At 40.0% G+C, this 54,406-nt stretch overlaps 3 protein-coding genes and 1 pseudogene across 5 annotated transcripts; 3 read left to right on the top strand and 1 right to left on the bottom strand.

Moving 5' to 3' along the window:
- Positions 1-3,099, bottom strand: part of LOC121688193 — a 3,395-nt pseudogene extending 296 nt beyond the window's left edge.
- Positions 3,100-14,788: 11,689 nt separating this feature from the next.
- On the top strand, positions 14,789-21,557 carry LOC121688189 (E3 ubiquitin/ISG15 ligase TRIM25-like). 2 transcript variants are annotated; one of them, XM_042067629.1, is made up of 6 exons: positions 14,796-15,455; positions 17,185-17,280; positions 17,739-17,972; positions 18,071-18,233; positions 18,342-18,401; positions 19,044-21,557. In XM_042067629.1, exons 1-6 carry the CDS (start codon positions 14,865-14,867, stop codon positions 19,562-19,564), a joined length of 1,665 nt encoding a protein of 554 aa, XP_041923563.1. In that variant the 5' UTR covers positions 14,796-14,864; the 3' UTR covers positions 19,565-21,557. The 2 variants fall into 2 exon arrangements, with proteins under 2 accessions (XP_041923564.1, XP_041923563.1); XM_042067630.1 differs by lacking the exon at positions 19,044-21,557 and having other exon boundaries at positions 14,789-15,455; positions 18,314-18,401.
- An 832-nt stretch (positions 21,558-22,389) lies between these two features.
- On the top strand, positions 22,390-23,598 carry LOC121688199 (mannose-specific lectin-like). Its single transcript, XM_042067647.1, has 3 exons — positions 22,390-22,578; positions 22,973-23,066; positions 23,197-23,598. The coding sequence occupies exons 1-3, from the start codon at positions 22,514-22,516 to the stop codon at positions 23,461-23,463; spliced, it is 426 nt and encodes a 141-aa protein (XP_041923581.1). The 5' UTR covers positions 22,390-22,513; the 3' UTR covers positions 23,464-23,598.
- A 2,819-nt stretch (positions 23,599-26,417) lies between these two features.
- Positions 26,418-46,764, top strand: nrbp2b (nuclear receptor binding protein 2b). Of its 2 annotated transcripts, none has more exons than XM_042067631.1 (19): positions 26,418-26,560; positions 26,839-27,054; positions 39,139-39,261; positions 39,367-39,468; positions 39,627-39,716; positions 40,057-40,097; positions 40,609-40,703; positions 40,993-41,016; positions 42,601-42,687; positions 43,245-43,300; positions 43,611-43,706; positions 43,821-43,953; positions 44,238-44,340; positions 44,498-44,548; positions 44,825-44,960; positions 45,128-45,181; positions 45,265-45,328; positions 45,431-45,486; positions 45,772-46,764. In XM_042067631.1, exons 2-19 carry the CDS (start codon positions 26,935-26,937, stop codon positions 45,874-45,876), a joined length of 1,536 nt encoding a protein of 511 aa, XP_041923565.1. In that variant the 5' UTR covers positions 26,418-26,560; positions 26,839-26,934; the 3' UTR covers positions 45,877-46,764. The 2 variants fall into 2 exon arrangements, with proteins under 2 accessions (XP_041923565.1, XP_041923566.1); XM_042067632.1 differs by lacking the exon at positions 26,418-26,560 and adding an exon at positions 33,827-33,876 and having other exon boundaries at positions 26,933-27,054.
- Positions 46,765-54,406: the final 7,642 nt, after the last annotated feature.

Here is a 54,406-nt window from a genome sequence, read left to right as displayed (position 1 = left end):
CCATCATATAAAAATCATCAAAATACAAAGTTAAGAACATTGTCTGATTTAATACAAATTATTACAACGGCACTTATTCCATGCCAAACCCTTGTGTATTTCTGAAGGCAAACTCCATGTTGGTTTTGAAGTCAGTGTATGTGTTGTGAATAGTCGTAAGCAGTTAATGCAAGTATTTGCTATAGGGAACCGCCCATTCCCATCGTGCAGAAATTAGAAGGACTGGGAGAAAATCCAACTGGAGGCACATCATTGCTTCCTGTAGCAAAAACAAGGATGTCTCCCAACTTCTTTGGTCCTTCCTCTAGAAACACAGGCATAAGATAACATAAGATAACACAGAGTAATTATTACAAACATTATAGACTTGACAAATAAAATGCTTACACACACATAAGAATAGAAAACACGATGAATGGTGTTCACTGATTGTGTTGTAACCACTTGGCTCGGGGTGAGCACGACAAGTGGAGACCACACCAAAGTGTATTTTAAGCAAAAGTATATTTGTTAAATGAGATATTTACAAAGTCAGCATATGTAAGGCAAAGCAAACTGTCGTGTAGGTCAGCATGTGGATGTGTAGTGCAAAAAAGTACCACAGTAGAGCTGGGGCGTCACAATTGTAACTGTAATGGACCATTGCAATTTTATTCAAATATCTGTGATCCCCCATATTTTCCTACATGTGCCATAGTGAATACATAGTGAACACATGTTTACCTTCAGTATCCTGTAGGAAATCCCTCCAAAAGGTCACAATTTGACACTCTACATTTAGTCTGTTGCTTCCTTCCACTGACCATTGGATTTCAAACAAGTCATCCAACTTGTCCGCAGGTAAATGAACAGGTTGGTGGCAAAGGATGGGATGGAATGCTTGTGGATGTTCTTGTATCTTCGAAAGTATGCCCAAGGTCTTCAGTCCATCTCGGAATCTGAAAACCAGAACCATACAAAGATTATGTTTTCTCACCAACATCACTCAACATGAGCATTGCTATCACCACACAGGCTCATATCCAGTTAGCCATGTTAGATTACTTCAAGCAAGGCTCACTCTAAAGGACGGAGTAAAGTGAGTGTTTTCTGTGATGAAATAATAATAACTTGATTTGTGAGAATGTTGAAACTTGAAGTACAGTAGAAGTAGTCCTTCCAAAGAAAAAAACCCTGCACATTTCCCTATAGTCACAACACACCTTTCAAATGGTGCACGGACTCTATTTACGACTTGGAAGAGCAGAACATCCTCCACCAGCCTTTCCTTGTGTGACATGTTTGTCAGCTGTCTCAGACAACCTGCATTGGCAAGGTAGTCCTGTAGGGGTCCTGTGGCATTTTTGAGGTCCTCCAGGGTTTCGGACTCTGAAACCTGAAAGACTTGGTTAAACGAGTTACTTACTCATATACACACATACACATTTACAAGTAGAGGATGCTGATATGTTGGCGCCAAACTAAATAAGTTGAATAACACAAATAAATGGAGAAATTACAGTGTAAACTAACCCTTTTCAATTTTTCCCGTAGCTCAAAATCAGCTATATCCTCCAACACAGGTTTGCACCTATCAGGGCCCTTGACAATGCTTTCAAACAGTGTGTTCGACAAGAAATTTGGTGGAGGTCCACCATGGACCAGGCACACAGCAACAGCCCTTCCAGCTACAAAGTACCTGTCTTCCCTAAGAGCTGGAAAAAATAACAAAACAAAATAAGATAAGGGTGGATGCAAAGTTCTAATGTACAGTACATAAGTGCTTATTTTTTTAAAAATGTACCTGTTGCGTTTAGTGCCAGGTTCAGGTTCCCCTCACTTCCTTCAAACATCTCCGACTGCTGAAGGGCTTTCATAAGCAGCCGTAAAAATTCCCTCCTAGGCCCACCAAGGTCCACAGCCTCTTCGGCCATGCCCCTGTCATCGGAAAATTTGACCATGATCCGGTGATAGGGGTTGTACATTTGTCGTTCCTCGGACAATCCTCGGACAGCTCCGTCTAACACAGAGGCACGGTTGATGTTGAACCGGCATGTGTTATTGGTCAAAATGGTTTCAGCCAACTCTGTTAGGATTTCCTTTATGGGAATCGTCTCCTTAAGGTCTTCCCCTTCAGATGAATTGCCTTTTCTGAAAAGAAAAAACTAGGAGCAACTGTAATGCAAAGAGCAGTAATATTGTATTATGACCCAGCTATACCATCCCTATTACAAAATATTATCATTATCAAGTTTTTATAGACACCCACACTTGGTCCTCTATGCTGTCGAGTATTGCAGCAGTAAGATCCTCATCCTCGCTTTCTGTCCCACTTGACAAAATGTCAATGTATGAGGTGTAATCGGTGTCATGCATGCTTGTTGATGGCTGGGCAATAACCATCAAAGAATGGGTGGTAGTTGCATCCGTATTGTGGGAAGGATCACTGGCCTACTGACTTAGTAGGGTATACAGGCTCAATGCTGTCTTCCTCAAAGACAGCAGAACAGCTGTCTCCTGAGTCATTACTTTCCTCCTTAAAAGAAGAACAAAGTAGAGTAACAATGAAAATATATTCTATTTGTCTGGATAGTCACGCAGGTTCTCAGGAGGATAATACAGATTATAAATGCAATACAATAAAATACAATAATCTTCTAGCAATACAGTTGTGGTTATTGTTGTTACTAGTTATTATTGTAAATTACATAAATGTTGGGATTATGCAGATGCTTTATGTTGTCATACCGGTTGGACGGACTGGATGGATGTGGTTGGACGAACATAGATGGTCCTGTCCTTAAAGGTGCGATTTGTAGGATTGTTACCGAACGTTCTGTTGGCCAAAATCAAAACACTGGTGAACGTTCTCAAGACTACCAGACGCGAGCCTCTTCTGGGTTGCCAGATGTAATGAAGACTTAGCTAACATTAGTTGACCTGCAGCTGCTTTAACGTTTCTCCAACCATGACCCAGCTACACATTACGGAAACAGTGAAAACAAAAAATACCTCTCTAACCAACGTAACATATGAATTTAGCGATGCAGATGAAGTTTAGCATAGGCTACCTGTTGTGGAGAAATATGGCCAGCTCTGCGTCAGACTTGATATTCTTCGTTTGACGAAGACGTCACCATCTCAGGAAGCTCCTCCGATGTCCACTTAATTTGTTTCTTGTTTTAATTTTGGAAATTTGCCTGCCTCTTGTAGGCGTTCATGACTACAACTGACAGCTGTTGACAGTTGGCCTTTGCTAATTTGGCAACCCAAATAGGAGGACGCGCTAGCCCATTATTAATACGCTATTCTAGAATTAATCGTTCAAAACATAAACGAAAATTCCAAGAGATTCCGCCCCGTAACTGATTTTTTTTCATGGGTTTTACAGGGTTTCACGGGTTAGAGTAATGTTGTCAAATAAGCCATTACTTCAATTCATCGTGTTTCCTCACTCTCTGACAACATATGGTGATCATTTTTGGAATGGTTACAGTTTATTTTCCATTATTTCCTACATACTGGACCTTTAAATAGGAAGCATACCATCTGGCCATCCAAAACTTTCCCATCCTCAAGGGTGGGCCTCACCAGTGTAGTGCATACGGCCTTCACAATCTCTATTCTGTAAAGGAATTTTTTTATTATTATTATATTGTGTGTGGTATGGAGGAAGGTGGGACGTCCTTCACCTCTTTGGGAGATATTCTCCAAATACTGTATTTTAAGTGTGGCCTTTACTTTGACTCCACATACATCGAGTAGGCATATGTTATCAGTGCATCAGGTCCTTAGTGAATAGGGTTCATTGAAAGCGCTACACAAAACACTTTTATTTTGAAATATTGCAAAGACTAATTCAGTGGTTTTGATGACATGTGATGACAAACTACGTCACACATTGAAAGACCACATCGTGAGAAAAAGTTCTCAAATGCGTCTTCGTGAAGATGGCCCAAGCAAGGAAAATAACGTCTGTTTCGTATAACCTCTCTGTGGCATTTGTGAAGTTAAACTATGGCTAAAGACCTATCGTTTATTTCAAAACACACCTGGGGAACTACAGAGAAGACTAACAGACACTATGGATTATGATAAGAACATTCAACCTTGTCAATAACCGTCAAGGTAGGCTATGCTGTTTCAAATCTGTTAGCCCGCCGTGGCAGGGTTAGGCTATGGTTTCTTTTATTTTTGGTTATATTCCTACCTATGCGATAACTTGTTATTACAGTAGCCTATATAATGCGATTGCCTTGTGTGTTTATAATTTTTTTCGGCTAACATGATGCGTGGTAGCAACGCTTTCTCCTGTAGGCTTAACCCTCTATTGCATGGTGTTGCCATATGGCAACAATTTCTTTTTCTCAGTTTTTTTTAAATGAACAACAACATAAAATCCAGTCTTTTCTCTTTAGTTGAGAAAATGGGTCTTTAATTTTGAAATTTCTTAAGTTTGATGACATCACATAAACAGGATATCCTGTTTACCGACCCCTTTTCCACACGTGCCACACTGTGGAGGTCACGTCACAGTGTCAGCCAAATTTGTTTTTTTTTAGAATTTAAGAAGAATTTCTGCCAAAATAAAAATCCAACTGTTATCTGGGGTAAGTAAACTTTACATTTTCATCATTTAAACCAGTTTAGTAATTATATTTTTTCTGTAAAAGGCTAAAATTAATTTGTTGCCATATGGCAACATCATGCGAATATTGAAGTTAATTCTGTCCATTCATCCTAATGGGCTCCCATTGACTTACATAGCACTGGGCTACTCTGACACCATGTTTTCTATTACTAATAACATTTCAAAAGGAAAACATATTCAATTTAGTTATATTATGCTGTTCCAGCATTTTTTTTTTATTAATATATTATTTGAGTTATGGAAAATATATTAACTGCTCGCTAAATAAATTAGTTTTTGCTAATGGAAGGTTATGTATTAGAAATGTTTTAGACACATTTTTTCAATGGCCATAGATTTCAATATTTATAAGTGTAGTCAGTGTATTCAGCTTATATTGTACCTCCAGTCAGCTTGAATCTGTTGATTTTCATCCTTAGAACATGCAAGCCAGCATATTCTATGGTAGGAAAGGGAAAAGGGCAGACTTAGCTCTGCCAAGAGAGGAAAGTGAGGATGAGCTAGTGACCAGCGATGAGGAGAACGATATCGACGTCAACCTTGATGAGGGCAGTGAAAGGTCAGAGTCTGATTCAGGCACAGATACAGAATCAGAGGCAGACACAGAACCAGAGGCAGAAACAGAGGAAGCAGGTAAAGGTGTTAGATAGTTACTTAGTCAAGGGTGTGTGAGTGTGTGTGTGTGTGTGGGAGAGAGAGAGAGAGAGAACGCAGATGTGGGAGAGTTTTGAGTAGCTTTCCAGTTACTTACTTCAATTATGGTTACTTACCTGCTCTTATTTGAAAAATCCCCAGGTGAGCCAGTGATGAATGATTTTGAAGATTTCCAGAAAGCAAAAAACCTCCACTGGCACTCAAATCGCACAATTCCCCCAGTGCCATCCTGGAAAGGCTCTCTCCCAGTATCAGAGGAAATATTAGAGCCAGTGGATTACTTTCGCTCCCTCTTCCATAGGGAAATAATTGAAGACATTGTAAGGCAAAGCAATCTTTATGCTTTACAGAGCGACATAACCAAACCCCTTAACTTGAGCATGGATGAAATGGAGCAGTTCATTGGGGTGTGCTTCTACATGTCTAACCAGGCTGTACTGGAGCCCTCAAACAAGGGTAGAAGCAGTAGCTAGCACCATGACGGTAAATCGCTGGGAAAGCATCAAGCGGAATCTCCACTTTGCTAACAATGACAACCAGGTGCCAGGGGAAGACAAGCTTTTCAAAGTCAGGCCTCTCCTAAACTACCTGAGAGAGCGCTTCAGTACCATTCCCATGGATGAACTACTCTGCGTGGACGAGCAGATGGTGCCCTTCAAGGGAAAGAGTTCATTAAAACACTACATACGCATGAAGCCAAAGCGCTGGGGCTACAAACTGTTCATTCTTGCTGATCAACATGGCATTGTGTACAATTTTGATGTCCACTCCGGCCCAATCCTAGCACAACAAGGATTCCCAAACATTGGTGCCAGTGGGAACATTGTTTTGCAACTTGCCTCCATCATCCCTGAAAACATCTCCCACAAGATGTTCTTTGACAACTGGTTTTGTGGTGTAGACCTTCAGATTTTTCTGGAGAAAAAAAAGATCCACAGTGTGGGCACGGTGTAACAGTCAAGGCTGGCAGGGTGCTCTTTCATGGATGACAAAATCATGAAAGCCAAAGGAAGGGGTACTTTCCAGGAAAAGATGACTACTCACAATGGCGTTAACCTGTGGGCTGTCAAGTGGTTTGACAACCGTGCTGTGACTCTCTTGAGCACCTTTGTGTCAGCCAACCCTACATCGGAAGTCCAAAGGTGGGACAAGAAAAGGAAGGAAACTGTACGTGTGAAGCGTCCCAACATTGTGGGAGTTTACAATAAGAGCATGGGGGGAGTTGATCTTTTGGACTCCCTAATAGCCCTCTACTGAATCAAGATAAGGTCCAAAAAGTGGTACCATCGCATCTTTTTTCATTCGCTGGATCTGACCTTGGTGCAGGCATGGCTGCTTTATCGCCGTGACGTCCAATCTCTGATGCCAGGAAGTGAGGAACTTCCACTGTTGGAGTTCAAGATACAGGTAGCCTCCTGCCTGTGCCTGGAAAGGAAAAAGGTCTACAAGAGAAAGGGGAGACCTGCCCAAGCTGTGGTCTTGGAAAAGAAGCGAGGGCGCAACAGCTTTGTGCCCCCAGATCCTGTCAGAAGGGACAGCACAGACCACTGGCCCTTGCATGCAGCTGACAAAGGAAGGTGCAAGATGCCAGGATGCAAAGGCATAGTGAGAAACAAGTGCTCAAAATGTGAAGTTTTTCTCTGCATCACCCAGGAGCGCAACTGCTTCATTGCCTTTCATCAGCGATGAAATCAATCTGAAATGTGGATTTTTAAAAATGTGGTTACTGATGACCAAATAAGATTTTTTTGTGAATATCAAATATTTTAGGATTTAGTGATGTTAAACTGGAGTTGAAGTGTTTTTCAATCGAATAAATTGTGTATGTGTGTGTTGTTTCAGGGGTATATAAATGCCTTATTACAGTGTTATTATTAATATTCTTTGTAAACTACAATGAAAACTAAATACATTTGATTGTAAAACAAGTTATTCTATACATTTTAACAAAAGTAAGTTGAAATTGTTCAGTATTTTCTTTAATAAAAGCATGTTTTTAAAGAAATAATGGATTTTAAGGCACTTTCCACGAACGTGCATTGGTGCCATATGGCAACAAATTACCAACTAGCCCCCCCCCCCCCCCCCCCCTTATAATTTTTTTGCATTATTTGAGCAATCTGAAGTCATAAAAACACATCAACACATTTTTATCATGTTAAAAAAAAAAATCATGCAATAGAGGGTTAATGGCGGTGTAGCCTATGCAGAACTAGAAACTCCCGTTCAGTTTTGCTAGGCTGTGTATGGGGTAAACGGAGGGATGTGTTCTGGCCAGCAACAGGGCAACAATATGCAGTTGTGGTGGTTTATTAACCAGGTAGGCTACAGTGGGGGGAAACAGGACAAAAGGAGTAATCCCAAATCTTCTAAACGATTACACTTTTGTAGCAACTACACGCTAAAAACGGTAATGTTAGCGTAGGCTGAGTTGCTCTTCTCTCCTGTTTTGGCACTCAAGAGCGCAACATGACATTTTTGGGGATCTGGGAACTGGTTCACACCATAGACTGTATATATAGAACAGTCTATGGTTCACACAGCTTCCATTTAGAATGTAATTGTAACGTCTGCTTGCGAGGCGACCCCCTGTTTTTCGCGGTCTGAGCGCGCGGGTGTGTGAATGTAAATGTGTGTGCGCGAGTGTTTGTGTGTCTCCCGCTCCGTCCCATGTCAAAGAACGTGTCGATCATTTTTGATGGGTTTGTGATTGGGGGGAGGTGTCCGAGGGGTGAGGTCATTGAAGTTCTGATCAGAGTTGAACAGAAGTAACTAACTGCCCGTTTCTTTAGAGTAGCCTTTTCAATCGCGTTACATTACCGAGTTACTTCCCAAGTCAAGATGGAAATAAAAACGTACTGTGTATATTCGGTAATTTTTGTCCGAAAAAGATGTCGGATATGCGCCAACACCTGTGCCTCATCAGTCTTTCTTGAAATTGACCCCGGAGAGGATATGGCCATTCTGACTTAGTTGAAGCCTCAGCTGTCCCCTTGGCACTGTGCCATGGCCAGGTGATGGCAGCAAGCACACTTCTCTTAGAAATGTTGATGCTCCATCACTTCTGACACGTCTTCCGTAGACATGTTGAAAGATACAAAAAAAGTAAATATAGCAACTGATCATTCATATCTATAATGTATATATATGTGTTATTCAAGACTAGCGACACTGCTTCGCTAGCAGCTACTAGCTTCAGATTAACATTGGTTACTGGTCTTTTTCATATGTCTTTTTCAGTGTGATTCAAAACTTTGAGCTAGCTCGAGCAATACGCTTATGTGATGTCACTAAAAGGCTGATGTCCGGACAAGGGAGTGAAGATTTACTGTTTATTGAACACTTTCAGCATTAACATACAAGGACATTTAGCCTACTGTGCACCGGAATATAATTTAGTTACACACTATCTAGCCTGCTGCTACATTTTTAACGTTAACCTTAAGCCTACATTGACACCTACAGGTCATTTATTATATGACAGTCCCACTAACGTTAAAATGTAGGCTATGCCGGCTATCAGACTTCATAGCAGTCACTTCATAGAAAATAATGGACTTACCTTCTACGGGAGTTTACAGCGCCAGCTGAGGCTTCGCAGGAAAAATTCCTGGCAAACTGAAATCTTGGTGCTCCTCGCTGGAAGATCTGGCGTACTTCGTCCACGCATATCTGAGGAGTTGTAGAACTTGCTGCTGATGGTGATCGTGGTGGTTGTGGTGGGGTAAAAGATGACGGCGAGGATAAGGCTGTGTCTAATGACATTAATATGTCATTGTTGTTAAGTATACTCTCGATTACTCGTCGTGCCATCCCCCCTGACATGTCTAATATACAGTATATTCTAATGAATAGCTTATTACCTAATAACGTTCACCAACTAACTTCGAGAGTGACAGTGAGTGACAGCTAACAGCCCATAAGTTCTATTTCTGCTTCCATGGTAACGAGTTGTACGGAAGTTGACCGTGTGCTTGTTTTCATTGATAATAATACCGTATAATTTCAGTAATCTCCCAATAATCCCATGTTCAAATAAGTATCTGAGTCGTGATCAGTTTGATGGGAATAGCATGTGACTTTCTACTAGGGGTGTAACGGTACACAGAAGTCACGGTTCGGTTCATACCTCGGTTCGGACATCACGGTTCGGTACGAGTTTGGTACAATGGAGGGAAAAGCAAAACAAAAATGCAGAAAGCATTTTTTTTTGTACATTTCTCAGGCTGTACCACCTAGTGTCATACAGTCTCTTCCCTGAGCTATCTGCAACAGCCTGAAGTGTGTAAGATGTAGGCTAAACAGTACAATAAGTACCCAGACTCCATCTGTAACTTGTAAACAAAATAAAACAATCAGCTATAAAACTGAAAATAGGCCTACAGCATCTCTTATTTCTGAAATTACATAGAAAAATTATTTTTAAAAATCCACTTAAGCAAGACCTTCGCATCTGTGTTAAGTTGTATATGGAAGGGTCTACAATTTGCCTCAATATTTTTCATTGTGTGTAAAGTAATAATCTAGCCTACTAACTGTGAAAATATCACACTATTTTGCCTTTTTTTTAAAAACGAAATTGCTCCTTTCATTTCATAAACAGACTACAACTAGAAGTCACGTGACTTTGCCCTTTGACGTTAATTCACCGTAGCATGGTTTGTTTATTAGCCTGGTTAGCGTTGTCACTTTACTGTCTATGCACTTAACACTACCAGCTCCTCATGTGAGAAGTTACAAGTTACCCCAACAGGTAATTACCACGCGATTTACATAGCTTTCTGTCATTACGAAATCGTTTAATTTAAGCCATAGGTTTTGGCCCTATTTGTATATGTATCCAAAGGCTGCTGAAGCGCAGGGGACGTTTTTTACCCCTCGTTTCAGTGATTGGTAGCCTACATCATCTGGGTGATGGCTTCAAATATGTGTAGCATTTTTTCCACTCACATACCCAACTGCTGAACAACGCCGACACAGTTTCATCTTATCCACCACTCTTTCGCCTGTACTAACGTTACTGTAACTGAAGTTCTAAACTTGCGATCTTAAAGAGACCAGCGGATCCTCTAACTCTTGTGGGTCGCCACCACTCGCTTAGTGCTGCTATCTCTGACTGACTGACTTGACCGACGACCTGACAAAAAAAGAACATAGGCGCCAATCAGAGCTTCAGAGCTAAGGCGAGGTTACAGATTAGAGTTAGGTGTCGCTAAAGAACTACCGTAACTCTCGCTACTTAACAGTAATTGCGCATGACATTAATTAATCCACACACGAGTTTTATGTATTTTTATACCGTGTATTCTCCGTGTAAATTCATGCACCGAACCTTGACGCCCGTACCGTTTCGGTTCAATACGAGTGCATGAACCGTTACACCCCTACTTTCTACACACATTGAAAACATTGCAATCCTGTTATTGATATTTTAGGCAGCGCGAGATGGTTATAGCGCAACTTGACAGGTGGTGTCTGTGTTGGCCAACTCGATAGCGCAGTTGTTGGACAGCGCGCGATGGTCTCTGGTTAGCGCAACTTGACTAGGGGGTGTCTGTGTTGGCCAACTCATAGACTGTATATATAGAACTGGACAGTGTGGCTGCATTCTACAGTGTTCTATATATACAGTCTATGCAAAGATCCTTGATTACTAGCAAGATAGAGCAACGTAATTCGTTACTATGGGAGCAAAACGGGACAGTTCCGGTCTGCATAAGTGGGAGTGTCACCCTACGTCACTAAATAAACTTTCTCTCTTAATAAGCAATAAGAACAAATAAACATAATTGTGTTCACAGTATTATTGTATATAATCGTGTATGATACCAATGAATCACTCTTTAGGACATGATATGAATAATTTAATTAGTCATGTGAACCGAGCTAGCTTGCTAGCTAACGCTAGCTTAAAATGCTATACAAGTGGATGGGAGTAGCTATGGCAATAGTACAGCTATGCGCTAACAAGTGACTAGTTGAAGGACTTCGCTTAAACTTAATATACTGTTGCAAAATCACTTGAGTATAAACTATCCACTTTAATTAATGTCAGTAATGTTATTCAGCTAGTTGTCATTTCAAAGAAATTACACTTCTCCGTTTAAAATGTTACCTTAGCTAAGAGGCTAGCTAGCATGCTAACAACCGGACAGTAACTGGCAGCAGCATGGTCTGATATTAGGTTATTTTATTACAAATCCGAACACTAAAAAATTACACTTTTAGGCTTGAAATAATCCCAAACACTTACAGATTATGACAAAATTTTCCAAAAAAACCTCAACAAATCCAGAAAGACATAATGACCAATTTATTGGTAAAATTCCACAAGTCTCCATTGACATTAGTGCAGCGAGGGTTTACTCTGGTCTGCATAAAGGGGGATTTCCCCCCCTCCCCCTTGCAATAATCGAACGCGGAAATTGTCGAACGTTTGCGCCTCTCGCTCCGCTTTAACCCTCTCTGGTCTATGGGCCAACTCATAGACTATATACAGTCTATGGGCCAACTCGATAGCGCAGTTGTTGGACAGCGCGCGATGGTCTCTGGTTATGTTAGCGCAGATTGAATAGGTGGTGTCGGCCAACTCGATAGCGCAGTTGTAACATTGGACAGCGCACGATGGTCTTAGGTTAGCGCAGCTTGACTCAATAGCGCGAAGTGCAACTGAATGGGTGGTGTCTGTGTTGGCCAGGCTTTTGATTTGTTTGGCTCGCCATACGCCCCTGGCTATAGTTAGACAATATTTTCTGTCGCTAGGGATGGCCAAAATTAAATCTAGCAACAAAGTCACTAATTGGCAACACTGAGCACTGACAGGTCTAGACCAGGGGCCCGTTGCACAAAACTAGGATAAGGGATTAAGCCGGGATATCTTGGTTATCCTGGCTCAATTTATCCGTGATCCAGTTGCACAAACGCGGGATTGGGGGGCAGCAGGATATGTTATGGTATTAGTTACCATGGCGATTTATTCTGTGGAGCTAGCCTGCTCCAGACCAGGCTAAATTCCAGGATCTATTTAATCTCATCCCTTATCTCAGTCAGCAGTCACCACAAACGGAAACCAATAATTTTTTCACTGCCCACTACACATTGTTATCACATATACCTAGACCCACTGTCATTATTTAAACGTTTGTGATCATTAAATAACTTTTACATACTCGCCATTCCCGACCTGCATATGCGACAATGTGACGTCACGGGAGTGCTTAACCATTTCACGCGTGGTGGTCGCGGAACTAGTTGCAATATTCTCCTTAACAGAGGTGTTGCTGTTTGTTGCTGTTGTGAGAAGGCTATCTACCTACTTCACACCGTAGCAATGAAGCCGCTCTAGTTGCCATGGTGAATCAGTGAATCTGTGATCGGTGGCGGGGTCTATTTGAGGGAGCCGTGAGCGCGCACTTATCCAGGATAGGTTTCACCCATAGACAGTAAAAGAAATGGACGAACAGACTCCGTCGTTTTCAATGGGAGGGCACTGAGTCAAATAGAACGATTTTTCAGTTGGTCCCCCCAGTACTGCGCAGCCTCACACTTAACTTCGTGACGTTAGCCATAGAACTGAATCTTGTAACTCATATGATAGATACACAGAAATTCTTCTCACATTTCCTTCGCCATCAAAGTTAAACATTTATGTATGGATTATTATTAATATCATCCTCACCAAGTCGTGTTAATGTTGAAGCTACCATACATGATCATCTTCAAAAACAGTCATGCTAAAACAAAACAAAAAAGTTATAGCCTTGAAGCTATCTTCTTTCCACTTTTCCGACCTACGGTCAATCCATCGAATTTCCTCTTTAATAATTACTGCCGTTTAAAAAAAAAAAAAAAAAATTAGGTTTACTTTTTTATTATTATTAGGTTGCCTCTGTGTAATGCTTTACCTTAACATACGGTCGTGTATGCTAGGTTTTGCTTACGAGTTACCGTCATAGACAGTAAGGTGGACTGAGCTTCTTATCCAAACAATACGGTTATCTCCCTACGGCGCGAAAGAGAGATTACGTCAAAGCTAGCTTCCCTCCAACCGATCAAGCTAACCATTCTTCTTACGGGTAACCAACGTTACGGACGAGGTAGTGGAGTCTGTTTTGCCTTTGTAGTGTTTATGTTGATTACACAAAAGCTACAATATCAGCACAGGATATATGTTATATGAAGTTATGGTATTTCAAAAAAATCCTAGAATGAATGGACTTCTATGGGAGTTAGCAGAGAGGTGGTCCCTCCAGCCTACGTCGATTCTTCTACTTCCGGGAATTCGCCTGCCCCCTTGGTTTCACCTGGCTTGCTCGTTGTGCAACCAATTAAGCCTGTACGATCGTGTTTTGGATTCATTGAGCGCAGCTCAGTAACTTATCCCGGATGTCTTAATTCTGCTTTTGTGCAACGGACCCCTGGTCACAGAAATCGGAACAAATAAATATCAAAATCAGTTTAGGCCCTGAAGCCATTTTTTAAACGTTATACTTTTGATCTGACCATGAAATCAAAAGCCTGGAAAACAACGTGTTACTTGTTTGTTTGTATCACACTCATAAACAAATAATGAAATAACAAGTAATTTTTTTTTTTTTTCGTTTTTGATTCTCAATTGAATATCAAATGAACGAATGATACACGGACCCCGTTTTGTATCATTTTCAGTTTTACTCATTATTCATTAAAAACCGGAGCTTGGAGGCTAAAACTTTATGGTCTTAAAATGTCTTAATAAAAAGGTCTTAAATTTGACTTACTGAAACCTGCATGAACCCTGTATTTAATATTTCACCAGGACATGACAATGACAAACTTAAGTACCATATTGTTTGAAAATGACAGCTTAGCTAACTCATGGGACATGCATTTGGATTCGATAGGCCTGCAACAACTGTAAATTATGGTAATGGATTATTGTAATGTAATTATTTAAATGAATTAATGACACAGCTTCTTAATTAAATAGCTCAGTCAACATTCATGTGAGCACTGTGGTCTGTGGTTTTGAACGCCCAGAAAACTGTTTTAGCCTAGTGTGACATAACATTACTTTAGAATCAGTAACCATAACCAAGGTGAATTGGCATTTTGATTTGGTCTCAGGGTGCTTTAGCCCTGAAAAGATTGAGAAACTCTGATCTAGTCTACCTCTCCAGGACATCTCACAGACATGTCAAGTACCTCTGGGATATGCAAAATACTCATGTGTATTGCTACATTGTAGAGGAGACAAAAATAAAGATTATTTTCTCTCCTTGTAGAACTATTAGATGTAACAACAAATAAGTATTGAATCTTGCAATACATAAAGGGTTTTGGGAAACAGTTCTGAAATATGTATGGTATGGTATGGCAAGTCAGGCTTGAAATACATTAAATAAAATTATGCAAGCAAAAACAGAGACACAATCTATTTTGCTTAATATAGTCTTGCAAACCATTTTTTATCCGTTTTCCTAAAACCACCCTCTGCTCACATGACCAATAAGCCACTCCCACTGCTGTGTTGTTCCACTTTACTAGAAACGAAAGTGATTTCTGCTTCCTGTCTCCACAAGTGGTTGTTTGTTCCAGCAGAATGGCAGAGGCTACTTTTTCAGTATCTCAGGATCAGTTCAGCTGTCCAATTTGTCTAGATCTGCTAAAGGATCCAGTCACTCTTCCCTGTGGACACAGTTTCTGTATGGACTGCATTACAGGCTGCTGGGATCAGGAAGAGCTGAAGGGAATCTACAGCTGCCCACAGTGCAGACAGACCTTCACTCCAAGGCCTGTTGTTGGCAAAAATACCATATTGGCTGATATGATAGAGATGTTCAAAAAGACAGCAATCAATTCTGTTTCCCTGTACCCAAACTATGCTCGACCTGGAGATGTGGAATGTGACGTCTGCGTTGGAAGAAAACGAAAGGCAGTCCAGTCCTGTCTGATGTGTCTGTCCTCTTATTGTGAAACTCACCTCAGAGTTCACAATGATCTCAACCCAGGGAAGAGACACAAAGTGGTTGATGCTGCTGGTAAACTAGAAGATCTGATCTGCTCTTGTCATGATAAACTACTGGAGGTCTTCTGCCGCACTGATCAGACATGCATATGTGTGCTGTGTGTTATGGATGAACACAAAGGACATGATACAGTTTCCGCTGCGGCAGAGAGAATGGAAAAACAGGTAAGAGAGTCCAGTAATCATTTCCTAGTTTGCTTATGACTACAATAAACAATAAGTAAAGCACATTGAAGGGCCTCTGTGTATGAAATGCACTTTAAAAATATCCGTTGCTTGCCTTGCCTTGCAATAAGCCAGGTAGTGATCTTTACCCCCTGGCTTATATTTGAAGAGAGTGTTTGTACAGTATGAACACCAAATACCTAATGTTACTAAAATGCAGTGAAGTAAGTACTTAAGTATGGGAGTATCTGTACTTTACTTGAGTTTTTATTGTTCTTCCTACTTTTACTTTTACTTCACAATTTTAAAATTGAATGTATACGTTTACTCCACTACATTTTTATTAGCAGTATAAGTAGAAAGTAGGCTAAAATAAAGTGAAAATGTCACAGCCATAGTTTCCATTCTCCATGTTAGAGTTTTGGGTAACACTTTATAATAACTACACACAATTCATCATTTATTAAGCATTTGCAAACAATTACTGGTTTGTTCATCATTTATAAAGTATTGTTCCTACATTAATTATCATCAGTAAGCATCTGTACACACAGTTATAAATGAAGAGTTTGGTTCCAAAACGCTATATCCATCATTTTAATGAATTTTCATGAATATATATTTTTTACATTTTGTTTTCCAAGTAACTTCAGTAGAAATGTAATTAGGTATTTGTTATTTGATTTATCTTTACTCAATCAAAACAACAAAACTGTTTGATTGATATTACTTGAAATATAAAATTAAATAGCATTATTTTTTTAATATTTATATAGCATTTTGGAACCAAACTCTTCAAATGGTTTGATCATAGTAAACAAGCCTATAAAAATGTGCTTATAAATTATTTGTAATACTTAATACATTATGCAATAATAATTTGTTGATGGAGTAATATTTATATTATTTAACAGTTGTTATTTTATGTACAAAATAATAATTAATCATATTTCAAAATTGGCCCTACTCAATTTAGGCTTAATACAACTCTTAGATCCAACATGGGCGAATTGATTTGAGGTGCAGGGGAGCTAGAAGTTCCAAAATGTGTGGATTCCAGTTAAAGTTGTCAGTTAGGCTAGGCTACTGTTTGCAGAGCCCATTATTAGACATTCTCTGGTTATAGCCTAATGAGGTAGCATAGCTGTTGAGTTTTAAAATAGATATCCGAAGATGGATTACAAAGGGGATTTCAAAAGGATCTTTATCATGTTTTCACATGAAAAATGCGGTTACACTTTACTTGATAGTGAAAACATAAGAGTGACATGACACTGTCATGAACGTGTCATAAACAAGTCATAAACGTTTATGACATAACGCTTCTGTTATTAAGTGACATTCGGTTTTTGTATTGGAACTATGATAAAGTTATTATCATAGAGGTTAAAATAGCATTGGGTTTTGTCGGTTCTTGTGCGTACTGTCGGCGATTTGTGTGCGTGTGTTTGATAGCACTACATCAATTGCTACAAATGTACGCTTCATAAAGGCCTGCGATATTAACGTTAATATTATATCGTCAACGGTTCGTACTAGTTGGGGTTCCTTTTAAGACATTTAATTAAGAGGTATGTTTATAGATTAGGCTACTTTTACTTAAGTCATTTTCTGATCAAATATCTGTAATTCTACTCAATTGTGGGTTTTGGATACTTTATACAACTCTGCTAAAATATCTCACAATATGTGGTGAGATAGCAAATGGATTAATGTTACCTCTTCACAGAAACAGTTGGAGGAGAGCTGCAGAAAAACCCAGCAGACAATCCATGAGAGACATAAGCACCTGGAGCAGATGAAAGAGGCCATTAAGTCTCTTAAGGTGAGTTCCAATCTGAGAGGTAGGGGCAGTCTGGAGGTTTCAAGGTGCCCAGAACACAATGTGGGCCCAGAGAGATTGGAAGTCCACTCAGGCATGCTATCTAAAGTTTTGATATTTAGGCTATTTATTCTAAGGGTACGTTCAGACTTGACTTCTTTTTCTGACAAGAGAAATTATTCAGTATTTTAAAAATCTGCCATAGTTTTTGTTCCAAAAAGCTCCGTAAGCGTTTTTTCCAAGGACTTTTTTGAAAACATAGTCTACTCCATAGGATTATAATTCAAAACGGACACTGGCAGCTGTGAAAAATATGCCTAGTCTGAACGTTCTAAGTGCACAATTTCAACACAGACCGCTGGCTTTCCCAACCTATAGGGCTAAAAACCATTTAAACCTTTATGCCAGTTATGAAACAGAGTGGCAATAGCACTGAAATGTCCTCTTGTATCTCCAAACAGCACTCTGCTCATGCAGCAGTGGAGGACAGTGAGAGGATGTTTACTGAAATGATCCGTTCCATTGAGAGAAAACGCTCTGAGGTGACCAAGCTGATTAGAGATCAGGAGAAGGCTGAAGTGAGTCGAGCTGAAGAACTCATGGAGAAACTGGAGAAGGAGATTGCTGAGCTGAAGAAGAAAGATGCTGAGCTGAAGCAGCTTTCACAAACAGAGGATCATACAAGCTTTCTCCGGGTAATCTTTCTGCAATGATGTGATGAAATGACACGTCATGTCAAAAATGTGTTTTCCTCACTTACCAACATGAACTTACAGACTGTGTCTCTTTACAGAGTTTTCAGTCTCTGTGTTCTTTGACTGACCCAGAGGATTCATCATCCAACATCAGTTTCTGTTCAGAAGTGTCATTTGAGAAAATGAAGGAACATTTGTCTCAGTTGAAAGATAAATGGGAAGATTTACTTAAGGATGGAGTAGACCAGATTTCTATCAAGGGTAAGGAATATGCAAGGAACATACACATTATATGACTCCACCTTCGTAGGTAAATTGTATTCTATGTTAGTGAAAACCAGTTTGATTACTGATCTCTTCTCTCTACAGCAAAAGTGATAAGAATATTACATCCCAGTGAGCTCTTGACCAGACAAGACTTCTTAACATGTAAGAATCATGCACATTACAGCTAGAAGACGCTGCAGCAGGGCTGTAACTACGGAGGTGTCATTGCAATATATTTCTGTATATCGAGAGAATGTGCGCTCATTTTACTAGATTGTGTGCACAATTTAGTAAATTGTGTGCTCATTATATTAAATTGTGATCTCATTTTATTACAGTATATTGTGCGCTCAATTTAGTAAACTGTGCACACATTTTACTAAATTCTGCGCTAACTTTTCAAAAATTAAAATGAGAGCACAATTTAGTAAAATGAGCACACTGTTTAGTAAAATGTGTGCACAGTAAATTGTGCTCACGATTTACTAAAATTAAGAGCACAATTTAGTAAAATGAGTGCACTATTTAGTAAAACCTGCACACGATTTGGTAAAATGAGTGCACGTTTTCTGGATATACACCAAAAAGTATCATGCAATGACCCCTCCAGTGTTCCGTAAGTAAATTAAAGTATAAATTAAATTTAGGAGTGAACTAGTCATACACATTTTTAGCTATTACATTGTGACAATCAATGACCACTAAAATTTTAGGTTCTAGAACAACATAGTACTGTTTTTTTAATAAAAAATAAATATGACAATCATTAACTCAATAACTGTTATTATACCTTTGCTTCCCCAGACCTGTGTCAACTCAGTCTAGATCCCAACACAGCAAATTCCAATCTTACTTTGTCTAATAATAATAAGGAAGTTACTTGTAAAAGTGAGATACCTTCATATCCTGACAATCCAGAGAGGTTTGACTATTGGCAACAGGTGCTGTGTAAAGAGGCTGTGACTGGAATATGCTACTGGGAAGTGGAGTGGAGCCTGAGAGTTTTTGTATCAGTATCCTACAAAACGATCTGCAGGAAAGGAAACGGGTTACAGGCTTGGTTTGGGTACAATATGCACTCTTGGAGTTTAGACTGCTCAACTAGTGCAAGCTCTGTCATACACAATGGAAAGGTGACTCAACTCAATGTTATTCCCAGCAGAAGAATTGGAGTGTATGTGGATCACAATGCTGGAATTCTGTCTTTTTACAGCATCTGCAGTGACAAAATGACCCTCCTGCACAAAGTCCAGACCATATTCACTCAGCCGCTCTATCCTGGTTTTTGGTTAAATCTTAACGAAAAAATAAACCTATGCCATTAGGTATGCCATTTTTTTTGGTTTGGATGTCAGGGGTAGAACATGATGAGCCTTTTCAGGGGTAGAACATGATGAGCCTTTTCCATCTACTTGTACCCAAAAATGCCATCAATATGCAGCTTCATTTCTGACCCTGACTTGCCTTCACGATAACCCGTCTCAGTCAACTGCATATTGATTCACTTCAAGCATGTATTTGTTGTCAAATAAAGCAGGGCTCTACACATAACATCGTAATTTTTAAGGATACATGTTCTTTGGTTGATTGGTTCATATACATGTTTATTCATTTTAATGATCTGATTCATTGTTCTGTATACCTGTCTAATGCATTCATTTCAAGGCAAATTGCAAATGCATAAATTGTCAAATCCATAAACTAAAGCCATCATGTGGCATGTGAGTGCATTGAACTGACCCATCAATGTTTATGCTTAGAATGTTGCTCATGGCATGGCATTAGGCATGAAAATAGTACATTTTACGATTTTTATTGGACAGTGTTTACATTGACTACATAGGCTACTGATAGCGCCAGTCTTACTTGTACTGATATCTTGCATTGCATACACCAGAGTGACATTACTTTGGCCAAGATCTACACTATCTGACTGCCCTTGTTATGTAAAGCAAATGATCAATGTTGCCATTTGAAGAATTTGCAGCTCTTGAAACTGGTCGTTCTTTTGAGTCCTCAGACCTTGATATTGTCAGATGTATAGTATATATTACATGGCAATTCATACCGCCATGTTCAGAGGAAAAGTCTAATCTGAGTTCTTGTCATTTGAGCGCATAACAAACAAAGCTCAACAACCTTTCCAAATGATTAGTGTAGACCTACGTAATATCAATCTTGGTTGTGCCTTGTTTTATGCTGAAAAGTGAAAATCAGTGACCATGAGGGTCACCCAGCAGATGGCAATATTTGTCAGCTTGTGTATTGCTCCTTTAAAGCAGCAGTTTTGTCTAGAAGTAACATAAAACTACATAAAAGACCAACTCCAACAATAAACTGATAAAAGCTTGTGTTGGTATGCTAAACTGCTGTATTTTGGTGTCATAGCTGGTGAAAATATATTGGGAAAGCATGTGTTACATTTTTACAGGGTGGTCAGACCTGAATCACAGCAGTACAGAGGGCTGTGTTTATCTGTCCTTTGTCCAAACATGACCATATATCCTAAAAATTATTTGAAGATGATACCAAACTAGTTGCCCATAAAAATGTATCACGTAAAAAGTGGCATATCATTGTATCCATGTGGATCATATACTGAGTGATAACAAGCATCTGTGAAGTTAACCAAGGTGGTTAGAGTATTGTGGATGGCAAAGGCCACAACACTGAACAGTGCCTGCATCAGCCATTTCCATTCATCTTTTGTTTTTTGTTTCATTTTGATTTTTAAAATCAAAATGACAGTGTGTAGCCACTTTGTCTTTGTTTTTTTCTTTTGTGGATTTTTTTTAGTTTTTTCCTTGTAAACCCATCCAGATGTTCACAATGTCATTCAAATTTCAGTATAAAATAATTGTCATAGTGCAAAAAAAATGCTTTTTGGATTACACTTGATAATGAACACTGACTTCAATAGATTATGTTTATTTGAAGATCAAAGGCCATTTAAATGAGGGAACATTCCAGGTACATTTAATTTGACATTCAAAGGAGCCTTATTGGTCACAGTTTTGGCCCACTTATCTAATTTCACAAACAGGCACCCAATACCATAGAGTTCCTTTGAAAAAGGTATATAAACTTCAATTAATCAACTACCACTAGATATTTATGCACAACTGGAAGCTATACATAAATCAGTTGTAGATTCTGTTTTTATTTGCATTTTACACAACGTCCCAACTTTTTCTGATTTGGGGTTGTATACAAGGATATTAATAACCGGGTTTCTCTGTGTTCATGTAAACACCAAATCCCCAATATGATCAAAACCGGGACAAGCCTAATAACTGGGATACTGAAGTGAATGTAAATGTAGTCATAGACCATAGGCCAGCATGTGTGGATTGATTTTTATTTTAAAGTAAAAACATATAAAAAAGAACAAAGTTCAGAGTTACATGCACAGTGTTGCTTTGTTTTCTGGGTGCATGTAAATACACTTTAGACTTTAATTGAATCATACACTCAGTTTACCACCTCAATCAATGGTCTTGCTCTAAAAACATGTTCACTATGAAAGACAATTTCTCTCAAGAATGGACCCGGAGTATGCATGATTAAAGCTGAGCGTGAGGAGATGCCTGGAGCGCTCGCTCTCTCTGTCTCTCCCTCCCTCCCTCTCTCTCTATCTCTATCCACTCATACTGGTTATCTGAAAAACATAGAATTCTCTCTTCCAATAAATTTGGGTGTCATAAACCAGATGGCTCTTGTAGACCATTTTCTTGCAAATTGGCGATCTCAAATAAGAATGTTATTACTGTATTTTCTATTTTGGCTTGAGAGCTTCTATGAAATAATGTCATAAGTTGGCTTATTTAATGAAAACTACTTTTGAATCATGTGGGACTGCATTTTCAGACAGTGTCATTGTGCAACCGACATAACTATGAAAGAGTGTTGATAGCATCTCTATTCATGAATACGAACTTTAGTGCATTAACATGTTTTGCAACATTACTTGTTAACAAGACTTACATGCACATACATTAGTGTTGTAACTTACAGTAGTCTATACAAGCCTCTGCTTAATGTTATAAAGTGTGAATCCACTTAAAAGACGGTGTCACACTAACACCACTCAGACACACCAGGTGTAAACAATTAAAGCCCATTTAACAGAATCTGCCTCTTAACTCATTTAACCATTTAAGAGACATAAAACACCAGTCTTGCAAATCAAAGACTGAGTTCTGTTTGTGGAAACAGTGTCCTGTTTATCACTGAGAAGTGTTCTCTGGGATTTTGCTATAAAAGAGCCCCATCCTATGCCTTATCACTGCACTTTGAAGTCCAGCTTCAACAGACAGATCGCCTACGTCCGTCCCAGCCTGTGAGTACCATGTTGCTGTTTAGACGTCAGTAGTTTTTGTGACAGTATTGGCCATAGAAGCATGTGTTATAGGGATATTAATGTCATATTCAATGTATGTATTGTCTATATTGTATTCTTTGCATATTACTAGTGTATTACTTCTCTGTATTTTTGATTCTCTGTTATTTTTATAAGTTGATCTTTTTGTTTTGGAAAACAATAGTTTTTGTGAAAGATCAATCCTATCCTGTCCTAAAGATAGGCCTGTCATATTTGTACTGGCCTTGCTAACACCAGGATCTGCCTGAGCAAATTCAATGTGTCTCATATTTGTCTGTTTCCCAGGCTATATTTGCACATAAAAAAAACAATGTGAAATAATGTGCTCTGTCTCACATTTTGTACATTGTAGAACCATGAGCAGAAACTATATGTCCAAGTATGATGAGCTCCGCAGGGGAGACTACCTTATGTCCAACAACCATGAGTGGAAGGCTGTGTTCCAGGTAGAATACTGTGTCTACAGACATAAGTGTCTTATGAACAAGAATGTAAAATCCGTATCTACCTTCAAACCAAACGCATGTGAAGGAGAAATGTACTATCCCCATAACATATCTCTCAAATGCTCTGTAGGAGGATGGCAACTTTGTCATCTACGGCTGGAAACCCATGTGGAGCTCGGACACGGCAGGCCAGAGGGATGCCCATCGCCTGTGCATGCAAGATGACTGCAACTTTGTGATGTACAAAAGGGACAACAAGATGATGTGGCAGACCAAAAGCCAGGCCTCCGGAGGCTTCAAGACTTGCCGCATGTGGCTGCGCAACGACGGTACCATGGTGGTGGAGAGGGACAGCGAGGAGGTGTGGTCCTCTGCCCAGTCCAAGGGCCACAAGTGAAGAGGGACCCTGGCGATGACACTTCCTCAGAGTGGTCAGGCCAAGGATACCAAGAATACCTACCATGTGCCTCCCCAGTGTCTGCAAGTCATTTCTTACTAGAATTCTTGTTGAATAAAACTTGCAAGGAAAATATATTCTGCCTGTCTTGAGTAGTTCTCTGTTCATTTTCAACTTAAGGCTTTCAGGGTTGTAATCAGAGAGATAGAGTAAGAATCGGGTGTTTTTGACATTACTATACAATTAACTATTTTGTTGATTTCAATTTATTCATATGCATATGCCGTTGGAGATTCTCCTATTACGTACATTTCAAATGCTCACTTGGATACAAACATGGACGGATTATGAGCCACTGGGCCCCTGGGCATAGATGGTTGGTAGCTAAGCTAGGGGGCTCAGGAGGCAGGTCCCCCATAAGATTTTTTTTTTTAAATAACCCCTTAATTGAAGACTTCTGGTGAGTTTTTTGGGAATAAATGGACAGATTGAGACGGATAACAAATATCACATAACCATAGACAGATTCAAGGAATGTTGCTGTGAAAAAAGATACCAATTACAAAGCATGATTATCACATATTAACCTATAGTATATGATTGAGGGGCACTATTAAGACATATTACATAACATAACCCATGCTATTTGACGGTGGGGTCCCATATCAAGGAAAGAGAACATAGTAGCAACTACACACAGAGGCTTGGGATTCAGGGCCCCTTGAGCCCTTGGGCCCCTGAGTAAGTTCAGCAATTCTTCCTTGGACCCTGGCTACAATATGTGATACACACAAAAGAATAAATTATGCAGTATTAGTAAATACTACTTGAAATAATGTATTCTCCCTTTTGTAGGGAGAGGTTATTTGGCATCACAACATATACTGTACCCTTTAACCCATATCTGTTGTAATCATCTCTAAATTATTTCTGACCACAAAGACCTTCAGATGTTAAATTCTAAAATGTCTATTTTTAGAGATGGCCAACATAAATCACTCAAACTCAGTCATTAGCCCTTGGCAGCTCTCCTACCACTATGGGATGGCCTTGCATCTGAGCTGGCATTCCCCCTGCCCACTTTACAACTGGGATTCCCATGGGTGCTGTCTGCCATAGCCAGATACAAGGCCTGTCTAGACGTCGCAATTGTCCTGCTGGTGTGGCCTGTGCCAAGGATAAATCTCATTAAAGATGAGAGGGATCGACGACAAGCTCAGTGATGTTCTTTTCACATTGAGGTCAAACAATAGTTTGTTGGCATGTCACAAGGGAAGAAAGGTAAGAGGGAGTAATATGTTGAGACATGTTGGCCAGTGATTGATTAATACAGGCAAAATGTTACCAGTCACATTTACGTCCAGAAAATACACCTCAACACAACATACTCAAAGTCAATGCAAAATTTCACAGTTGTCCAAATTATTTGCTCTGACTTTCGACAAATTCTAACTATATATCATGTATGTATTTCTTAACCAGAAGATACGCCTACTCACCACAAGGTGGCAGCAGAGCTGCTTAATTTGTCCACTGTAGAACACTTTAGGCCACTCTCTGGTTTGTCTGATCTTGTTACAGCACTTTATTAACACATCATAAGTCCATGCCATTCTTGCATAAAGCCATGCAAGTAACAGTAACAGTCCTTTGCTCAAGGAAAAAGTACACTGGGCTACTGTGCAAAAACACTTGAACACTTGATTCACTATACTGTATCCTTGTCTATTTGAGTTAATGTCAAATAGGCCTATCACCACATCAACAAACCATGACTGACTTTTAGGCCTATAGGTTTTCCTTCATGCTGTCATGCTTCACTGTGTCCTTCATGTCATCCTGTCTATAGGCTACAGTCATTAGTTGCACCAGTCAGTGACAGGGTCAACATGTTGAATATGATGTTCTCATGCTTAGACCTTCTGTATTTTGCATGGCACAGTGAAAACAGCTTGATGCAAACAGTATGCACATAAGATGAAAATATATTCTATTTAAGGTAGCCTATAGAGAGTTGAAAAACATTTTTTAACCTTTTTGTTCAATTAATTAGTCAAATGTTACAAGAAATGGCCTTTAGTAACCAAATGCTCAGAAACAGAACAAAAAGGCTGTTTTCTCAACTGCTTTCAGTGTTTATTATGGAAATTTACTCTCAGTTGTTCCAACAGCACATACACACACACACACACACACACAAACACAAACCCTCTGGCCTACTTGGCTGTGAGCGTTTTCCTGCTTGTCACATTATACTTTATGAGCTCCACACTTGCTGTTGAATTCATACTTGTATTCAGTAACTTGTAATGTTATAGCTTAGATCAAATACTGATAAAATAGTTGGGCGTTAAATGCTCTTTGACATGGTTGGTATGCCACCACAGAGTGAAACCAGTTAGCTTTTTAGATATCATATCCCAAGAATATATTTATACTGTGATGATGTGATGTTACATGGTAGGTCTATTTGTAACAACTGAGGATGTGTTGAAAGCAAGGAATCTATGTTTCCCGATAATAAATAAATAAATAATAATAAGCAATAAGCAATAAATAGTTCATTCAAAACAGCCCATACAAAATGTGTTTTATGAATAAACTATACACAATCTCATTTGTGTCTCATAGGCTATATCAGATTAGATTTAGATTATAGTATGCCTCCGCCTACCCTACTCTCACAAACAGGCACACTGGCAGTGCAGTTTACATTCTACAATTAGCCTAAACCCAAATAAAATATATGCCTACGTTGATTAGTTTTAAGGTGTTAATTGATTTAACATGTCGTTTTTTTGTTTGCATAGCTTTACCTAAAAATGAGAGTAGAAAATATTATATAACTCAAGGCATATATTTATATACTTCATTTTTTAGATTGCGCCCACTTACAGTCATTTACGGTAGTCTTCTTGCGCCAACAGATAGCTTTTCAAGCTCCGAGCATAACTCAGCCACAGTGATGTGTATTACAATAGCAGGTTATTGACAACGTCTCTGCGCAAGGATGGAAAATAGAATCTTTATGAGATATTTGAGAAATGGAATACTGTCTTCTTTTTACCACTGAGAAGAGCGTCTCTCGTATTGCTAGGTATTTCGCATTTTTTTCGTATTTGTCATTTTAAATTCACCCAATTGTTTTTAACTGTAGTTCTAGACGGTTACTTCCCATCTCCTCTGAAACCAGCAGTCGCGTAACGTATAGGCCTAATGCACTTTATTGCACAGTCGTGTTTGTAGATCTTTATCGGTAACCTTACCTGTATATGATAGAGCGTAGGCTACGTTACCCACTATGAAATTGCATTGATGCAGGCGCGTCATTACTGGGGGCATACTGTAGGCTATCAGTTGGTCTTCTGTCTACAGCGATTCTGCCTTTAGGCTGAGCAAGTTGAGAAGCTTGTCTGCGACGACGCCAAGTTATTGGAGAAGCCTAGAGAAAAAATATTCGGAAGGAATACAATGACTATGTCAGTACCCGAGAGGAATTCAGGCTCTGAGGGCAAGGAAGAAGAGAGTGAGGATGAAAGTGAAATCCTGGAAGAGAGCCCATGTGGACGCTGGCAAAAAAGAAAGGATAAGGTAAGACTGATTATATGCTTTGTTTGTTATTAGACCTTGATTGTGTGCAGCATAGCATTACAGTCTAGGCTACGGTCTGGCCGTGCATGGGTACAATTCCGAAATACTCATAAGTCAGGTCTCGTATTGACAATGAGAGGCTACACGGGGTGGTTTTATATTCAAGTGGATAGCAACCGGCTGTCATATATCAAGCCACCGTTTGTTGTTACCGGCTGAGGGGCGGGGTCGGACGGACGACGCTCCGTCCATGTCGATGCTGGTGGTAACCAAACCGCGAACACACCTAGGGAAAATTGTTGCGCGCTGACCTATCTAGTGAACATATTACGATTAATAGGTCAGGTGTTTTTTTTTTTAATGTATTCTGTTCGTGAAGGATGTTTTCACCAATTATAATGTTCTTGCAGCAGGTGCACCATGAGTTCATGAGAGCCCTGTCCTGTTTGTCAATCACAATTAGCTAGCCTATCATTTCTTCTACGAGACAATTTTATTAACTTCAAATGCTAGTATATTTTATTCAAATCAACAGTCTGTTCATTTTTGTACCAAACCGACATTAATGTAGGTGTGCGCCATAATATCGATGTCATGTAAAAGCAGAATATTCTGGTCGTGGTGTACTAAAAGACTAGATTAGATGAAGGTTATCTTTCTGCAACACGCACTCGTCATATCAACAGAATAGTTCTCTAGACCGACAGGCACAGCACCGCCCCTCCCCCTCTGGTGTTTTTCCATTCATTGATTACTCGTGAAGTGTGTTTCTTCGCCACGAAAACATTTGTGGGACGCGCTCTACAGATGCTCACAACAGTAATGTTCAATATTAAATTATGATTTCAACAGTCACAGTCAGTAACACGCAGTATCCAGTCATTTTCAGACGTAAGGCAACTAAGCTGTGGTCCCTTATATAGGCAGCCTACCATAAGTCAGTGGTGCTCTTCAGAGGTCTTAGGGTTTATGGTCATAGCCAAATCCTATGAATATCCATACTCTGATATTACCGTGGAAAACAACTATTTGGGTACAGCAATCACGTTCACTGCCTTTTTCAGTTGATATTGATGAGGAAAGCTCCGAAGACATTAATAATCCTGCCATCCAAACACAAATTGCCTTTGCCTAGAAAGGTAACAAGAACTGACAGATTATAGCAGCTGTAAATGTGCATGTCAGTAGGACTAAACCTAAAACTCTGCTGTACCCACAAGGCATGTATTAGGCCTACATCCACAGACCAACATCTGTCCTGTGTGCTATGTCATCAGATCAAATATGTTAAAATACTAGACACAGACAATGATAATGTTCTTTGAGGGAAAATCCTAAATCAAGACTAACTTTTCAAGATTACCCGACCTTGGTAGACTGATGGTAGACTTGTTTCACCTTTGTTAACATGGAAAATGTATTGGCCTTGTGAAGTGCCCAATTGCCAGTGATTATCCCTAACAAGGTCCATACAAATGTGAACATGAGTCTATGTTTGGTACTGAGTAGGCCAAATGCCCTTGAGTGAGGTGAGTTTTCCCACATAAAATGGCATGACAAAGAAACTTGCACTCAGTAAGTAGTAACAAAATGAAATAAATACTGCAAAATGTTTGATGAATGTACAGCTTTAAAAAAAAAACAAAAAAAAAAAAACTCACCTCACCTAACCTCTCTCATCCCTTCAGCTGACCCTACTGGGTATTGTCAGACAGTACTAGTTCGCTCTCTTGTGAAATCATTGGTGAGGAAGTGAATCCTTTTAGTACTGGGTTAGTGAACCTGGGCTCAAGAGGTAAAGCCAGGAAAAGGGGTGAAGACATTGTAATTCAGTGTTCCAGCGAGCTAAAAACCCATCCCAGGTGAAGAAACATGTGGCTGACCACAGATAGATACTGAAAATCCCATTTTCTAGTCAGGACGACTGTTAGACATGTTTCAGAACAAATGCAAACAGTGCATGGTGAACTTTTGCGTTGTGTTTGCTTTGCCCCTCTGAAGTGCTGATATTCATTGGAACTGTGAAGGGAACTGAACGGCCTTCGTCTTGTGACCTTTGCTCCTTGCATGTGTGCTGCTGCACTACACAACAGGCCTGCCATTGTAACCAAAAGAGAACATGGGACCACTAGCTTTAAGTAGCTGAACTCTCAGGGTTACGTTGAAACAAACTAAATGTAGCTAATTGAACAAATTGCTAAATTATTTGTGCATTTTTTAATATTTCTTAAACTCTGACATTAGCAAGTTTCTAGTAAGTTAATACCTAGTTATAAAGATCCATACTGTATAAAGAGCCACACACAGAGACAGACACACACAAACAACTGCAAGTGCAGTTGTGCTGTAGGGGATCTCTTTACTGATGTGCACTTTGCAGTCTAATGAGTGTGTTGATGCCAGAGTCGACTCCCTGGATGGCAGCTGTCCTGTGTGGAATGGCACCCACTCAGATTTCCCCCAGGGGGACACAAGGACAAGTGACACTGCTGCAGGCCACCTGTTTGTATGTTTGCACTTTACAGTAGGGCAAAAACATAATCGCTGTCTGTCACTCAAAGCGTCTTTCACTGTTATGCAATAACAATTAGGAGTATGGACTCATTTTGTCCCAGAAGCAGTCATTGATTATTTCCAGAGTATTTAACTAAATAATGAAATAGGTTAGCCTGGATTGACCTCTGATACAGCTCTCACATGGTTTGTGGTAATCTATGGAAATTGGAAACAATAGACAAATGAATGTAATTATTTATATTAATCAGTTTTTTTCATGTATTTTAATATTCTTATGTGGACTATTTTAAATGCTATAACATCAGCAGGCGAAATTCGACTCAAATCACTGACACTCTATTAGTTAAAGTGTGACTTTATAATTAAAAAGACATGAAACATATTTCATCAACACTCTACATTTTGTAAATCACTGAAGGTATACTCTTTCCCCTGTGTGACCCTTGAATGGTCTTCCGTGTGCAATTACAGGAGAGATAGCTGTAAAGCTGTCAGCAAACATGTTAAAGCCCAATGTCACAATGTTTATGGCCCTCTTCTATGGCCTCTAATTGCCTTAGGACCACACTGAGAAAAATGGAAACATTGCCTCACAAATTAAATGTAGGCCGGAATATTTTACCAGACTTGTAGACCACAGAATACAGTGAAAACAAACATCTGTCATTTTGTATACTTTAATTACTTTAATCTCTTTGTTTACTTTTTTATACTGATTTTCATGCACTGGATAGTGGTAGTACCATAGGAATGAATTATTATAGTTTTAGACTGATGATGCCAAAGACAATAGACAGGTTCTGTCCTGGTTCACCTGAGTCCTGGACACTTGGACTCTTGTGTGACTGGGTTGGACAGTTTTACCATAAGAAGCAGCACAGAAGAGAGAGTGGGTGGTTCTCTAAAACTAAGAATAGAAGCTGGCAGGTGCACAAGTGTGAATACTGTTGCCAGGACACACTATGAGTCCATGATCCCCCTAGTTGTAATTTTGGTTGTTTTTGTTGTTGTTTTTTCCAGCAAACAGCAAGACTAAAGAAGAACCAATGGCACTGCAACACATATCAGTATTCAATTACTCTGAGGATTTACCATAGACAGACATACAGATTCACATTAGATTCATACCAAGATTCATTTCACTCTGGTGTAGTCACCACACAGACATTAAGAGGCATCAGTGATAATAGGCATACCATTTGATTAGGAAATTGTAGTGAATATTGTGGACACAGATAACAAAAATCAGTAGGCAGTAGCAAATATCAAATAAATAATGTCTCTTCTTGCTCTTATTATTACTGTTACATGTTTGTCAAAACACAATTCACTTCACAATATCAATAGACAGAGTATATAGCAAGTTCTCATAGGAAGTTCCCATTTTTAACTGCTGAGGGCATTGCAAACTTCTCTTTTTAATTTATATTGTTTTAATGATTCAACTATGCTAGTTCAGTTGTATTATTTTGACATCTTTGCATAATTTTCACTAATATTGCTACCACAGGTCAGGCATGTAAGCTATTTTCCAGCCACCTTTGGCAGGGCAAAGATGAAGAGAATTAAGAGGCCTGTGTGCAAGGAAGTGACCTTTAACCTTGTCCACTTCCATGTCACACTCTGTCACATTCTGCTGTATTTTAGCATAATAGGAACTGTGGTGGAGTTCTTGTGCTTTTTGTTTGAGGACGTCCAACGCAGTCCTTGTTTAGACTAAACAGTGGGTTATATGGAGGGGGGAAGCAAAAATTAGGTCAGGCACAAAAAAGTTTGATGTTGGCATTAATCACTACTTTCTCTGAAGTCATTCATAAGTATGAAACTGAGAGTACCAGTATATTCCTATTACGTGTTTACTGGGACTGTATGGTCCAATCAGTATTTTATGGAGAGTGCTTGATCTAATCTCACTTCAAGTAAATGTAAACCCTTAACCCAAATAAATCCCCAGACTGTCAGAATGAAATATTATGTATTGAACCAATGCAGGAATCAAGGCACTCCAAATTTAGTAACAATGAGGAAGGAAGTCTCTAAAAGCCTTTGTTATAATATAATAAAGTCATTAAAACAGCCAACATGTTTCGACCACTTCTAGTCTTCATCACAGCTTTTGTAGAGGTTTCGAACATCACCACGCCACATCACCTTGAAGGTCTTTGGAGTCTTTAAAAACGCTGACAAATACCAGGAAGTTGGAAATGTGTCTGTCAGAGAATAGCCTTAAAAAAAGGAGAGATGGCATAAAAAGCGGTCTGAAGAACGGGCTGACGTCAACTAAAGTGTGATTCAGCTTTCACCCAGCTTAATACACTTACCAGCTTAGTATACATTTTCTGTTTCTTATTCTACTCGCTCCTTCATCAAACTTGTTTTCTCTATATTTCCCTGGAGCTCTGTGTTCAAAGCGTTTTATTTTTGCTATAGTATTCTCGATTGCCTGCTATCAGAAGTAGACAATCTTTTTTTTTCTCATGAAGATATTCCTTAGTCTCATTAATTAATACTTATTGTGGCTTGGTTTTATTGGCATGAACTACCCCCCGCCCCCCATATTATACAATTAAATCCAATTATATAAAGTTTTACAACATTCTTCTGGATTTAACAGCGATGTTGGGAATTAAGATGACATGCCACACCATTGGAAATTCACAAGTGGACAAATTCACAAATGTTAAAGGTCAAAATAGTGTTTATTGTATAGTGATATCTATTAAAAAGAACCATTTTATATTGGTTCATTCACATGTTATGGTAAGTTTAATTAAAATTTAAAGGTTTGATATTCAAGGGGTTAACATATTTGTGTATCAGAAAATAAAGCCAACAATGTGTCAGTAGCTGTGAAACCACAAGGTCCCCCTCCCTTAAACTTTCACAGGACTGAAGTTGTTGAGGAAAATAGTGTTTATTGTATAGCGATATCTGAAAAGAACAGTTTTATATTGGTTCATTCATTCTGTTATTGTAAGGTTAATTAAAGTTTAAAGGTTTGATATTCAAGGGGTTAGCATATTTTTGTATCAGAAAATAAAGCCAACACTTGTGTCAGTAGCTGTGAAACCATAAGGTCCCCCCACCTCCCCTCCCTTTACCTTTCACAGGACTGAAGTTGTTGAGGAACGGACAGCAATTACCAGGTCTTTATAGTAGACCTCAATAAAGCCCCTATATGCCAGCTCCTATTATTTCCCTCTGGGAACAAAGCAAGTCCAGATGTTCCTTTAAAAGCATGGGACGTGTGCCAGTTTTAGGCCCATAGAAAACAAACACTTCCAAATCAGTCGTCCACATTAACTGAAAGTGTTGTGGAGCCGTCTCGCCTCAGCATAATTCCACTTTCCTGGAAGTAGGTAGTATTCACCAACCAAATATGACCACTTTCTGAGCACTTCATTGTACTCGGCCAGCGTGGCCCATTTTTGTCCTTTTTGTCCTCTGCCAATATTGTTACAGGGTGCAAAGGCTATAGAAAAGGCAGCAGTAAAGGGGATGTGTTTTCCCCTCACCAAAATATCCTTCTCTCCACAATATGTTGATTGTTTGGACCAGATTTGGGCCTGTTGTGTATAACAGCTTCTAACAGTGTGACAATACTTTCAGTTCTCAAGATGGAATGGGTTATAGAAACAGCAGTATGCATGTATGTATATATATATATATATATATATATATAAGCATATATATGATACATTCCATCTTGAACATAGAATTGCAGCCCATATTGACACCTTTCTTGTATCGCTTAACTGTTGTAATCCACAAGTTCTGTGTTTAGATATTATGTTTGAGGACTCTTGAGCTGGATAATATAACTGTGCTTGGGCAGTGTTCCGTCTTTATGCAATTTCAATAAAAAGTGGTAGTTATATTAAGATCCTATTTTCTTTCTGTTCATACGCTTACAGGAAGAATAGCTGAACGGCTCGGCTGTAGTGCTAGTTTCGGCTTTGTTTTCCAGATGAACATGGACAGCTAATCAATATCCTTAGCTCGCCACTCTGATAAAACTTATGGCATTTCCACTCTTCATCTTATCATATGCTAAGGAGGTGGTATATTTCTCAGCGTTGGGTCCACGTGAATGGTTTAGAGTCTGTGAGGCCTGGTCTCCTGAATGATTTCCATGTGTGTTTAGCCATTTACCCTGAAGCTTACGAAGCTGATAGCATAGCCTTTAGCCACAAACTCTGAAGATACTCTTGAGTTTGACTTGACTTTTATGAGTTCAATAAAATCATTGTTCCAGATAAGACCTTGAGCTGAGTTTGGGGTCAGACTGACACCGGCGGTGTTACGGTATGTGTAAATATTGCATTGCAGAATTTGTGCTGGTGTAATTGTGATTAACGTCATGTTAATTAACTTTGAGTGCTGTATAAACATTTGGGCTGATAAAATAACCTTGTTGTTCACTAGATTGCTTTGTCGGGTGACATAACATCTAGTATTTCATGTGGTAATTAAAAGTAAATTCTGTACATTATCTTTTTTGGTTAAGATTCTAAGATTCAATAAAATGTAGCTGTAATGGGATGTTTTATTTTTGGTCCTTTGATGGATATTTCGTTATGCTATACTATGCTGTTTTTGATAATTGCTTAATGAGCAGAGTGATTATTTTATACAGTGAACCGAGTTTATGCATTCATAGAATGTAGAAACATACAGTACAGCATGCTTTTATGCATGCAGGGTTAATCTGCAATTGTATACTGATTAAGATACTGTGTATAACAGGTAAATATTGCACACTCCAGTGCCATCAACATCAAAGCAAGCTTTTATTGTTTCAAAGATAAGTGCAGCTTGAAAAATCATTGTTGTTATGTAAGACCCGTCATTTCAATTCTAATCACACCCTGCTTAGTAGCACCTTTTGTGTGGTCAGTCTGAAGACTGGGCCCTCTGGGAGTCTTAAGAAAAGTATTTTTTTGAGTAAACTACTTCATACTGAATCACTGATAAACCAAATAAACTACTTTGAAAAAGTTAATAGTATGAGTAATTAATTGCAATATGACTAAGCAGCTGTACTCTGTGATGAAGACATGTTGAAAAACAGTTAACAGTAGGCTTTATTTACTACTCCTTAAATATTTTATGTCGGTGTGATGAATTTTTTATGTGGTGTGAAAAGTATGAAGTAGTATGAAGTAGTATGAAGTATGAAGAAAAGTAGAAAAATATGTAGAAACTTAGAAAAGTATGAAGTATGAAGAGGTAGTGTCTGTCTATGGATTTAGCCTGCCTGATGGTATCAGAGTAATGCCCACAGCTGTATATCCCTCATTACAAATAGGTACACTGGTCATGTGAATCGACCATTTACATGAGGCCAAAATAATACTAAAAGTAGACTCATTCTGAGACAGCCATTGGTTCACAAGCAAACCTCCCTCTGCATGTCTGACCTTAAGGAAAACATGACCTCACTAAGTGCAACCGCTCTTTGTGTATTTTGCCAGACAGGGCAACTCACAGGGCTTTTTTTGAGCAGGCTGCTTGGATAGGTAGGAGTGTTACGTAAAGGCATTTTGCAGAAATATGATTTCAACAAATATAAGTGATTCTTATCAAGGGGTCCATTAGCTCCACATTCTCCATGGCTGGAATGTGTTCTGAGACCCCACAATTGCAATTATTCTTCAGACCTGTGGGAAACAAGACATGCCTGGTCGTTGCCAGGAGGCCCTAAGAGGTAATGACCAAGTGTGATGTGATATGCCGCTGATGGCTAGTCTTCTTCATAGGAAAAGGTACCCATTGGTGGGTTGTATTCTAGAATAGAGCTTGTCCGTAGAGAATCATCCCAGAACAATAACACAGTCGCAGCCGATGTTGTTTTACCGTCAACAGACAGCATCTGGCTGAAGCGTCGGTTCAGGAGAGGTCGGCGCAGGGACACAGGGTTTGTGGCATGGAGCCTGCTGCTTTTGAGGAGATGAGCATAGTGACATGCTGAGCCACGCGGCCCTATCAGATGGCACATAATGGGCACATGTAAAAGCTCGTCACACACACTGGATTATATTTCCCATTTAATCTGCCTCTCCTCTCTATGGATTTGTGTCACAGGCCGGGTGAAGTGGCGATAAGGAACGTTGCAGCTGGGACTAGAGGCCTTTCGGTCTTGAATAATAATCTGAACTTGGTTGAAACTCTGATTACTTGGTCTGTGAAATCTTCAGGCTCTAAACTTAGATGCATTGTGTCATGGAAAGGGTTTTATAATGAGGCACTATTAAAGATTCAGTGGGTAATGCAAAAAAGTGATGAACAAGTGTGGCTTTATATCTCCCATGTTGTCTCTAAATGCCTGGCTCTACAAAGCCTCCATAGTTCTCCCTGGGATTCTCTCCATCTTCCCATCCTCCCCAAGCTCACTCTTCCTTTATTTTCCCTTTATTGCCCTCTCTTGTCTCCATGTCGGGATATTGGCAATAAACTGACCACATGCTCGATTTGCCACTAAGTGCTTTCGTGGCTGCTTTCCTGGAGCCCTCTCAGAGTGCGTCTGCAGTGGCGGAAGGTGCATGGGCGGCTCGAGGGTTGTGAGTCAGTGAGATAACGTCCTCCTCTGCCTGTATCGCCGGAGCAGGCTAACTCAGCACGGGGAGTTGGCTCTGCGCTGGAACCAGGCCTGATGTCTTCCCATCAGAGAGACACCCCACACGCTGCTTTTGTCTCAGCAGACCTCCACTCTGGTGAGAGAGAATGTGGTGGTGGCAGTGGCAGCCTCAGTCAGCCTTCACATCCCCCAGCTCCTTCCACACGATCTGAGAATATGGCAGTGTTAAGCATAACTGTCTCTGTCGTTAGACAAAGGCATTGAGAAACTCTGGAAATGGGATCATGTGGGATGATGCTTTAAAAAGGTGTAGCTGTTATTATAGCTGTAAATACGTTGAATCACAAGTTAACAATTATGGCATTCAGATAAGTAGCTTAGAACAGGTGGAGTATCCTTTCACTAGCAGTGCACTCTCACTTCTGAGCATGTCAGAAGGCAGTGGACAGAAAAACAATAATCTAAGTGGCAATCTAAGTGACAATAATCTAAGAGCAATCTCTGCCAAAATGAGTTAATTTGACCAAAATCAGTAGATTTATTTACTTTCCCTATTGTTGTAATACTGGTGTAGTACTTACTCATGCAGTGCACTCGCAAGACTGATGAATTTGATATTTACCAATCTCGTTGTGAAGGGAGAAAACAAATGCTCTTCTACACTGGAAAGGGCAATCCACTTGTTTTAATTTTAAATTATGAACATTATAGCTTTTATTTATCTCCAGATAACAGAGTATTTTGTCACAACAGTTCACAGTTGCTCAGTATCCTATAATATTCTGTTCTCACCAAAACACCTCTCTTAGCTCTTTAGCTCTCTAAACTCTAGACCCCTGATTCAGAACACAAACGTAGCCACGAGGGTATCCCCAGGCAGTGCATTGTGGGTAATCCAGACAGATGGCTGGGTCTCAAATGGGATAAAGAGCGATAGGAGAAAGTCCTCTTATACTGTAGCTTAGTGTGTTTCTGTCCCGTCTTTTCACTGTACAGATAGATTGAAGGGTGAACTACCTTAGATAAACTAGATAGAGCACTCTGGTATCTTAGGTCTGGCCCATAAGAGTACATTGGAGATTGTGACATGTATTCAGGGAAAAACACATAATGAGACAAGAAATAGCAATATAACTCTTACAAAATTAGGACGACTTGTTAAACAGTGCCTCCTCTCAACTCTCACTCTACAGCTGAATGTAACATTTATACAATTCTTTTGTCATCCACCATTCAGCCCATTGTCAACAACATAAATCATCTGTTGTGCAATCCAAAGGGATTGTGAACTGTTGCTTGTTTTTCTGGTAGCCATACCAACAGTCACCAGCACTCATCTCATTCACACACACACACACACATACACATACACACACACACACACACACCTCACGTGGACAAGGTGCTGCTCTGGCATTGGCACACAGAGAGTGGTGGAAGTGGTTTCATCTTCCACGGCATTAACCCATTCGTGCTGGATGCTGCACGACGCAACATTCTATCTCCCGCCAGTTGCTGCATAGCGCAACATTGAATCTCCCGCCGGTTGCTGCATAGCGCAGCATGCTTTTTATTTCATGTTTCTAGGTGTACAGAGGCTTAGATATAAAGGTTTTGGTAGACGTTGACAATTCTTAGTATTTTTTCAGAAAACCCTCAGGAAATAAGGTTATTTAGTCTAGAATGCCATAGGATTCTAGGCGTTTTTAGCAGGCATTTTAGGAGTAAATGGGTTAAGAGGAGCATCACGGCGCTTCCTGCATTGTCACGCCCAACTGCGTATCAGACAGTCTGTGTCCCGGTTCTGTAAAACCTATAATCTGATTATCATCCTGGAGCAGGTTTATAACTGTGGTGAGGCCAAGGATTACCTCATCCAGACTGAATGAAACCTACCTCAGATATCAGATACACAGCAGGCTCTAGTTTGCTGACGGTAAAACTTTCACATGTCAGCTCCTTGTCTCTACACACATAGGTGACACAGGCGATGGTGCCATTCACCTACCTGAGCATAGGCGTTTAAGGGAAGCCATCCTTAGACAGATGAAAATGGGTGATAACCAGCATGTCTTTAGACGAGTACATAATGTAGCGTTGTGTTAAATGTGCCTTTTAGTTGTTTAGCCTTAAATGTCCTGAGTCCCATGTGTGGATATGTGTGGATACTCCTGAGTTCATTCAGCATGTCCCTGTATATGCATCCAGGCTGGTGCAGACGTGTGTGTGTGTGTGTGTGCGTGTGTGTGTGTGTGTGTGTGTGTGTGTGTGTGTGTCTGTGTGTGTGTGTGTGACTCTGTAATGTGCGCTCAGCTCAGGCGTGTAGAATGAGGCCCTGGGCGTTATGTGTCTGACAGACCCAGATGCGGGACTCACACAGACACAGACACACCAGCTCCCAGTGGTTCCCTCTCTCTCTCAGTGTACCCAATTCTGCTGTCTCTCTGGCCCCCTTTCCTTCTCATTCATTGCCATTCATATTCTATTTCAAGATTCATCTTGGCACAGAAGCAGTTATGGCATCTGCAGTTTTTAAGGCCCTGTGTCCACCAGTCTCGTTTTTTGACAGCGCCCTCAACCTCATTTTCAGAACACTTTATCAAGTGTTTATTGTTGCTAGGTTATGAAGTTTTGATTGGTCGTCGAGAGAGAAGTGACATTGACGAGGCCAGCGCTGTTCTAAAAGTTGAACAGATTTAAACTGTCAGCGCTCTGAGCACTGCGGAAAAAAAGGGTCAGCGTCGAGGGCTTTTTGCTGCGGAGGACGCTGAACTTCATAGGATTTGTATAGAAAATAGCTGTCGTCGGTGCAAAAAACGTGATTGTTGGACACAGGCCCTAATAGCTTTAAGCTGAGAATGGCACACTATTATCTACAACTATTATGATGTTCACTTTCCTGAGTATGCCACCCCGACAGGAAACAGCCATGCTCACACCTACACCTCCTGTCAGCCCCAAAAACCTTTCTTTTATGTTTCCCTCTGCAGGTGAGCCAGGGTAATGTCCCAGGCTCGGAGAGTGCCTTCCTCGCCATGGATACCGAGGAGGGAGTGGAGGTGGTTTGGAATGAGGTGTTCTTCTCAGACAGGAAGGTCCTCACGGCTCTGGAGGTGTGTGTGTGTGTGTGTGTGTGTGTGTGTGTTTATAAATAACAAGGCTTCTTTATGAACTATGAGGCGTGATTATTCTATGATGCTGCATGTTGTCTCCATCAGGACAAGATTAAAGAGATGTTTGAGAACCTAATGCAAGTGGAACACCCCAACATAGTCAAGTTCCACAAGTACTGGCTGGACACGAAAGATAACCATGCTCGAGTGAGACTGAGATGAATGCATACACACACACACACACACACACACACACACACACACACAAACACCACATGTCTCAGCACACGCCAAGATCAGCACACTGCAAAATCCAAGAATGTTGTTTTTTCCTTTCCAATAATTATTGTCTTTGTGTGTCACAGGTTGTGTTTATCACAGAGTATATGTCCTCGGGCAGCCTGAAACAGTTTCTCAAGAAAACCAAGAAAAATCACAAGACCATGAATGTAAAGGTCAGTCACAGCATCAGAACAATCTTTAGCATCTGGCCTGACTCTTTTGTAGTCCACTTGTAGAGCCAGGCTTCAAACGTGGGCAAGCAATGGGGCACAGACACTGAGACTGCCACAAATGTCATATCCCAGGCTAACACACACACACACAGATTACTATAATTCATCCCTAACCCTAATTTCAGTAATGTTACATGTTGGCATTTTACAATTTTAGGATGGTCATCGGTGCTTGTAGTTTTCCAGTACTTTGGGGAAAAACTGGGTCCAGTAAAATAGGCAGACAAAAATAGTGTGATGCTATTTGCAGTGCTGTGACATGGGTGTGTTTGTGTTTCAGGCGTGGAAGCGGTGGTGCACTCAGATTCTGTCAGCCCTCAGGTGAGACACAGTCATCAGGTATTCACACAGAAGAACCAGACGCCCCTGCAGCAAGGGCCTGACCTCACACAGAGGGGCCTCAGTGGAGAGGACTCAGGAGAGAGCACCCGTTTATCAAAGCGGCAGTAGGCCCATTCTGGCAGAGGTTTTTTAGCAGCTGAAAAGGCCCATACATATGCTGTGTAGTGCAGTCTAAAATGATGGACAGGTGTGTAGGGGAATCTTGAGCTCTCCTGATTTGTTGAGTGGGCATTAGCTTGTGTAATTACAGTATGTCAAGAAGTGGTGGGATAATTGCCCACGGTAAGAATGGACACTAACTGTGAGTTTTTCCACACTGTCTATATGCTATTTGTATTAATATAGATGCCACATACTACTGGTGCATGCGGTCTTTTACACTTCAGTGTAGCTATAAACATTAGTGTAAAACCTCAAAAGAATGTACAAGTTGCTAGCATGAAAGTGCATGTCTTCCAGTGATGTTTACACATGTCTCTATCTCTACCAGCTACCTCCACTCATGTGATCCCCCAATTATCCATGGCAACTTGACTTGTGACACCATTTTCATTCAGCACAATGGGCTTCTCAAGATTGGCTCAGGTGATTTACAGGCATTCCTCTCAGGGTCTGCTTTTAACAGTTCTCTTTAACTTTTTAGAGAATCTCTTTGTTGTGTACTGTGGGTGTTTGTACTTGGATATTTTATGTAAGACCATCAATAACATCTCTGCAGCAAACTTAAATCAGAGCCAGTACACTTCAAACATGAGTGAGCATTCACAAACACAAATGAGTACAAATCCTCATGTGACACCTTTGTCATAAACATTTCAAAACAGGTAACATTAACATGAACTCAGTTTTGTGTTTTGTTTTTCTTCTTTTGTAGTGTGGCATCGGCTGTTTGTGAATGGTAAGAATTAGTTCACCATGTGTGCATGGAGACATGACAGTAGCCTATGTAACGGTAGCCAGCCGGAAGAGTGCTGTGCAGTGAGTAAAACCAAACCCTCCCAAAACCTTGAGAGTGTGTGTTAACGACAGAAGCTAATACCCTTTGGTTTTAGCCACCTTGCTAGCACACTCATAAGTTTGTAGGTTGGAGCCCAGGATGGTGCATGGCTGGACCGTAGAGTCAATACAATGCACACTGGGCTTAAAGTAGAAATCAGGCGAGTTTTCACATAAATCTCCTTTTGTCGAGGTCTGTTGGTACAAAAAAAAACAAAAACAATTGTTACCTAACTCGAGTTGCTACAGCCAGCAGCTAATGCAGTCAGGCAGCTACAGCGCTACACTCTAGGGGCATGTACATGGGCGCTCATGGAGATCTATGTGAAAACTAGCGGAATTTCTCCTTTAAATTAAAAACTTCTTCTTTTGGGTCAAACTGAAAACTCAAGCCTGTGTAGATGTTTTGATTTTGCCTGTGTCTGTACCGTAAATCCTCAAATTATGGCCGGGATTCAATTTATAGCCGGGCCTCGGATAATAGCCAGGGGGCATGGTCGATTCTGACAAATAAAGGCTGGCCCTCAAATACAAGAGGATGCACAATATGAGCACTAGAAGTCATTGTTTCGATTTAACTCAATGAAATAAAAGCGCTCTTTAATATTTTATCTTGTTGGTTGATTTAATACTGTTGCCAATGAAAAGTCGTTGTCCTTCACCATGAGTCTCCAACACGTGGCTGTCAAGCTACCAGTCGCTTGCCGCCCCCGTCTGAGCTTGCTGAAGTAGTACTACATTTAAACACAATTGTTGCTGCGAGGCATTCCAGCCTACGAATTTAATAAAAAGTAAATCATGCATAATAAAAAAAATAACTCAATTTAGGCTACCTGGCCACGCAATAAGGTTTCCATTACGGCACAGCGCACGTTCAATGAATGAATGAAAGCGCCCGCCTTGTCTCGCAAAAAACAGCAGGTGGAAATCCCGACACTCTTTCAACTAGCCTACATGAAACTTAATAGTGAACCATGAAATACGGCCACAATTTGAGGATTTACGGTATGTAATGTAGCCTGGCCACTCCCACCTAGATCTCCGTTCAGGGAGATTCTAGTCTGGAACACCATAGTTCACTAACATTTCCATCGGTCGGCAGATTATGCCCAATCAGCGACGAGAGGGGATGACGCTAGTTTCAAAATCGAAAGTGGCTGTGGTAAACAGTAGTAGCAAGGCCTGCAAATATCAAAAATTGCATTCGGAAGAATGTGTACTTTTTTTACAGCAAAGGTAGGCCCACATACATTGTTTGCTGACTGCTGTTTATTGTCAGTTTGTAAAGTGTAGGTAGGTGAAGTAGGTAAGTAATGTTATGAATCCCTGATCAATGTGATCGGTTAGGCTGGACCAATGATTTCAAAAGTTAAGCTATGTCTACGGCCACCACCATGTTAGTGTTGAAAAGGTTTTCCAATCGTGAGTGACCAGACTATTCACAAAGTGTAAGTGTAATGTCCGCCGTCCTCCTCTTCTCTGGCAGTCATCCCGGAGGCCAGTGTCCATGGGAAGATGCGACACCAGCGCGACGAGAAGCGCAACCTGCATTTCTTCTCCCCGGAATATGGCTGTGAGTGCCAGGGTGTCTGTCTGTGAGTCTGTCTTCGTTGTAATGTCTGCCCTCCTGAACCGTCCTGCTGCCTGTTTTGTGCACATGTCCCTGTTCTAGTCTATCTTTCGGCAAAGAGTCATTCTTCTGTTATCTCCTCTGTGAGGCTCCTCCCTGACATTCTGTCCATCTGTCTGCTTCTCTGTTGCGTTCCTTATCCTTGTGTGTCCTCTGCTCGTATCATTACTTCTGACTGCATGTCTGCTTCTCTTACTGGGCTGTGACAAGTCTGTCAATCCGTCTGTCAGTCTCAATCTCTTGTTATGTTGCTACAGTTTTTATGTTTTCATGTCTGTGTCATCCTCTTGTGGTCTGGACTGTATTTTATTTTAGTCAGTTAATCTGTGCTGTCTGTTGATTGGTGTGCCTACCATGGCTACTCCAGGGTTTATTAATTTACATATGATCCCCCAGATTCCTGTTGTTCTGTCCATGTTGTTAATCTTCTGCATTGCTCATACCTGCAGTCTGTAATCGCTCCTGTTCTCCTACTCCTCTGCCTTCTCTGTCTTCTTTAGCGGGGGAGGATGACTACGCCATCGACATTTTTTCCTTTGGGATCTGTGCTTTGGAGGTAAGCACTGCCCTCTGTTGGACCGCTAAAGGCATTACAGGTACTGTGTGTGTGTGTGTGTGTGTGTGTGTGTGCGTGCATGTGTGTGTGCGAGCGCAGAATTATTTTAGACAGGGACAGCTGGGACTCATCACTTGTATCATCACCAAAAGTCTGGACATTCTCCTTTCCCTTGCTGAGCTATCTAATAGCCTGCAATACACACACACACACACAGACAGAGAGAGAGAGAGAGACTGGCAGAGAAAGAGAATATGATTTATTACACACATTTCCTCTTCAGAACTTTGAATATGCACTATGTTTACAGATGGCTGTGCTGGAAATCCAAGCTAATGGAGATGCTGTTGTGTCCAAGGAGGCCATAACTAATGCTGGTCAATCGCTAGAGGACCCCCTTATGAGAGTATGATTCCTCATTCAGTCATTGTAAACACTGTTGACTGCGTACAATTTAGCATGTGCCTGGTGTTTCATCCAAACCCCTCTTCTTCTCCCGGTCCCCTGTCCTCACTGGCAGGAGTTCACGCAGTCGTGTGTGAGACATGAAGCCACCGACAGGCCCACAGCCCATGACCTGCTGTTCCACCGTGTGCTGTTTGAAGTCCACTCCCTCAAACTGCTGGCCGCCCACTGCCTCATCAGCAACCAGTGTGAGTGAGAGGCCCCTGACCATGGCTACGGCCAGCCACAGGGTCAGGGATGGGGACATAGTTGGGGACCCATGAGTCATTCAGTCATGCTGAGAGCTACACACTCATGCACTTGTATTAATTGCACTTTTTTGAGACCTTTTCATTGCCCATCACATTTTCTAAATTGTATATTGCCAGTGAATGGGAATTAGTTTTCACATTGAACAGGAATTCACACATCGTATGCCTTTCATAGGTGTTCTCTATTGAAGATTCATTGTATTCCTATTTGCCTCCCAAAGACCTGCTCCCTGAGAACTGTTTGGAGGAGAAGACAAAGTCAATAGACCCAAATTCTGTCATGGCTGAGATTTCCCATGGAGACCGACCTGGAGTGCAGTTGAAGTAAGGAATGTCTTCCTCATCGTTTTGTTCTTTATCTTCTTCTTTTTCTTTTTCCTTTTCTTCTTTTCCTTCTCCTCTGATAATGTTGTATATTTAAAATATCTGACAGATAAGTTACTTGGAGCCCTTCCATTTCCTGTCTCTGTCTCACCTGTAGGTACTCTCACGTGTCTTCGCTGGAGCTTGATAAATTCCTTGAGGATGTGAAGTGAGTGACTCGGGACACAATAAGTACCCACTATCACTTCCTGTTCTTTAAGTGATGCTACCTCAGGGTCTATCAGGAAATTAAATGGAAGAGGAAGTCTATCCTGGCACTGCATTATAAAACACTTTTATTTATGTAAATGAGACTTAAGTCATTGCACAGCATCTCTTAGACGTTTGTTACTTGCAGGAAGTGAGAGAGCTGCCGCTCTTTCTCCTATGGGTTGTACACCACTTGTGTATGTAGTGTGCGGACTGTATCCTCTGTCGTCCACAGAAACGGAATTTACCCCTTGATGAATTTTGCCTCCACTAAACCCCACCCTGTGCCTCGCGCCCTCTCCATGTCCCAGGAACAGGTGGAGACCTCAAAAACCCCGACTCCTGAGCCCCAGGAGACCGAGAGCAGGAAGGTGCGTACTGACAGTACTGACACAGTACTGACACAGGTTTTTCTGACACTAGAGGCTTTGCTCTGATATGTTTGAACTGGAACTTGTTGCTTAGCAACCTTGGAGCAGAGCCCAGACAGCAACCCTGATTGTGTGTGGTTTATCTGAGTGTGTGCTTTCATGTCTAGGTGGTGCAGATGCACTGCAACCTGGAATCTAATGACGAAGGGACCAAAACTCATGTAAGTTGAGATGGCTTATTTGAAGCTTGTGTGTTTAGTTCAGGCCTGGTTTATCTGTATTAAATGTTTCCATCATCTCTCAGCTTTCCCTGTTTCTCAAAATGGAGGACAAATTACATCGACAACTCAGCTGTGATATCCTGCCAAGTGAGTTATTTGACGTGTTAATCATGCTTTGAAGGTCATAAAGTATGTTGTAAATGGGTATTCTTTACATGTAATTTCCATTTGATAATTTTGTGTTCCCAGCTGACAGCTCCAGAGACCTGGTCAATGAGCTGGTTCACTATGCCTTCATCAGTGAGGTAAGTAAACCTGAGGTTGATGCAAATGGTAAATATGGCCTCTCAACATCAGTTTTAATTCAATAGACTGAATTGCTGCTGTCAGAAACTCAGAACAGAACTCAGAAATGATGTCAATGGCATAATTAACGCTACGCTGTTGAGTACCAGGCATGTGAGGAGTTATCAGATCACAAGTCACAGTTAGTCATTAATTGCAAGATTTTGTATGTATTTTGTACATGGATTGTATGTTATTTTCTTGTCAGTGATTTTGTCCCTTTACTGTCCCTGTTCCATCTCTAGGAGGATGGTGAGAGGATGGTGGCATTTCTTGAGGATGCATTAAGTCGCCACAGAGGATCCCTAATAACGTCCGGGGTGACTGCCACAGTGACCCAGGGAAGATAGGGCGCTGTGGAGTAGTCTGCCCACTGGGGGAGGGGGGATCCATGGAGACAGATGTGCCTGTTCGGCTGAATAGGGAGATGCTTTATAAGGAGGATCATGAGAAAGAGAGTTAGAAGAGCAGAGCACAGAGTCCAAGTGCCACGCACACGGACAGAGGGATTGATTCATCAGTGAGAAGATCAGGCTCATAAGCAGGAGAGAAAGAGAAAGAGAGAGAGAGAGAGAGAGAGAGAACATGTCAGCCCGAGAAGGGCCCACACAGGACCCAGGGCATGACTAAGGCATCCCACATTGTTGTGGGATAATGATAGTTGTGCCCATCTCAGACCTGAGTGTCGTCCATGCCTTAGGGTGAGCAGCCATGTTCTGTTTTCCCCTGTTGGCAATGTCCTCCTTGCTGGGGGGACCCACATTACCAAGAGCAAGCGTGGTTTCATAAGCGTGTAAGTTATGGGAGAGAACAAAAGATGACAGCTCTGTCTGCATGTAATTTGCTTCTTGTCAATTCCTAGTTGACAACCCAGTTGGTCATTTAGTAAAGATATTGACTTAAAGGCATATTTTCATTAGGTGGTAACATTTTTGCCATTAGATTTTTTACATTTCTCTTGTATACTATACCCCAGAACTGTTCTAATGGAACGCTTCTCAGAAGAAAATTCAATATTTTTTCTTATGGACCAGTAATTTCTGGCCTTCAGTCTCTAAAAAGCTTGTCAATTTAAAGTATTGGAGTACTGCATATGCTGCACTGGATGCTTTGTGTCTACAAACCGGCATCCATTTTTATTAGTTAAAAATAATCGTGAGAAATATTGGATTGAACATACTTAAGTGCCCACCTAGACAGCCTTTTCATCTTAGTTACTAATTTATTGAGGTTATGTGCAAAAACAGTCCACCATCAGATGTACATAAAGAAATAATTGTTGTACTTGGCCTTATAAAAAATATGCTATGAAGTCATTAAAATGATAAAATGATATTCTGCCAATTATACCAATTAAACTTTTATGGCTCCATATCTGTCAGTAAAACTATACACAACTTTATTTTTGCTCTGGAAGACTTTCTGAATTAAGGTGTTCAAACTTGGGATACTTCTCACAGTGGTAAAGTTATTGTATTTTAACATTTCTCCACATGCATTAAAAGCACAGTCATAAACATTCGTCTTTTGATTTTAAAATCTCATTAATTCTGCAAAAAAAAACTTTAGCTCTATGGGAAATTCAAATACTGAAAAAGCATTTCAACATAATTAAATGTAGGATTTTGCATTTACTTTTTGTTGCATATTATGCCCTGTATGACATTTGTTACCAAATGGAACTGATAGTTTGCCGTTAATTACAGAAATGACTTAATTGTTAGGATAGGGCTGACCAAACAAATAATTGGTACAGTTCATCATTCATCCACTTTTGGTAACTATCAATGAAAGGCTCAAAATTATTATCAACCTTTCTATAGATCAATCTGTTACTCCTCATAAGAAATGTCTCTTCCCTTACAAAAATTAAATATTTCCAGCAAACGTATGGGTGATTTGTGGGAAACAAATGAGTTCCCTAGAAAATATTGCCAGAAATTTGCCCATGTTGGTTGCTACAGCCAAATTTCCAGTAAAGTTCTGGCAACAATGAGAAGTTTGCCACTAGAGGCGAATGTGTTTGCTAGTGATTTGCCACCACACTTAGCCAATAATGGCAAACTTTCAGTGAACTTCTGGTGACAAACCTCATTTGCATATGACATTGCTACAAATTTGCTGTAATATTGCCAAAAATTAACTGCAACTGTTTGCCAGAAACCTAATTTGCATGGGAAAAGATGGCCTTGCCGCAAATTTGCAGCAACTGTTCGCCAGACACCTGAAATTTCTGTAAGGGTTTCTAAACCCAAATTTATAGAAAAGGCTATAATATGTATGAAGATATAATGCTTACTTTTTCAATGAATTGATTGTATACATTCACACAATGTACTTGTTTTTACTGAAGGTGTCAGTTGAAATTGTATTTTGTTGACAACCTTTAAACTAACTTGGTTAATGACGTCTTCAAATTATTCACTTTTCAAAAGAAAAATAAAAAAAATAAAAAAAATCTGGTATACACAAAATTGTCAGTGAAGGGAACAAATATAGATATGTTTGGCAGAATAACATTTTATCAGGAATGCTCACAGAGGCCAGAGCTTAGATTTCAGTTCTGCTTCTAGCCTCCAGTGCTCTTAGGGGTATAACCCAGTAGTTCACTGAAAGCCAAAGAGTGCCTGTGGTGGCAGCTGAATGCTGACGGCATGCCCTTAATTAAACATATAATCATAGACAATGTGTTGGACACCCATGAACAGATGTAGGAGAAACATTTGCGTGTCTTGGCGGGCCATGGTGAATGTTGGTTTTCCAGCCACACATCACACTTGTGGCAGTGTTGTTGTTGTGTTAGAAAGTAAATACAATGGTTGTAAGCAATAACAGCGCAGGTCAGTTGTAGATGAGGTATTTAAGGGTTAAATGTGTTTCTGGGACTCTGGAAACGGGGCCATTTGCCTGATTGTTCAAACATTCCCTCCCAGATTGTGTTGTCACTTTACTGATACTTGTGGCAGAGTTTTAAAACAAACTAACATTAGCAAAAATAATTGTTTTTGTGTTACATGGCTGACAAGAGAGAGAGGGAGCTGTCTACAAATCAGAACAGGACAAACCAATTAAGACCCAAAATTAGGTGGCTTTCCAGTAAAAAGATGGAATTAATTGAAGCATTTGTTACAATATGTGTACTTATGTTGCTTTTGTGTTGTTTTGTTTCATTCTATAAACAATACACACCTCTGAGAGTGTGATTTGTGGATCTGTGTGTAGATGACTTGATACAACCTGGTTGTTATGATTTGAGATGTACTGCTGTAGTCATATAAATAAAACAAGCATACAGTTGAATTATTTAGTGTGGTGTGATATGTCCACAATATTTTTCATAACATATTTTTCATCATTATCTTTCGAAACTGCACCAATAACCTTGCTGTTTGTGTGCTAACTGGCACACCATGATAAAAGTGATGAAAAAAATATGTATTTGTTTTATCTTGCTCTATTAGGCTGTAGTATGAAAAATCTGGTTTGGTGCCAGTTTATGGTAAAAGTCAGTTATCAGACTTTGGCATGAGATCATTGTGTTTTACTGAAAGAAAAAAGTTTGTTTCCCAAAAAAGTAGTATTATCTTGTAGCCCTGGTCCTAGAGTTTAAAAAAAATCCTGTTAACAAGAAATAAACTCATTCCCACTGTACCTGGTAGACCACTTAAGTAAATTTCCCATTGAAATGAATGGGATTTTATGGATTTAGGTGAAGAAAGTGTACACATAATACAATTTGGTCTGTACCATGAAGATAAAACTGATTCAACTATAAACCATACATTTTCTGAAAGCTTAGACCCTCGGGATGTGATCTAACCTGACATGAAACATGTCCCACCCTCCTCATTAGTATGCTGCCCCTGCAGAACACATTGGGTATTGGTAAATCGGGTATATGGCTGATACCTTTGGGTCTGTGCCATTTAGGAAAAACTGGTTCAAACATATAAATCAAATATTTTCTGAAAGCTTATACTCTCGTGATGTGATCTAACATGTCCCACCCTCCTCATTAGTATGCTGCCCATTCATAACACATTGGGTATTGGTAAATTAAGCATATGACTGATACATTTTGGTCTGAAAGCATATATCCTCAAGATGTGAACTAACATGGGTTTTGACATTTGTCACCCTCCTCATGACATGATAGCCCAAAATGGTATTAGCCATATACACTATTTACCAATAGCCAATGTATTATGTATGGGCAGGATACTTATGAGGAGGGTGGGACATGTCTTATTATGACCGCCGCGCAGCGAAGTCAGATTTTTTTTCGCATGTCTAAATTTCCGTCAAGGATTCCTGGGACACTGAAAGACCGGGGTACACAAAACTTGTTGGGCATGTAACCCCACATGGATAGCATGGAACCATCATTTTTCATTTTGATCTGTAGCCCCCCCCCCCCGCTGGACTGGACCCCCCGAAGTAGGGCAGACACAGTTGTGAATATCTTGAGAACTGTAGGGCCTAGGATGACCAATTTTTTCCGTATGTTTGCCTCCAGGGGTCATCTTAACCCATTCCATGTGCACACATGTGCATAAACAGATACACACGCACACACATACATTCACAGTAATCATACGTATGACACAAACTCACACAGTAGACATATGTACGCATGCATGCACATGCACAAACACAGGCACATACGCAGGCACACACACAAGCACACACACACACACACACACATAAACATGTACACGCACACATGCACACAAGAATTTCTCAGAATTATGAACAGGCAAGATGGGGGTGGGGTTGTATAAAATGAATTTTACATGTGAAATCTATGAACTAATCATGTTTTGGTACTTGTTGTCTAGCAGATACCAGTGAGAATTGAGTGTGGATAATGCAATTTAGTGAGACAGTTAGAATCATATAGGCCTTTCAGCGTGATTTATTTTTGTGAAAAAAATGTGCTGGACTGGGCGGCGGTCATATTTTGTACCGCTCTGCGGTACATCTAGTTTCATGTTAGATCACATCCTGAGGGTCTAAGCTTTCAGAAAATATATGGTTTATATAGTTGAATCAGTTTCCCCTCTATGGTACAGACCAAAATGTATTGAATTGCATAGCTAGTTAGCATATTTGACATATTTCATGCTTATGCATTGTCACGACCCCCTGTGCCCCTTCAGGCCTGACATGGCAATTGCATGGGCAATGCAGCCCTAGCTTGCCCAATTAGCTAATCATACACCTGGTGAAGGTGTGTGGGTATTTAAGGGGTTGTTCTCTCTCTTGATTTGGGGCACATTCTGTTGCAGGCACCTCTGGGTTATCTCTCTCCCACTGGCACCTTCTTTCTATCTTGGAACATCATACTGACTTTGGCACACACACCCACATGAACACACTTGCATACATGCTTTTACTTTCCCCTAGACAACTTTTGGTAATGGTTATTTATTGATTTTGGTTACTTTTAAATAAATACTTTTACTATAAATACTGGTTAAAGTTGCTTAAAGTTATCTCTGTTGTCCCGACTCCCTCTTTATGTTGCGGCTTAGGTCGTAACAGTATGCTTTTTAAACATAATATGTTTAAATGTATATATGCTGTGTTTACTATAGTAGTATACATTTAAAAGCAGTAGATAATGGTTAATATGATTCATTCATAAACTTTGTCATGTTTTCTAGTATTATCTATACGGACCTGACTTTTACCATAATTTGTTGAGCATGTTTACAAAAAAATATTTGACCATGAAAATATATATATATATTTTTTAATATGAGTTAATACATGTGGTATTCCACTTCATTTTAACATAATAATGAAGAAAAAAAGTCTTACTTTTGAAAACTTGGTAGTTGTGACTCTACAAAATATGGCCAAAATCGTGTAAATTCATTTCTTAAATCGCGTATGATGAGAAGGTGTGGCCTTCGACATTAGAGGTACTAAGCAAATATTTGGTGCTTAACATGTAGTGCTCAAGTGGTAGATATGGCTCCATATGTTTACACTCAAAACAGTTGGATTTTTTGGTAAGATATGGTGTCTTAAAGTGTGCTCTACAAACGGTTGAGCAGGCAGTATAAAAGCTCACTTAAAGGTGCAGTCAGGGATTTCGCAGGAAGTCACATTTGTTTGTTTATGTTTATCTTTACATTTATTAGCAGATGTTTTTGCCAAAAAACTTATATTATATTTTAATTTAATAAAGACCAAATGAAACACGCCAGAGAGGTAGCTCACCCTTATTCAGTAGGGGAGAACGGGGTAAGATAAGCCATTTTTTACATTCTTCATCATTCTAATGTGTAAGAGATTTTGTTTAGTAACCTTCACACCAAACACAAATTGAAAGTGTTCTACTTCTGTAACTAACAACTACTTATAAGGGCAAAGAGATATGGTCTCTGCAAAAAAGTTGGTCTCGTGGCACAGTTTACCTCTGTGGGGTAAGATGAGCCAAAACTAAGATTTCTGGTATAACCTGATCAGGTATATATTATTATTTTCTTAATAATAATATAATTTCATTTCTACAAACAGTAACAAACACACCCACATTTAACTGAGAATTTGCCAAATAGATTCAACTGAAAATTTGCCAAGACAGGTGCCTATAACATTTGTTGTCGCCTGTTTACCTTTGAATTCGCCCATTTAATTCAGTTAAATAATTCAGATTAATTTTCTGCCTATAGTGTCTTTAGCTCTTAGTAACACTAAGGAACCAGAACTAGATGTACCGCATAGCCAAGTCAAGCAATGCATGTGTCTTCCAGCAAGACGCTGCACCATCTGGTGGACAAACTATGTAATGCCAATACTGGAAATGCAGACTAAAGGAAGGATCAATATTCAGTTTTCCTTTACTGAGTTTAAAACAATTATTTATCGGCTGTTAATTGGTGATACCAATAGTTTTATAATTGGTGATACCAATAGTTTGGAAAATGCCTAAGAGACCAACATACCATAAACATTTTTTCCTCCTCTGTGCCACGGTTCAGGTAGTTATTTAGAAAAAACTGCATTTTGGGGATTTTGGGGACCCCAGTGCGTTCGGGGGTGGGGTACCGTTAGGGGCCAAACATTTTTATTAAAAGTCTAGTGGAGCTACATGCTACGCTAGCGGCGGTCATTATGAAGTCACAAAATCAAGGCAAACTTAAATCTTACAGATGCATTACAAGTACTAGTTAACTGGCTCAACTTAGCCCAGCCCTGGTGGCTCATCTTTCCCCACAACAACCATTTTGAAAGAAATGCTTCTCACAACAAGCTAAGGTACCATTCATAAGGTAACATTCAGTTTAGCCCTCACATCACAGCTTAAAAGGGCACCAATTGAGGTGTAAAGCATCTGAATGTTGTTCTATTCATGTTTTCTCTAAATTACCCTAACTCTGGACAGGAATGGAATCCACTTGAAGAGCAAAAAATCTGGAAAAAAAAAGATTCCACATACAGTATATTTTTACCACATTTGCCATGTGATGTATCTTTCCACAGATTGTAAAGAATGATTGCCTCTTCCTCAAAATGCTGTCACATGATAACATTTGTTCATGGTTTCCTAGAAAAAAGGGTGGCTCATTTTACCCCTACAGTATGTTCAATTAACCTCGTTCTCCCCTATCCCCAGAGAAATTCCACGCAGGGTTTCGTTTTTGTTTGGGGGCAGGGTGCCCCCACTTTGTTTTCAGTTTTTGAGCCTGTGCCTATGACCGGTTTTTTTACAGTGTACTCATGGAATGGCCTGCTAGCGATCGTGAGGAGATGATTGCTGAATGTGACAAAAACATTATGGCCTTGAAATCACGTACTGTAACATCCCTGATTGCACCTTTTAAGCAGAGCAACATACAGAAAATATAGATTTTTCTGTAGTGACTGGTCGCTAGGCCTAATCAGCCTGATCTCCACTGTAAACATAATCACATCTGATGATTGTGAATCATTACATTATGTTATGTCTTTGCATACTGTATGTCAATAGCATAGTCATCAGGGGCAGAGCCAAATGGGGGTCACAGGGTGACAGGCCACCCCCAGAATCCAGTTGGCGACCCCGAGTGCCACCCGACCAGAGATGTGATAGTTGGGCTTGTCAGTATGAAACGTCTCCAAATATATTTTTCTTAGCCAAAACAAGCGTTTTACATTGATTTGATGCTGGTCAAATTATTGAGGCTATATTTATGGGTACGTATTGTGATGCTATGCATGTCCTTTGGCACTGGACTCAAGAACCAATTTCTACCATTGTAATGAAATTGTTCTCCATGCACATCTAGCTTGTATATGGTGGAAAAGTTCATTCTAGTTCACTACTGCTTTACTTGAAAATACTCTCTTTCTTGTTGCATTGAGTCAAAGTCAATTGTATAGAAAATTATCATACATTAGTCATTCAATGTGGTTTACAAAGAAGGACAAAGAAATTGAATGGAAGGAGCCCAAGACTCAGACATAACAAAGAAGTTAAATGGAAATAATAAAATAAATAAAAGAATAGAAATGAATAATAAAAAAAGCATATGACTATAACACAATCCATATGGCCTATTTAAAACAAAATAAAATAACAATCAGTCAAAGCATAGACTGTATATATAGAACAGTCTATGAGTCAAAGGCAGTAGAAAATAGTGCAGTTTTATGTCTCTTTTTAAAACAGGCTACTATTGGAGCAGATCTAATCTCCATTGGGAGGAGGTCTATCTTTGCATCTACAAAGTTAGGTGCTTCAGATGTTTTACAAAAGTTATTTGTTACTTCATCAAGTCAAATTAGGTATATTCAATTATTCTTTACATAACACAGTTTGGTTATTAATGATGCATAATTTGATATTGAATTTAAGGCTTTAATATGTATTGTTTTACTTTCCACATG

Source organism: Alosa sapidissima, chromosome 17 (genome assembly GCF_018492685.1).
Source record: "Alosa sapidissima isolate fAloSap1 chromosome 17, fAloSap1.pri, whole genome shotgun sequence".
In the NCBI taxonomy this organism is placed as follows: domain Eukaryota; kingdom Metazoa; phylum Chordata; class Actinopteri; order Clupeiformes; family Clupeidae; genus Alosa; species Alosa sapidissima.
Note: the sequence above shows the minus strand (reverse complement) of the source record. Positions and strands in the feature narration are given on the sequence as shown.

Bases quoted from the DNA above. Each gene is read 5' to 3' on its own strand.
- LOC121688199 (XM_042067647.1), top strand. From the start codon at position 22,514: ATGCCTTATCACTGCACTTTGAAGTCCAGCTTCAACAGACAGATCGCC. The intron at 22,579-22,972 runs GTGAGTACCATG...TGTACATTGTAG, and splicing joins GCCTACGTCCGTCCCAGCCT to AACCATGAGCAGAAACTATA. The intron at 23,067-23,196 runs GTAGAATACTGT...AATGCTCTGTAG, and splicing joins AGTGGAAGGCTGTGTTCCAG to GAGGATGGCAACTTTGTCAT.
- LOC121688189 (XM_042067629.1), top strand. From the start codon at position 14,865: ATGGCAGAGGCTACTTTTTCAGTATCTCAGGATCAGTTCAGCTGTCCA. The intron at 15,456-17,184 runs GTAAGAGAGTCC...ACCTCTTCACAG, and splicing joins CAGAGAGAATGGAAAAACAG to AAACAGTTGGAGGAGAGCTG. The intron at 17,281-17,738 runs GTGAGTTCCAAT...ATCTCCAAACAG, and splicing joins AGGCCATTAAGTCTCTTAAG to CACTCTGCTCATGCAGCAGT.
- nrbp2b (XM_042067631.1), top strand. From the start codon at position 26,935: ATGACTATGTCAGTACCCGAGAGGAATTCAGGCTCTGAGGGCAAGGAA. The intron at 41,017-42,600 runs GTAAGAATTAGT...CTTCTCTGGCAG, and splicing joins GCATCGGCTGTTTGTGAATG to TCATCCCGGAGGCCAGTGTC. The intron at 44,549-44,824 runs GTGAGTGACTCG...TGTCGTCCACAG, and splicing joins AAATTCCTTGAGGATGTGAA to AAACGGAATTTACCCCTTGA.